The sequence below is a fragment of the Pygocentrus nattereri genome, chromosome 12 (genome assembly GCF_015220715.1).
Source record: "Pygocentrus nattereri isolate fPygNat1 chromosome 12, fPygNat1.pri, whole genome shotgun sequence".
NCBI lineage: Eukaryota > Metazoa > Chordata > Actinopteri > Characiformes > Serrasalmidae > Pygocentrus > Pygocentrus nattereri.
Genome location: NC_051222.1, coordinates 16,543,150 through 16,606,055, shown reverse-complemented (window position 1 = coordinate 16,606,055; position 62,906 = coordinate 16,543,150). Strand labels below are relative to the sequence as shown.

At 40.4% G+C, this 62,906-nt stretch overlaps 1 protein-coding gene across 7 annotated transcripts; it reads right to left on the bottom strand.

The window, feature by feature from the left end:
* Positions 1-2,541: 2,541 nt before the first annotated feature.
* On the bottom strand, positions 2,542-57,591 carry LOC108429807 (immunoglobulin-like domain-containing receptor 2). 7 transcript variants are annotated; one of them, XM_037543631.1, is made up of 11 exons: positions 57,428-57,591; positions 49,514-49,846; positions 32,888-33,007; positions 22,181-22,237; positions 16,395-16,541; positions 14,428-14,592; positions 11,858-11,974; positions 9,202-9,409; positions 8,042-8,834; positions 7,711-7,814; positions 2,542-5,343 (listed from the first exon to the last, which is right to left on the bottom strand). In XM_037543631.1, the coding sequence occupies exons 1-10, from the start codon at positions 57,540-57,542 to the stop codon at positions 7,722-7,724; spliced, it is 2,148 nt and encodes a 715-aa protein (XP_037399528.1). In that variant the 5' UTR covers positions 57,543-57,591; the 3' UTR covers positions 2,542-5,343; positions 7,711-7,721. The 7 variants fall into 7 exon arrangements, with proteins under 7 accessions (XP_037399528.1, XP_037399529.1, XP_017557314.1 ...); XM_037543632.1 differs by having other exon boundaries at positions 32,888-33,004; XM_017701825.2 differs by lacking the exon at positions 7,711-7,814.
* Between the last annotated feature and the right edge of the window lie 5,315 nt (positions 57,592-62,906).

Here is a 62,906-nt window from a genome sequence, read left to right as displayed (position 1 = left end):
AAATTGACTGTTAACTCTAATTTAATCTACTCCTTGTTAATTAGAATTTGTTAAGGCCAATAAGAAAAGTTTTCTAAAAAAGTTTTTGGTATCACATTCGCCCTTCAGCCAGCAGAGGGCATGGAGTGCTTTGTAGTTGGTATTCAGCAGCCAGTGCTTCACTGTCACAGTCACTGAATGGGTTTGTCACACAATACCAGACATTTCCAAGTAAATCTCCTCCAGCTGTTGCTGTTCAGGAGTGCTGTCATCACTGTCACGACAAAACGTCCTATTACCAAAACTGTGACTTCATAAGAAAAGGAAAAAGTCTTTAACATAATAAGATTTTATTTTTTTATGTCATATTTTGTCGTTTTGGGCCAGTTCTTTTCTTTCACACATTTTCCAGTGGTGTAAAATAATATAAAATAGATTATAATGAAATATTTGATATTATGAGATGAGATATTTTTGCTGAAATGTGTTAAAAGACTTTTTACAGTCACCATTAAATGCAATTTCCACCTATTTAGAGGTTGAACTCTGCATGTTTCCATCAATGGAATATATTCTGAAGGAAATGTGTATGACTGGAAGTGAACTGGAATTGAATCTTCGTAGGTGAGCAAGCAAGTCAACATTTAAAAAGTGCTTTTATTTTGTGTTTAAATGTTTAAATATTATGGCTGTACATGATTTAATGTACGCTGCTGTTGTGCTCTGCGCTTTATCTTGGCAAGGCCATCTTCACAGGAAGGTGGGAATTGCTTTCACAACAGGAGGTTTGCACTCCACACCCTTCATTGCTTGCTAGCAGCCCAACACAGAGAGCCAAGTGTCCTAGTTAATCTGATAATGGAGTTACTATGAAAAACATATTGATTACACTCATTAAAATGGTCATAATCCACTTCCATTCTACCAGCTGAATGGCTACTAGGGGGCCTGTAGAAAGCGATTAAACGTTTTTTGGTTTGATTCGTACCTGTAATGTTGTTCTGCCAAAGACCAGCCATCAGTCTCCACTTATGTTGTGTTGTTGGTACTACAAACACTTGGCTGTGGCTGCTGAGCCAAGCTGGAGCTACAAAAGCAGCACCTGGTGTAACAGAGTGGGAGGCCCTCAGTATTAGCATTTGAATTAGGAGCCCTGCAGCTCTGCAGAAAAGGGCAAAATAAGAACCCCGTGTTCCTGGAGCTTATGAGTTTGCAAGCTTGTGCGAAAACAGTGACAAAGTTGTGAGGCAGTGTGTGTCATCTATTCATGCGACCCAGTGCTTTCACTAAATATTGGCAGTCAACAGATGTAGGCCAAAGAAATACTTGTAAAGGCAGTTCGGTGGCCTCCGCTCTCCTAATAACATGATTAGTATCCGTGCACGTTAGCTTGGGCCTATGAGCAAGAATACTGAGTTCACTATGGCCTGCTTTTCCTGTAAACCAACCATACCAACTCATAAAGGTCAGAGTCAGATTGTTTCCTGCTATTGTGCACTCGTCACACACCAGATGCCATGAAGCACTGCATGTTTTTCCTTTCACCACTCAGATGCTTCCTCTCTGCTGAACCTCATGTACTAAGTCAGTGGTTCCATTCAGCATCATTTTTCAGTCTTTTTTGTAAACATGTCTTCTGTGTCTTTTTCTCCCCAGTATCAAATCCAATGTTTATTTTTCAGATATTGGCTCAATATAAATGCCCATCAATACTAATACAACAACAAGGATAAAGTTCATGAACAGACGTTGGGTTTGCTTGACAAAGCTGATGAAATCCCAGGTGGTCACCAAGGCATTGCCAGAGCATTTCTGTGCTATCCCAGGTGGTTGCTAAGGTGTTGCTAAACCATTGCTGTGTTACTCCATGTAGTTGCTAGACTATTGCTATTATCCCAAGTGGTTGCTAAGGTGTTGCTAGAACACGGCTGTGTTATCATAGGTGGTTTCTAAGGTGTTGCTAGACCACTGCTGTGTTATCACAGGTAGTTGATAAGGTGTTGATAGGCCATTGCTGTGTTGTCCCGGGTGGTTGCTAAGATGTTGCAAGACCATTACTATGGTGTTCCAGGAGGTTGTTAATATGTGAGTATATAGATATAGATATATATAGTATATGTGTGGGTCTGTATGTGATGTCTATAAAGTTAAGTTCTTTGTGGCAGTTAGATTTGAATTTTGTCAACATTTATTTCCTATTGGAGAAAAAAAACTGAACTGTGATCAGTTCCAAAAGCACAAGCACACCTTTCTTGTATAAGCTCTTCCAGCTCCTGCAAAGTTTTGTGGTTTTAGTCTGAAAACCTGTGAAATCTGTGCAAAAATAAAAAATCTACTTAATTAGCCTCCTGAAGTGATGTGACGTCATTGTTCACTGGAGCTTCGTATTAGTGTGAAAGTTGCCCAACTGCATTCCTCACATTCATCTGTTCTACCAGCCAGACTTCCTTGAGACTCAGTCCAGCATATGAACATGAACCAGAGCACAAGTACGCAGCAGCACTGCTTTTAGTCTTTTTGAACTGCCAAACACATCTGCCAAGAACATCTGTCAGACAGGAATTCAATGAATTTGGAATTTGTTTTTTATTAAATGGGCAGGAATAAGCAGTACATACTGAGATGACAACTGGAAGGAGTAAGACGGCATGTCTGCAGCAAAATAAATAGTACAACAGCAAGTTTGTAACAACATGTGAAAAGAGTGTTTGCTCTTGATAGAAAAAAGTAAACTTGCTCTACTATACATGTATACACTGTAAACTAGGATAGACATTAACACAAATGAATCAACCTTGGTGTACCACATTTACAGTGTTAGGAAAGCAGTAGCTCTATGCATTTACTAAAGTAAACATATTTCATTGTTCATATTTGTTAGTTTTCAAGCTGTGTGCCTGGCATACACGTTTGAGTGTGAAAGGTAAGTGCACTTAAGGGTTTGTTCGCTGTTGGATGGAGACGGCTGTCAGAGAGACACTTATTATGTGACAACAATGGACAAGGACTCTCAGAGCATGAGTCATCCTCAACAATGCACAGTCTCTTTATACAGCACAAACTCAAACTCTCAGTCAGACAAACCATACAACAGAATAGCGCAGGCTGCAGTAACATGACAATTAGAAAAAAATACACTTTAACTTAGTGATAAATCAGCACAAGCTCACACAGATACAGCATAGAAATCTGTCTAAAAGTCTGACTACAGCAACAACAGTTCCTCAATGTAAAGAAAGCAGTATACATGTGTGGGTTTACATTTGAAAAAAGTTCATAGGCAAAAAGGGCACTGCATTAATCATTGTCAAGTTTCTGGGCATTTCAGTGCCATTCGGTTCTTTTTAAGTAGTAAGAGAGAGCAGGACGCAACCTGACACATTTTGGATGTTGCTTGATAAAATATCTGCAGGGTTAATACTTTGTTTACACACTTCTACCTCAAATGAAAATGTAAACGTCCTTTTCAGCAACTTTTTTTTTTTTTTTTTTTGCAGGAGTGGCAGGTGCCTGGTGGCCTATAGAGGTTACCTGAGACAGACAGAGGGGCAAGTTGTAACACCTGCTAAAAAGCCTGGTAAATCACTATAAAACAAAATGAATTCTATTCTATCCAATACAATTCTGTGTTGTTTGGACCAGGAAAGGTTCAAACTTAAGTAAAAAAAAAGATGAAACTGTGCATGCAAAACTTCCCAGAAACTGACTTAAAAAATTATATATATATATTCTTTTACTTAAGTTTGAACCTATCCTATCCTATATAGTGTGTATGTGTGTGTGTTCACTAGTGTGTATGTGGTGTTTCACTTCACAGATGGGTTAAATGCGGAGGTGGAATTTCCCCGTTTGTGGGATTAAAAAAGTATCACTTAACTTAATCTGATAACTGCAGAAAATTTGTCAGTAATCCTGCATGTAAACACTCTCAAGAACATATATAGGCACATTTTCAAGTCAGATTGAAATACACTAAATGAGTTGCAATTTTGAGTTGTTTACATTATTCTAAATAGTGCTATATTATAGCCACCAAGAGGGTGATTAAAATACTTATAAGGTGGGAATTCTGTGATGTAAATAAATATAAATATTCTTTGATAAATAAAACGCACTTTCTTTAGGGTCAATCTCAAGAAATATCTGACTATTGTGAAAAAACACCTATAAAACTGCCATTAGAATGTAAGAACATGTCTAAAAATGGGCTCTCCTAGAACTTCTTCAACTATATCAAATATCCATATTTCATTTTACCCCATGTGAGTTTGTGCTCTGCTCTCCAACATACAAACCACAAAAATACTCATCACTTCAGACATTACAGTACATAAAATAAGGCATTGTTCATTGCCATACACTATCAAGGTGCAAGGTCTTGTGGCAAAGAATGATGCAAATCTCACGGCGCTAGAAAAGTAGGATGAGTGTCAGCAGCGTCTGATCTCACACAGCGACGTTAATGGATTACCAAAAGATTGAGGCTTGACTCCGAGGAGCAGCTCGTGAAATCATCCCCATGTGATGTCACGGACAGCGCGTGTTCATTGTTGCTGCAGTGTCCACTCTGTCAGTCTCTCATGGTGCACAATTAAGCCCCATTATGCCCCTACTGACATCAAACCCTTGAGGGTCTCTGGAAGGCAAAGATGAACAAACAGGCGTTTTGCAAACACAGAACATTCATACTTGTAGTGAAAGGATGTGTAGGTTTGAAATGCTGCTAACTAATGCTAATTAGCATGTTTCCTTTTCAATACAAAACAAGCAAAAATAGTCCCCTGGCTCATTTAAAGTCTTTAACTCTCACTTTGTCTATTTACAAAAGGTTCCTTGGTCAGTAAACAGTAAAACATTTTTCTCCTTCTGTGATTTGCTAAAACAAACTAGAAGAACTTGGAGCTTGTTAGAGAAGCGTAAACAGGCCCTTAGGTACCATTAGTTAAAAACACCACAGGGTAATCGTTGACCTTTTGGACGCATTAGCCCTTGTTCGTCAGACATTCCATTTAAAAGTTTCTTGTTGCGCTCATAGAGTCCAAGTAAATAACTGGTCTTCATTTAAGTGCTTGGAGGAGTGTAAACAATGCCATAGTAACGCTTCTTTGAACTGAGCCACATTAGGTTCAGCTTATTTCCACCACTTTTGATGCTGGTGTTAAAATTTCTTGTCATTTTTCAGTCTTCGGAGCATCGCACCGATTTGCACATCAAAGCGTGAAGATCAGTGAGTGGGATGAGAGGCCTGTAGATGCTTGCTGAAGAGCAATGCATGGCGCCTGCTTGGTGACGGCATGCTCGGCAGCCACTGTGCTCGCCTTTAAGACCTCAGACTATGAGCGAATCTCTGCTTAGAAGAGTGTTCTGTTAAAAAGAGAACATAGAAAAGTGTGAAAGATGCATGTGCAAAAGCAGCTGTGCAAACGTATTTGTGCTCTATTAGTATGAGCCAGCAGTGAAAATGGGAGGAATTTGCAAGTGAGGCTTTGTAAGTTGGTTACAACTGGAACACAGATTCCTCTTTATATGACAGTAGGACACTTGTTACATACAACAAATTAAAGAATCAAAAGAAAAAGGGCATTAAACCAAGCAAATAACAGTTAAGCTAATTCTGTACAGATCCCATCTTATGCACTCCATAAGATTTCCTTACGTTGTTACTTCGACTGCCAGGTTCACTTCTGCTTATTGAGGTATGAAATTCCAGTGTGAAATCTTACCAAACAGTTCATTTGGAGGAAAATGTGTGGTTTTATTGTTATAGCAACCTTATAGGAGTGATCCTGTGATGAGAATACACATCTGGAGACAACCGGTAGGGAATTTGTTTTTGTTTAAATGAAAATTTAATATCTTTATTGTGCAAAAATGTAAAAATAAAATTGAACAACATATTGATAAACCTATGTCAATATTGTTTTCTAACACCACCTCCAAGAGGCCAGCAAAAACTGTGCTAAATGTTGTTTCATGAGTTAATATGTAAAAGATGCTTATTCGACGGCTTTTTGTTGGAATTTTCAGTCCCACCTTTAACAGAGCAGCAGTTACATTCTAGCACCTGTACAGGCATCTGGACACAACTACTGCACCATTTATGGCGGAATGAGAATTTCGATTAAGAAGGCAACTTGTGTCATGTGCGTGTCCAAGACACTGGTGCCTCTGACCATCACACACAGCCGGAATTTGAAAAATATTACAGTCATGTACACTTGCACGCTTATTTCCTGCAAAATACCCTGAGACTGCGGTCTCATGTGTTCAGCTGACTAAGTCAGGTGGCTCATAGGCTAATGCCCGTTAGGCTAAGGCTAACGCCAAAAGACCAGCCATTCCTTCATGTCTGCTGACCCAAAAACAAAGTGAAGTACTTCAGATGCAGATGGCCTAGACAGCGGGAAGTGAAACATTCCAGAAACATCCCTGACTCAGCCACTCAGCTAAAAGGGGTAACATTCGTGTGTTTTGGACTGTTTATTTTAGTACAATGCTTAGTTCGTGTTCCATTCAAGTACTTGTTGCCATGCAATAATACACAATATGTATTGTGTACGATCATCTAAACCAAATGCACTATTAATCTCACTGGGGCAAAGTTTTACTGAGTGAATTAGCAAACTAAGTTTGAACTTAAGGTGTCAAGAAATGGAGATGAGTAGGTTTTCCTGGGTTCATATCAAAGTCTTCCACAAAAGGAAGCATTTAGCTCAACAATGTAATTTGCAGATGGGAATTGCAGAACATTGATACAGAGCAACATATTTTTTGTTAAAAAAAGAATTTCCTGACTTGCACAAATTTGTATGATCTAAGGTTAAGATTTTGCAGTGCTTCATGGGCCAACTGGTATGTTGTATATTTTCCAAAACTAAACTTTCTAATCTCATTTAAATCTAAGTGTATCTAATGTTTTAGCTCTGTCAGAGGAAATGTATTTTTTCATTGTGTTCTACATGAAGTTTTTTCTCCTGAGGGGATGACGCGCCAACTCTATTAGTTAGAGAAATATTTTCATTGTTGTGGTTTAGACTGTAGTCTAGTTAGTGTCATCTCTGCCGTCTCATCGCATCCTTGGCAACACCCTCACGCTTCATTATAGCAAAGATGCAAATGTTTTAAGGACCTAAGAAAACTAGAATGAAAAAGCTGTTTATATATTAGACTAAATAAAAACAACATAAGTACAAAAAGTAGTGATATTATATCTGTCAGTGTGTTTGTTTGACTATTTCCAGACCACTGCTTGAGGTGGTTGGGGCATCCAGGAGACATCTGGACCCAAACTTTGTTCTTCAAACTAGCTCATAAGTTTTTAAATATGGAAATCTCATTACATTTTACTTCATTTGAGTTCATTTGCATCTATTCTAATGATATGTAGCATTCATACTGGCAAAATGTACTTATATAGAGGATAAATGACAAACTGCAAGACTGCTGCATTTCACTGAATCGTTGGTCTGTATATTTTATCTCTATATATAGGCACCATTGGGCACCTCGACCACTTAGCTGTACTCAAGTATCCATACACATGCCTACTCTATACCATATTACGGTAGTCACTTACTTTGTTAGGTCTGTGTGAAAACATTTTTACATGTTAGTTGTATTAAGGTTTCAACGAGTGTAAGTTGGTCCAAACAATTCAGGGAGGAAAACTGAAATGCAAACAAATGTATGCTTAAGGACACTTATCTCTCCTCATCTCTCCTCATCTGTTACCTGTGTACAGGTTACTTTCTGTTGTCGAGGCGAGGTACAAAGCGAACGGTGACTGAAAAACCTAGGTCCGAATCAAACTGTGAATTCTGTTCATCGAAAAATGTCTATAAGAGATAAATATGAAAGAACTGATGAAGATGAGCACGAGGAAATCTTATAGAGTGCATATACTGAACAGCTTCATTTGGCATATACTGTTGTTACAATTAACATGACAGGATATAGTTCACTGCAATAAAGTTTCTAGGAAAAACACTACGCCTGTGTCCCTGAAGTGCTCAAGTGTCCTAATGGAAGAGCCATGTAACGGAGGGGCCTACAGATGACTCACCACTTTGCGGGGCCTGCTCTGCTCCTCTCTGTCCTCCTGCTCTTTTTGGGGAGGCTGGGCAGGCCGAGCGTAGGTGAAAGGTCGCTGGGACATCTCAGCGCTGCGGAAACGCTCCATTTCCTTTTCTGTGTACGGAGGCAAGGAATCGTCCTCCTCTGCTGGTCGGTTACTAGGTGACCTGTTGCTAGGAGACTGGCTGTGGGTGCTCTTTCTGGAGCTGCTCTTGGAGGGCGTGTCAGAGTCTTCCTCGGCCCGCCCACATTTTGAAGACGTGCTCTTCCCACTTTTCGCCTTACGCTCCAATAGGCTGTTAAGAAGAGCATCGTCATAGTCCCGCCCATGCCCACCATCCCTCCCTCCAGAGTCCCGCCCACTGCGCTCCCGCTCACTGGAATCCCGGAAAGACGGTATTGGGCGGTCGCTGTCCCACGTGCCCCGTCTCTTACCATTTCCAGGTAAAGGAGGAGGGCTAGGAGGCCGAGGCCGCTCCCTCTGGGCTGTCTTGGGTGGTCTTTCTGGGCTGTCCTTTTGGTAATAACGTTTTGAGTTATAATGTGGATAACGATCACGTTTGAGTTCCCGCTCTCGCTCTCTATCTCGTTCTCGTTCCCACTCTTTATCGCGCTCCCTCTGTCGTTCACGTCTGCGGTAGTCATCCTCCATGTCATCAAAATCCCCATGTCGGCCTCGCTGCATGTAGGTCATGGCAAATTCCTCAAGCTCATCCAGGGAGCCTGTTCGTCCACCCATTTGGAATGCCTTCCTTTGCAGGTGCTCTGAACGAGGGTTCCACCTGGGGGAAAAAATATCATAAAGGGCCATCAACCTTTCCAAATTTTCCAATATATATTCCTAAACTACTAAGCTTTTTTTACTTGAAGTGCTTCACTTAAAGCTACACCATGCATGTTTTGGGAATTTGGTGAACTATCTCCTCTCTCCAGGGAACTCCCATAGGATGAAGACCAATAATCAAAATGTCTACAGGGAAAAAACATTATTTAATGTTTTAATCTACCGTGTATGTCTGCATCTTTTCATCTATTTTCTCTAGCTGCTCTATGACCTGCTTTACTGTTCTCTCCAGCTTTTCCACACAGCAGGAACCTCCTTTTTTGCCAAGAAGATCTGACACATATCACTCTAGAAAGAATTGTTACCTAGGGTGGTCTTCCTCCACCCGGTTGCCACGGTGAGGGTGTCGAGTAGACCTCCGCACATGCACCGGAGAGATTTCTCTTGTCAGGAGGTCTGGAGAGTCATCCAAATCAGGGATGGCTGGAAGGGCTTTCTTCTGAACCTGCCGAAAGGTCTGGCGGAAGTCTGTCTCGGCATCATGTAGGGAGCTGAGCTCTGACATACTACAAGCTGCCAATGAAAGAAAAAGCAGGAAGCCAACACAATGATTTCAAAGGCTTACTCTGATTCCTCCTTGGCCTGCACAGGGCCTTTTAAACCTAAATGCCTTTATAAAGTGGTTGGTCAGTCAAAACAAAGGTGAAGGAACTGCAAAGCTTTGGCATGCTGTATTCAAATTCAGTTCAACTGGCCCAGGTATGCTCTACCCACAAACGCGTCCTTTGGTATCAAATGTTGCGAGTATAATGGAACAACTGAAACATGTCCAGTCTAAATCTGTCAGCAGGAGAAGGCCTCAAAAAAACAAACAACAAAAAAAGAAAAAAAGAAGGGGACTTTTTAGAGTGCTTATGTATGCAAGAAAAACGAATAATACTAATCACTAATAATAGTGATTAATGAAAGCAATAATGATATCAATACTTGATTTGGATGAAGTGGATTATCCTAATAATGTGATATGTTACTAAATAAATAGTTAAAACAGATATTGTACATTTTTTTTTACATAGTCTCTGGTTGCAGCGTCAATAACATGAACTTCAGTTGATGACCAAAGTTTAAAAACCACATTGAAATCAGGCGGCTTGAGATGACACTCTCATCAATTAAGTTCGGCAATTTAAATGTGAGAAAATATGGCATTCACGGCTTTAATACACACAAATGTAATTCTCTTTATCTCACAATGTGTTTTCTTTTAACCAGTTTTATTTTAATGTGTAATGTTAGTCCATGTGCTGAATCAGGCCTTCAGAGCATTCTGCAGCAGAAGATCTGCGGTTTTATCTGTAGTCATGCTTGTTAAACTGATAATGCTGTGCAAAAGATTACCACCAAACTCCAGCAGCACTGCTGTGTCTGATCCACTCAAACCAGCACAACACACACTAACACACCACCACCATATCAGTGTCACTGCAGTGCTGAGAATGATCCACCACCCAAATAGTACCTGCTCTCCATGATGGTCCTGACCACTGAAGAACAGGGTGAAAGGGGGCTAACAAAGTATGTAGAGAAACAGATGGACTACAGTCTGTAACTGTAGAACTACAAATGTAGAAACAAGGAGATGGCCATCATGTTATGCCTGATCTGTGTATCTTACTGAAATGTTTAAATTGGAGCCGATTTTTTTCAACAGTTAACAACGCTTTGAACAAAATTCTCTAGTTTGTATTTGGTTATTTTTGTCAGGAAGAACCTGGAATTATTGACTTCGCCTTTAGTCTTCATTTTTGTTGGATATCACACCTTTGGGTGTGTATGTTTGATTGTTGGTTATACTTTTTGGTGATCTTCTTGTTTATTTGCAGCTTTTCAATTGTACGTTTCTTTCTGGCACAGGATTAAATGCAGTATCTTGTTCACACTGTCAGTTGGGCTTGTTTGGTGTGTCAGGTGGAGATTCACAAATATTCTGACAGTCGTGCTTTGAAAGTAGCTAAAAAGTAGCCACTACTTTTCAAAAAGTAGCTAAAAAGTAGCCACTACTCTTTCTGGAAAAGTGGCTAAATTGTAGCTGCTACAGCTTTTGGAAAAGTAGCTACAAAGTAGCTAACTACTAATTTTTCAGTAGCTATCCCAACCCTGTTTATAGCTCTTTTTTCAGTGTGCTGGTGGTGCTTGAAAATGGCTCTTCCTTTATTTTTTAATAGACCTGCCTTAGCCTCTCCAAGAATCAGTGATGACTGAGACATGCAGTCGGACGATGGTACGCTGCACACGATCTCACAAGCCTAGTGGAAATAATGTATCATAATTGACAGGTAGCTACCAATACGGCAGATGGAGAACATATTGGAGAAATCCAGAATGTAGTAGAATCCTGCAGTTCTAGTGGAAGGACACTCTGTTGGTCATCTCTTCACCTTTTGTTTGTCAAGTACAATAAAGCACAGATTAAACCTGGGTAAAGTATGTGATTTCAGTGTGTATTCAATGGCTGAATGCTCACTGGGATGCTCCATAAAGCTTGTCCAACCTTGCAACAGCTGCATGGAAAGAACACATTTGTGAGTGGAGTCAATTATGTTCTATTTGTATGGTACTTTGTCTAATTAGCTTTATAGAGATCAGGGTCCAGACCCTTAGCCAAGGGCAACGGTGGCAGAAAAAACTCCCTGACAGCACAAGAAATACTGAGGAACAAAGACTGAGAGAAGGAAGCCACCATTCTCTGGGTAGTGGAATAGAAATGATACAAGCAATGCAATTTAAGAGAGCCACTCTGATCATACAGAGGAGAGTCTACTGTACATGCAGTGTAAGATGAGCTTTACTGACTGACTCAACACTGACAATGTCCAAAGGCTAATAAGGCACAGAAAAGCAAGAAAACGAGGGATGGAGAACATTCTGTGAGCTGAAAGGCGAGAGTGCAGCAGGGCATGCAGCTTCTACAGGCCGAGCCAGCAGCATGTGGTCACACTCTGAGTACCATGTGAGGCTTACAGTCATGACTGCTGAGGGTCTTAGAAGGGTTGAAATGCGCCAGCTCTCTTTCCACATACTGCAGCACCTTCAGCGAATTCTGATCTGGCGTAGGCTGGAGACGAAACCCGCTGTGCACTACAGGGGACAGACCGTGTGTGTGCATTTATGATTGTGCATAAAAGAAAGAAAGAAATAGCAACTTAAATAATTGTATGCTATAACAAACTCTAATTCATCTAGTATATCTTTGCAGTTATATATAAATATATATATATATACAGTCATGGCCGAAAGTGTTGGCACCCCTGAATTTTTTCCAGAAAATGAAGTATTTCTCCCTGAAAATGATTGCAATTACACGTTTTGTTATACACATGTTTATTTCCATTGTGTGTATTAGAACAACACAAAAAACAGGAAAAAAGGCAAATTTGACATAATTTCACACAAAACTCAAATTATTGGCACCGTCAAATTAATAATTGGTTGCACACCCTTTGGAAAAAATAACTGAAATCAATCGCTTCCCATAATCGTAAACAAGCTTCTTACACCTCTCAACTGGAATTTTGGACCACTCTTCTTGTGCAAACTGCTCCAAGTCTCTCATATTTGAAGGGTGCCTTCTCCCAACAGCAATTTTTAGATTTTAGATTTAGATCCGGACTCATTGCTGGCCACTTTAGAACTCTCCAGCGCTTTGTTTCCATCCATTTCTGGGTGCTTTTTTAAGTATGTTTGGGGTCATTGTCCTGCTGGAAGACCCATGACCTAGGACAAAAACCCAGCAACACTGGGCCCTACATTGCGACCCAATATCCGTTGGTAATCTTCAGATTTCATGATGCCTTGCACACAGTCAAGGCAGCCAGTTCCAGAGGCAGCAAAACAACCCCAAAACATCTTTGAACCTCCACCATATTTGACTGTAGGTACTGTGTTCTTTTCTTTGTAGGCCTCATTCTGTTTTCGGTAAACAGTAGAATGATGTGCTTTACCAAAAAGCTCTATCTTGGTCTCATCTGTCCACAAGATGTTTTCCCAGAAGTATTTTGGCTTACTTACATACATTTTGGCAAAGTGCAGTCTAGCTTTTTTATGTCTCTGTGTCAGCAGTGGGGTCCTCCTGGGTCTCCTGCCATAGCGTTTCATTTCATTCAAATGTCAATGGATAGTTCTAGCTGACACTGATGCACCCTGCGCCTGCAGGACAGCTTGAATTTGCTTGGAACTTGATTGGGGCTGCTTATCCACCATCCGGACTATCCTGCGTTGCAACCTTTTATCAATTTTTCTCCTCCGTCCACGTCCAGGGAGATTAGCTACAGTGCCATGGGTTGTAAAGTTCTTGATTATGTTGCGCACCGTGGACAAAGTAACATCAAGATGTCTGGAGATGGACTTGTAACCTTGAGATTGTTGATATTTTTCAACAGTTTTGGTTCTCAAGTCCTCAGACAGATCTCTTCTCCTCTTTCTGTTCTCCATGCTTAGTGTGGCACACACAGACACACAATGCAAATATTGAGTCAACTTCTCTCCTTTTTATCTGGTTTCAGGTGTGATTTTTAAATTGCCCACACCTGTTACTTATCACAGGTGAGTTTGAATGAGTATCACATGCTTGAAACAAAGTTATTTACCATCAATTTTGAAAAGGTGCCAATAATTTTGTCCGGCCCATTTTTGGAGTTTTGTGTGACATTATGTCATATTTGCCTTTTTTTCCTCTGTTTTTTTGTGTTGTTCCAATACACACAAAGAAATAAACAAGTCTATAACAAAACATGGGTAATTGCAATAATGTTCGGGGAGAAATACTTTCTGGAAAAAATTCAGGGGTGCCAACACTTTCGGCCATGACTGTGTATATATATATATATATATATATATATATATATATATAGAGAGAGAGAGAGAGAGAGAGAGAGAGAGAGAGCGAGAGTGGGAGAGAGAAAGAGGGAGAGAGAGAGAGAGAGAGCAGGAGAGAGAAAGAGGGAGAGAGAGAGAGAGAGAGAGAGAGAGAGAGAGAGAGAGAGAGCGGGAGAGAGAAAGAGGGAGAGAGAGAGAGAGAGAGCAGGAGAGAGAAAGAGGGAGAGAGAGAGAGAGAGAGAGAGAGAGAGAGAGAGAGAGAGAGGGAGAGAGAAAGAGGGAGAGAGAGAGAGAGAGAGCAGGAGAGAGAAAGAGGGAGAGAGAGAGAGAGAGAGAGAGAGAGAGAGAGAGAGAGTCTTTATTGACTGTAAACCATCTTGCTTGTCTGCAAAAAGTCAAATTTACAGCTCTTCAATCTAAAAAAGATTAACTACTTCAAAGCTGTGCTTAAAGATAACGACTGTTAAAACAAACGTTCAGTAGTGAGAGGTGCCTTTATTCTCTTCGTCTGTGTTATCAATAGCTGTGTTTGCACACAATAACACTGATAACCTGGCACTGATAACACTCACCTCGAAAACACAGCACAGGAACGAAAACAGTAACACAAAATATTCTTATCTAATTTGCACTAATGCCTGTCAACTAAGCCTGATTTGTCAGGCTTAAGCAAATATATCATCGCTAGGCGATGTACCAACTGATTAACCACTCACCTGTAGAAGCATTATTCTCGACGGACGGCGCAGCAGATATCTTGGGGTCAATGAGAGAAGGAGGAGCAATGGGTACCATGGTGGGCATCCCTGGCATGTAGTATGGAGGGTATATGGCTACTGGTGTTGATGGTGTGACCTTTATGCCTTTGCCTGCTTCATACACTATGGAAAAGGAAACCTCATGTAAACACACTGTGGATATTCATCATTATTAACTCTTCCAGGCCCCCCTAGCACATAACCCTTTGTTTATAGTCCCAGGTAACACAGTGAAATAATAAGATTTTAAATATACTTTGTTGTGTTCCTATAAGAACAAGATTAGCCTAATTAAAACGAAGACAGATTTACATTCCCTGCAGCTCAAATGACATATCTTGTTGAACTTTAAGTGCAAATAAGTCAAAACATCCTCTACAGAGAATACACTTCACATTTGAATAAACAATTACATCAAATTAAAACATGAAATTAAAAACATTTATATTCAAAGTTCAAATACTAAATAATTATTATTTTCAATTATGCCAAAAGCAGCAAGTAAATACAAACTGTACACAAACATTTGCAGCCAAATGTCATATTCAAGTTTGTTCCCTTTAGAGGATGTGTTAATTATAGAGGATATGTTCTTATTTTCACTTCGAAAATCAGCAAAACATGTTATTTGACCAGAGGCATTTAAACTTTTGCAGACGACTGCATGTGTATTTCTTTACACAACTAATAATTAATTATTCTGTTATGTAATTAAATGCATAGCAAAACAACAGTAAAATAGGTTTCTAAAGGTTAATTAAAGACAATATTGAACCGGTACGCTTGATATACAACAGCACTGGACCCTGAAAAAGTGATGCTTGAAATGTATGTTGACTGTCAAATGATCACAATAATCAAAATAAATCATACTATTTTTGTGTTAGTCACAATCATATTGGACTTTTTTCTTACTCAAATGTGACCCTAAGGAAATATTTTTCATTTTGTTATGGCTATAAGAGTGGACAAAATAAGCTTCAGTGTATTTATTACTTTCAATAATTCCAAAACGTTATTTTCCTTAAGTGAGCACATCCTGAACATCACATCAGCACACAGTGAATATGAAAACAAGAGAGAATACAGTTTTCAGTATTACAATTTGTAGTTGCTTTTGTTATTTTGCTGCTTGTTCATTGAGCCATAGTCCTCCCTTAGGCACTGTCCAGCATAGTCTGCCAAACGTCTGATGCAGCCACCATCAGCAGTGTGTTTTGCTTGTAACTGGGACTTCAGACTTGATGTACTGTGGTACTAATTCACCTTGGCAGTACCAGACCTTTGGTCTTACTTTGATCAAGACTGCCATTAATGGAACATTTAAAAGCTGTATTTGAACCACTTGCCTTCATAGCTTTTCAGTCTGCACTACTTCAGATGCACAGAAGAGTCAAGCTAGGTCAAAATGTTTTTAAAATGTGTTTTTTTAAGTGTGTTAAAATAGTGTTGTTAATTATGTACTGTTTTAACGTGTTATTAATGCAACACTGACAGCACTACGTTTGACACAAGCGAATCAGTTTTGTTTTGTGGCATATCAGCAAGTAAATTCTATCGAGGATGTTTCCAAATTATTATTTCAAAGTAGTTTTTTTATCTGCTGTGACAAGATTAAATATTAACATGACTTTACTTTTATAACCCAAATTCATGTCACATTCAATTAAATTGAGGTTTCATTTTTAAATGAAAAGTTGACTTTGTGAATTATGTATCTGTGCACATCAAGTCACAGACACTTCCTAACACTGTATCAAACGATCAAATGTTAACACAATGGAACCCTTCAAGACATGAATAAACCATGATCCAGTGTCAAGGGGCCTCTGAGCTAATAAATAAGCACTTAAAAATGCTCAAGTGAGTTTCTCGAGTCAGGGCTCGACAGCTGTGTTTAAATGCTCAAGGGAAGGGGTACTCACAGTGGCGAGGGCAGCAGCAGGTATCTGGGCAGCAGCAGCAGCGGACGTAACAGCAGCACGAGTGCGGACAGCACTGACACCAGCACACACCCACCAGGAGGATGAAGAGGATGCTGCCCAGAACTACAACTCCCACGAACACCCACTCTGGAATAAAGAGGACAGGTATAAAACTGCAGCTCCTCTAACAGCACCCACTTCAATGAAGTCTAATGGAAAACAAGAACAGGTCGAACAATAAAGCACCAAATGACAAGATCACTGGCAAAACTGGTAAACAGAATCTCAGAATGCTACATGTTCTATATTCTCTATAATGGAGGAAATACTGAATGTTGTAGACATTCATAGATTACTGACAGTATAATCAACAGTACACACTGAGTCAGTTGATTAGTTACCAACTACTAATGTCCACTCGTTGGTCATTTTATCAGAAACAACCACCATCAGTTGCAGCACAATTTCTCAGCGCTCCTCTACTTAATCAGTGGAATGGACCACAGTGGAACCACCACCAGATATTATTTAGGTGCCTGACCATTTTCTTATCTATATATGAATAACTATTTTCCCTCCTAATTTAGTCATCGCCAATTCCACCTCCCCTTTTACACAAAGCAAAGAAGCTAGGAGGGTGAAGGCTACCCTGTGCGTCCTTCAAACACGTGAAGCACCACCACATCTTTTTGCACTGCTGCTATCGTAACACCGGACTGCTCAACACTAGCTGCCAATTCTGTTACATCATCTAACAGACGCCCATACTGATTAGCATCATACTGTGACCGAAGGAGATGGAAGGCCATCCTACCCACCCAGAGAGAGCAAGGCCAATTATATCTCTTCAATTCAAGCCAATGCTTAGATGCAGCGGTGGTGCATCCAGGAAATGTACACACACAAAATGTTAACATAAACAACAAATCAAATGAACACACAACAAGCAGAGAGACGGTCTAATAAGCTACCCTGCTAACTCTGTTATGCTTCCTAGTTTAGCTTTTGCTTGGTTGTTAGCTTTCTCTGTGAGTTTCACTGGCTCAAACAGAGTGAAACAGTTTGAAACTGCATGAAGTACTTACAGTTGTATGAGCGGGAAAAGTCCCATCAGCTTTATCGGTAGGGGTACTTTTTTTTACACAAGCTGTACCGGCGATTAGGACTGCCCAGTTTAAACTGAAAGGAGAGTTTTCAGCAAAACTCACTGATCATTTATTTGACACGGGACATTATTTGGGTGGTGGCCCATTCTCATTCATTTTTAAACCCACTTTTTTCCCTTAATTTATTTTTTGTTAGTAATGAGCGGTATGGACAAAACTTTATCATGGTATATTTAAAATTTCTGACAGTCTTTGTATACATCACGATGTGTATATATTTGCAAATAAAACCATTTTAGATGCTTTAGCAAACATTTTAGGTGGTATGAGAGTAAACAGAAGTGCTTTGGTGTTAGGCTAAGGCTAATAACAAAAGGCTGACCATTCTTTTATGTCTGCTGTCTCGAAAAAATAAAGTGGACTAATTCAGATGCAATTGACTACACAGAAGTAGGTAATCGAGGGACTGTATCATTTTACTTTTCATTGAAAACATGACAAAAACACCCCTGGCTCAGCTGTTCAGCCAAACAGGCTAACGTTGGCATGATTTACACTGCTTGTATGTCACGTTACCTGTGCTTATAAGAGGCATACTGATGCATGAACCCCCGCTATACACATGCAGAAAAAGATAATTAAGTACACACAATCACTGTCTGTAATGACGATGCCAGCTCATCCCTCACAAACAATGATCATATAACAACAAGTATAACAATTAAAATGTTACAAAATACAGCACAGAGAACAGCCAGTAATTACAGAGAATGAATGACTCCCACAAACGTGTTACAAATAATGGTGAACTGCTGTTATTTATGACTGAATTGTAATAAGTGTCTAAAAGTAGAGCAAGGATGGTTTATCTAGCTTGCCAACAATCGTAAATCCAGACTATGTGAGAGGACTAAGCTGGGAGGAGTTCAGGAAGCTGCAGACTGTCTATGAGGAAGATGTATATACACTATGCAAAAACACTGCAAAACAAGCGCTGATAACAGCTACTCAGGACAAAACGTACAGAGAAAGTGTGGGACAAACATACAATAACAAAGACACACTCTAATATTCTGTATGACTGTGGAAGCCTTAACTGCTACAATGACCTGGAAATTGTTTCATTAAAAATGCAGTACAATAGAGTACACTCTTCGGGATGATGTCATAGGAGAACCACTTTTGGTTCCCTAAAGAACCTTTCAACGGATGGTTTGATGGAAAAGTTTTTGTAAATGAGATGTATAAGTGTGAAGAACATTTTAAATGTTTAAAGACTGTCTACATAATAATAAGTTACAGGAGGTTTTAAAAGGCTATAAAATAATATAGTAATTGAACACTACTTGAATGCTGGCAGATAACACTGACATAACCATGTTATATCAGTTGTCGTACTCTTTGTTGTGGGTTGTCATGACAGATTTTGTTCAGTAATATATCAGTGTCATGACAACTTATTTAACAAAAGAGAATACAATGTTAATCATGGTTATTTGGTGCTAGCTTTCCTAAAGCAAATGGGAAATTGACTAAAACTTTGTTCTATTGGTTCCTGTTTGGGTCAGCTCTTGTTTTTCAATGTGCAGTGGAAAAAAACACCAACATTATAACATCTGTCACTATTAACAGAAACAAGACACTGCTATGTTGCTGTTATAACAACTCATGACAGCATATGACATGTTCCACGACGTGTTTACAGCATGGTTATGTCAGTGTTAGAATCATCTAAGCCCAGAACCATTTAGGAACCATTATTAGCATACTAATGTAAAGTAATGAAGTAAAGAAGTGGCTTTTTGTAAACCTAAGTGTAACTGTACTTTACCCAGTCTTCTTATTAGCAAAATCCATTACATTAGTGTCAGAATCAGTATTTCTATATGAGTGTGGTGTTTAGCCTGTGATAGGAACAATGAACAAAACATTACTAGAACATTGCAAAACAAACACTGATAACAGTTGTTCAGGTCAAAACCTGAAGAGAACATGTGGGAGATCACACTGAGAGCCACAGTCTACTTGGTTCAGCATGACTGTGACAGTCACTTGAGATAAGAGAGTCCTCAGTAAGACCCAGTTTGGAAAGCTGACACAATGTTCTTGTACGTGAATGCATGATGTCAGTGTGAGAAACTCTCTCTCTACTGTATGAGTCTCACAGTGCTGTGAGTGCTAACGTTACGCATGGTCATACTGCTGAGGGAGTTGGGCTGCGTAATCAGCTGTTCAATCGTAAGTACCCCCACCCTCATTACTTGTTAAGACTATACTGATGATTTGCTTCCTTTGGGTGGAGTCAAACCCCTTCCACATGTCTCACTCCAATACTACAGTAAACATGTTTGTAGGGCATCAAGCCAAAAACATAAATATAATACAAATATAAAGAAATGGCTTTGGTAGAAACTAACGACTGTTTAACTGATAAACACTGAGAACACTGTGTGTTTTGTGAACTCTTACTCAGTTTTGCTGCTAGAGACATATTCTCCTACAGAGCTCCATGCTCAGAGGTTCTCTGTTATGTCTAATCCTGCAAATCAAGGTCTCAAGTGTTGGAGAAGCACTGCAAGACAACAGTTCTCCAAATGCAGAGATTTATTTATTTTTTTTTTTACAAAGTTTTCCTTTAGTTTTGCACTGTAAATTTTGTAAAATCGACACACAAAAACCTGCAACCGGGGATTTGTTTATTTTACCTTAGTGAGTGAAAACAGTGAGTTTGTGAAGAGTTACTCAGACCTGATAAACTGACTGAAATATGTAAGTTTAATTCTACTGAATGTGTAATTCTACTGAATTGGTGATGCTTTCTATGTGCTATAGATGTGCTCTGTACCATCTGCGACCTGACATCAGAGACCCCATAGAGGTGCGGTGCTTCTTGTCCACTGTGCAGTAATGTTGGATAGCTGCAGTAGTCTTTCTGTTTCCCTCTCTGGATGAAACAGATTACAAAACGTCACCAAAAGTAAGATTCGGGCTCTACACTGCTGTCTGGTGGAGTATAGAGTTGAGATCAATTAATCAAATCAATGCTTCTTCAATATGAGAATATATCAGAAAGATTTATTTATTTGATTTGATTTTTTTTAATAACTATTAGAACATTCAAAATCATATCTACCTGTCAAATTTTTATGTAATATCAAACAATATCTGTAAAAAATGTAAAGAAGTGCAGTTGTATCAACTTTCTGGAAGCTCAAATTTTGTTTATAGTAACAAAAAAAAAATAAAAACCTAAAAACCCTTAAAAGTTAGTTACTGGGCTGCCTTCAAACTCTTGATTACAGTGTAATATATATATATATATATATATAGTGACGATTGGCCCCTCCCAGTCTTGTCCATGTATTCTAGTCCACATGCTTTTTGTTTTGATCCCCTGTCTGGCCCCTTGTTTTCTGACTCTGCCCCTGATTATTCCCACCTGTTATCCCTTGTTAGCCTTCTTGTATTTAGCCCTGTGTTTCCCCTGTGTTGCTGCTGGTCTTTGTTGTTTGGGATGTTGTTTGATATGTTTGAAGTTTGATGTGTTGTATGTTGTTTGATCTTCCGGGCCTGTTGTTTGTTTAACCTGTTCATTTTCATTATGTCTGTCCCACCTTATCTTCGTCTTGGCTCTCTCACCATGGACCGTCTAGACCCTGATTTTGGATTTGCCCGTAATAAATCTTGTTTTTCTCTGCACATGCATCCCTCTCCTCAACAAAGCTCCTCATTACACACACACACACACACACACACACACACACACACACACACACACATATATATATATATATATATAAATATACACACACATATGAATTAATTAATTAATTTTTACATGACCATTCTTCAATGTCTCTTTACACCTAAGAATTAAACAGGCTGTTTTAGTTGCACTGCCTTTAAGACTCATATATACGTAAATATATGTGTGTGTGTATGGGTCTCTAAATGAGTGATGGCAGGAATGCTTGTTTTATTTTATGTTATTTTATTTTTATTTTATCTTATTTACTACATGTAAATGTTTGTCAGATGTGAGCTTTTGTAACCAAAACCAAATTCCTTATATGTATAAGCATACCTGGTCAATAAAGCTTGATTCTGATTGGTTGCATGTACATGTAATTCAAAAAGCAGTCCAGTCTGGTGCACTCCTTATAACTTCAGTGTGAGTGTGTGGAAATAAACTACTGCAGGCTGCAGAGGCGGTTACATGTAAATGCATTGGTTTTCATAGCATCGCAAAAACATCTAATGTAAAACCTATGGTTTCCTTATTTTCCCCACACAGACTGTAGTAAAGAGAGAGAATTTTACCTTTTCATATAGTTGTGTATATCAAGGTCTTTTATTTAGTTTTAGCTCTTTTCACAATACAGGCCATTTCACCAACTCAGTGTGGTTTGAGTGAAGTGCCGAATGATTTAGACAGAGGGTTTGCAGATGCCTCCCATTGCTTGTTAGCTACACCAACCTTGTAGCTCCAGTACAAAACTAAAGACACTAAACATGTTTTGGCTGCTATAATACATCTGAAAGGGAAAATCTGATCTTAATCATTGAAGAGGGTTTATTAGTAAAGTGCATTGTCTTGTTATTAGATCAGCGGTTATGGAGAAAGGAAGTGACGTGATCAGTGATGTGAAACACTGAGACACAGGTGGGGGGAACCCATACCTGGCATAATCTCCAAATCAAACTCAGGCAGGAGATCATCAGCCATACTTGTCTGACCTGGAGAGAGAGAGAGAGCAAGAGAGAGAGAGAGAGAGAGAGAGAGAGGGAGAGAGAGGAGAAGAAGAAGGAGGTGCAAGATGACAGAAGTGGGTAAATCAGCAAAAGAGGTGAGCGACGTGATTTGAGAAGAACTGTGGCAGGTAGTGGTGGCTGGTGCATGCAGCAAAGATATTCAAGAGCGAAAGGATGAATCAGATGATCCACCTGTAGAAGAAGCAGCAACACAGGGTGTTATTATACAAATTCAGCTTGTACATGTGTTATTAAAGATTCTTAACAATGGGTGGTCTTGGGCAATTTTGCTATCATGATATTTTCCAAATACATCACTGTTTTAGATGATACTTAAGCCTGCGTTAACAAAGTTCTCAGTGCTGGTTCTGCACATGAGCAACAAAATGACATCATATCATTTTCTTAGAGATGTTCACAAGTCACTTAATGCGAGTCCAATCTCAAGTCTTTAGTAGAATTTTATCTTAGTCTCATTATCAGCTACTGGCATTGCACGGTACAAAAATAAACCAGAACAAAATACCTGTCAGGTTCAACATGGATGCAAATAACAGACCTTTCATTACAGAAAAAACTTCAGTGTGAAGACAGTTTAACTGAACTGAACTGCTTTGCATAGTAAATGCAGTGTTTAACCCCTTACATAGTCAGGGCCCACCAGCAGGCCCAAAGCTTTATTCCACACTTCTATAACTTAAGAACAGCTCAGGTAGTTTGCACTGTAGTCCCTGTAGGTACTGAGTAATAAGCTTTGCTGTATAATTATTCTGGGTGTTATGGAAAGAGAAAAAAACAACTTCAACGTTTAAAACAGGCTAGCTAGTGCAGCAGCTAATCAAGATTACGTTTTAGTACAAAAGGATTGGGATTTCTAAGTTAGTGAAATTTTAGCTAGGTTAGCTGACAACTTCGGCTAAATCAGCAAGTGCACTAGCTAGCATACTTACTGCATATTCACAATACAAGCCACATGCAAGCCAGGACTTTCAAGTTATTCTGGCTTTTTCCATCTTTTGTTCTATCCAGCAGTCTGAAAGTTTTTCCTATAATGAAAGGCTCATTATTTGAAGCCATGTCAAACTTGATGTTGCTACAAGCTGCAGGAAAACAGCATTGCAGTACGCTACTGATTGTACATGACGGTAACAAAACTGTGGCAAAAGTTGCACGTAAGGTTAAAAGTAAGGTTAAAAACAAAAGCTTTTATTGTTAACCACACTAAGGCTGGCATGCCTATTTAAGCCTGCAAGTCATTCTCAAGTCTGTAGTCTCTAACTGTACACCAACAAGGTGGAGGTACAAGATAGAGGTTTCTAATAAAATGGCTGGGCACGGTATTTCTCTTAGTTTCCTCTTCTCTCTTTCTCTCTCTCTCTCTCCCACTGTCCTCCACGCCTTGTCTATATCTGTCCATTAGCTGAACTTCAGCAGACAGGCCAAAACTCCCAGCTGAAGGAGGAAATTAGGACTTTTCATATCAACACTGTGTAAAAAAGATGAGTGTGCAGAGAAAAGTATATTGCATGAGGCTAATGAACGTGAGGGTTTCATAAGGTTGTTGAGAGCTTAGCCAGTGTCTTTTAAACTGAAAGTCAATGCAGAAAGAATAGGCCAAATCTAAACCTTAAAAGTCTAGAATTATTACTGTAATTTTCTTATACTATTCAAACGTAATACCACTACAACCACATATTTAGAGCTCCAGTGTGTAAGTTTTGGGGATTTAGAGACCTCTCTGGCATAAATGTGTAATTCCTTGAGTGGATAAATCTAAGGATTTTGAGTGCGCTGAAAAAGAACTCTAAGAGAACTCAGTCAAAACCTGATGAAGGACGTGTTGTCTGAAGATGTAAGTGAATGCTATCATGGTAAATATTGAGCCAGATCTTCTCTTTGGGTCTGAACATATTATGCAAATTCTTACATAGAGGAGCTGAATTACACAAAGAATAACACAAATTTGCATTGGATGGGTGGGTAGAATGTGCATCCCCCTCATCACTCAGCACAATGATAACTAATGGAGGCATCTATTAGTTGATATAACAGAATTTTCAGTTAGCGGTGTCCTCCAAGTTTGTTACTTTGCTCAATGATGACGCATTAGTAGCAATTTGAAAACATGGTAGTGCTTCCTGTGTTCTGGAGGGAAGCTATGAGTGAAAAATAATTAACATACTATACTACGCATCTGTTATTGTTTGCAATAATTTTGACTTCTCTTATATAAAACCATGAGACATGCTATTACATAAACATCCATCCTGGTGATCCACCCTACAGAGTTTAGCTCCAGCCCTAATCGAAACACACCTGACCAGGTAATGAAGGCCTTTGTGATTATTTGAATAACAGAGCCAGGAATGTTGGTTCTGAACTATCCAAGGTGGTAGGTATCCAAGACCAAGCTTGGGCACCCTGCATTACATTACTTCATCTAATGAACCACAATAAAGACTAAAGGCCTATGATAGTACTGCATATGTAGGTAGAACATACAAATGCACCAAACACACACAAATACACAATGGTTTACCACTTTTGTTGTTCTTGTTCTTGTCTTGGTAAGCTGGGTGCTCCTAATCATGACTAGTGTGTATGTATGCTGTATCATCGCCAATCACAAACATGTGATAAGCGATTTTTAAGCCATGTTTTATTACATTTCTGCTTTGTTTTTTCATTCAAACTTTGCTGAATGTTTAATATAACACCCAAGTTTAATACCAAACATACATATATAATATTCCACACAGTATTCTACAAAACTATTAATCTCTCCAGCTGTTAGGTCTAGATCAGGCCAGACTGCTCTGCTGTTTGAACCAAAGTCACTTTAACAAAGTTGTAGCAGACAGACAGGAAAAGGGCTTAGATGTAGCCCGAGGACCTCCCGGGCTATGCTGCTCTAAGCCTACAGCCAGAAAGGCTTAAATTAGCCAGAGCTTGGAATTCGCTCTCTATGCTTGGCACCATGGTAGGGTGAACTGCTGAGGTCAGGGATATAATTCCTATTAGCTTGACTGCACAGTATGTGTAAGAAATCGCTGTTCTGACACAAAGCTGTGTATTTGTTCTCAAGAACTTTTGGAGCCCCCTCACCCTGCTGGCTTCAACACTTTTAAGGCTTTTGAGATTTTTTCGGGCTAACACATGAAAAGAACACACGAGAAAGAAAGTATGAATATGCACTGAGAGCTGGGGTGGGTTATACATGATGATATTCTAACATTATTGCTATATGTTGCATTCATTGCCAGTATTTGTAGAATCCTGACTTACTGAACGTTTGTACAATTCTGACAAGCCCCACAACTCTTAGTTGCTGCTCCTACACCTATCAAACTTTCAGCTGTCTCAGAGCATCTGTAGCACTTGTACTAAAAAACCTAAACATGTTCAGTAGCACAAAATATAATGTAAAAAATATAACCTATACATTTTAAAATATTATATATATATATATATATATATATATATATATATATATATATATATATATATAAAGTCAGTTTTCAAACATGTACTCCAAAAGGATTCTGGAAACCATACCTATGTTAATCAAACCAGGGAAATGTTTTTGCAACTGGACGTAAAAGCAGTAGGCTTTCATGTCTAAAGCCCTATTTGAGCTGGATTAGTTGTACCTGAAGAGGTGTTGTAAATTAAGCTAAGTGATACTTTTTTAATCCCACAACCAGGGAAATTCCACCTCTGCATTTAACCCATCCGTGAAGTGAAACACCCACATACACACTAGTGAATACACACACACTAGGGGGCAGTGAGCACACTTGCCCGGAGCGGTGGGCAGCCCTATCCACGGCGCCCGGGGAGCAATTGGGGGTTAGGTGTCTTGCTCCAGGACACCTCAGTCATGGACTGTCGATGCTGGGGATCGAACCGGCAACCTTCCGGTCACAGGGCCAGCTCCCTAACCTCCAGCCCACGACTGCCCCAGATATTGTAATTTGATTGATTACTGAGATCTGTGATTTTAATCCAGTATGAATCTGCAGTGTTCATAGTTTTTACAAGTCCATTAAGTAATAATTCCAGAGCATATTACCTTCTATGATTCGCTGAACTCTGAGCCAGAGAAATATCAAATATCTCAAACATATCTCTCGCAATACATTTTCTGTCTTGATTAATTTAATCTCAACTTGTGCTATTTTTTAAATCCTCTTTCTTTTATTTACCTCAAAAAGTGCCTTTCTCAACTCTCATTCACCTTTCAAACACCTCAAACTGTCCTCACAGGAGTTAAGACTGCTGCAGTTATGAACCCTTGATAGTCATTTGGCACTAGCTGCAGAGAAAGGGTCCACCGCTGCTAACTTGCCTAATCTTTGCACATACCGTGTATTCTCCGTACGACTGCGCCAAACCATAACATCAGTACCATGACGAATACACATCCCTAGTTGTCAGAGATCATTGTGATTGGCTGAGAGGCGTGTCAATCCTTATTTTTCCAATGGACAAATGTATGCTGGATAAAAATGTATATTTTGAACCTATAATCCTGCATAGTAACAAAGAGGTAATGCTGGAGCATTCTGTCTGCTCCAACCAGTTAGCAAACCTCCTAAAGATGAAATGTTGCAATGTTTATTATTATGTATTATGAAAATGTTTTCAAGTACTGCGATTTTACCTTTCTGCCATATAATCCAACTCTAAGGATGGCTGAAAAGTCTGTTAAAGACTGAAGCCATTTGAGTGACGTAGACACAAGCCACTTGAGCCATATAATCTAAACAGTTTTACAGCATTCTCATGCACACTGTCCAGTGGTCATTACCAAAAGCCAAAACAGCAAACTTCTTTTATCAGCTCATCTGTAGCCTCTCCCAGCTTTAATCACAAAGGAATTACTCCAATGGGAGAAAGGAGCTTTTCATAAACAAACCAGTCCAGAAAACTTCTCAAAATAACCAAGATCCTGTGAAGGGTTTAGAGCCTATTAATATTCCACAATGACTGACATATATTATTTGGTTTTGTTAATGTGCTTTTTATAGGATCTGGGTGTGATTTGCTTTGTTTTCACTATAATAAAATATAAATTAATTATAATACTGCAGTAATATAATTAACATGACTAGGTTGTATATGTATATGTTGAATATTCTGTGCTTTTGTTATTTTTGTTAACTTGTAAAAACTTTGTAAAATCTAATTCAGGATATTTTCATTAGAATATTTTGTTGTATATGTATAGATGAGTGACAAATTAAAGTAAAAAAACCTGAATGAGTGAAAAGACACATAACAGTATAGATGCTGACTTTTTTTTATCTAACAATCATTTGTCACTGTGTTTTGCACACTGTGAAATTAGACCTCTGCATTTAACCCATCCGTGCAGTGAAACACCCACATACATGCACACTAGCGAACACACACACTAGGGGGCAGTGAGCACACTTGCCCGGAGCAGTGGGAGGCCCTATCCACGGCACCCGGGGAGCAATTGGGGGTTAGGTGCCTTGCTCAAGGGCACTTCAGTCATGGACTGTCAGCCGAGGGGATCGAACCAGTAACCTTCCAGTCACAGGGCTGGTTCCCTAACCTCCAGCCCACGACTGCCCCTCTTGTACTGCATCATACAAATAAGCACTTAGTATTCTACCACTATACATCTGTGGCATGTACAGAAATGCTGAATGGGCCCAGATGACCTTGACTTTGACTGAAGATGATGAGAGGAAAGAGGGTTCATTATTGGGGCACGAATAGCAAGAGCTTCAGTCACAGACACTGCTTAACTGGCTAGTGTTTCAATAGGAACAGTGTCTAAAGTGACATCTGCACTTTAGATGTGTGAGAAAGACATCAGTAAATAAGGCTGGAAATTGTGGTCAAAAGTGCACATTCCATGACTCTGATACTTGTGCATTAGTGTGATATGTAAGGAAAATCTAAAGAGAAAATATCCCTCAGGTGACTGAGAATATCAGCAAGAACAGTCCATCCAAAACTAGACAGATGTTATGGTAGGGCTGCAGTGAATAAACTGAGGGTGGTGCAAAAACCGCAGGCACTGCTCTAGTCTTTTCCAACTCTGGTCCTGGAGAGTTACCTTCCTGCAGAGTTTAGTTCCAGCCTGTAGCCAATAAGCTGCCCTGCCGGTTTCTTAACTCTACATCTGATCCAGCCAATCAGGAAGTAGGAAAGAGGTTGAACTAGGCTTTGCAGGAAGGTAGCACTCCAGGACCAGGGTTGGAGACCACTAGTCTACAGAGATGTGGAAAAAAATTACATTGATGAATCACCCTTCAGCATATTCTCTACAAGTGGAAGAATTCATGCGTGGCATACACCAAGAGAACTCTACATGCCTCAATGTTTGACCCTTACAGTGAAAAGGGTCTGGTGCTGTGGAGTTATTCTGACTATCCTGTGACGGAGTAGTGACTTTCAAGAAGACAAAGCCCCCATCCACAGGCCACGAGGGCCCCAAACAGTTTCATAAGCATGAAAATAAAGTAAACTATATGTTCTGGCCTTCACAGTCACCAGATCTCAACCCAAATGAGCATGTAGGGGGAAATTCTGGACCAATGTTTCAGACAGCATCATCATCAAAACACTAACTGAGGGAATATTTTTTGGACGGGAATATCTTTTACCGTTCTAGTACAGCTCCAGTGATTCAGAGTCTTTGTCAAGATGCATTGAAGCTGGTCTGACAGCTTGTGGTCTGTATACATACATTTTATAAAACTGTAACTGGGAACATGAAACTAACTATTCTTCATGCTATAAAACTTCAAACTTCAATACAAAACTAAAAAAAGAGAAATAACCACGACTTTCTTTTCCAGTTTATTGTGCTCTCATTCACATTTGTACAATGGGCCTTCGCATCATCCTCCACTGCTGGACACAGAAAGCCCTTCTGTTGCCATGGAAGCACCTCCACAAGTGGGATATGCTCAGCTATGAGGGCATTGGTCATCCAATCAGCATGCGTCGTCACGTGTATGACATCGCCTCAAGGCCTTTGTGACAGCATGAAGTGACTGCCATATTTAGAGCCGTCTGTATACAAAACACACCTGCCTATTAGGCCCGATGACTCAAGCCGAAGATGACAAGCCTGCCATTATCATCCACCAGGAGCATATTACACCAACTCCATTCAGCACAGTAAATCTGCAGCCTTCCGAGGGAAAGTGCTCAAACTGTGCTCTGAAAATGCTATTTAGATACGCCTGACAAACAAAAAAATCCACTGTATAGACTGACAAGCTATGTGCTCACTGGTACAAGCCTTTTCCTGGGCAAGTCCATACAAAGAAGCCTCTACAACTTTGCCTTGCATCAAGAGCTAAGCTGAGAATGTGAAGGCTATGGAATGAACAAATTACAAAAAAAGACAACTTTTTATAACATCTAGCCTTTCAGCTTTGTGTTAGCGCCAAACTGAAAAACCACTTCTGATTTAAAAAAACACATAAGTCACAAAAGAAGATCTTCACTGTAAAAAGTGTCACCAGTTTAAAGTACATTGAGGTTAAAGTCAAGTACATCTGGGTTCTACTTCAACTGATCTAAACGTATTATTCTGTTATAAAGGAAATATTTCAGCATTATTAACTTACTTTCTATCATGTTTAACTTAATCTAGATCTCTGCTTCTGTAGAACATAGTTAAATACGACACTTCACATTTTACATTGTCACCTACTGTAAATATGTTTCAAGCCAATTGGGAAAAGTGTTGTAATGAATGCCTGTGGCAATATACAATGCAGAAGTGGCAGATTATGTTGCTGGAGCATCCTTTTAACCTTACGTTATGAGAGTGGGTGCACATACAGACCCTGTAGTCCAAGAATGGGAAACACCACCTCTCCCAGAGCCTCATGGCACCGAGCAACATTCCCACCCAACAGGGCAGTTGCTGGTTTTTGTACTAATGGTTTTGAGTGGTGGGTCTGTTCTGGCAGTGGTGGTTTGAAGGTGGCTGAGATGAGGCCCTGTAATAACAGTAAACAGGCTGTGTTCTGGCAACCGCATCTGGCCCACATCTGTGCCACTACTTTATGTGGCATCTAAATGCTGGATTTGGTCCAGGTTTGGGCCATATTAAATGCGCTATTTGGGTAAATACAGCTGGCCAAACTACATTTAAGTGAGTGCAAACCAGGGCAGTACAATTCATCACATTGAAAACCAGTGACTTAACCATTCTGCTAGAGAGCCTATTACAAAGACAAAAACTAATCTGTCCTTAATTACTTGACTGTAAAAATGTTTTAACGCTATAGCAGAGCTTCAGTGGGTGCTGAGTACCCATGACCAACTAAACAGAGAAGCCACAAGAAAATAATAATATGTAACATATTTTTCTGTTCATTTTTATAAGTTTCAGTCAGGAAAGCTTCTCATTCCACTCCTCATTCCACTGCTGAGTATGTAGGTTAAACTGTCTGCTTCAATGGAACCACGCAGCGTTTTCAAGTGCCAATCAGAACACAGCTAACACGTAAGAATAAACAGGCTACAACTAGATAACATTTAACTTTACACACTGCAATGCACTGCTACAGGTTTCTGGTGATTTTATTTTTTAAAACATGGGCCCTATGGGTGTTGTTAAAATCCATAAAATCAGTATAACTCAACACGACACAACTGAGTTCCCTCCCGACTAATGTGTACAAGTTACAAAAGATTTAGTGATCATGGAAAGAGGTGGTCACTTCGCTAACAATCAGCAGAACCAATGCCTAACCTGCCCGTGCATCAAACAACACACTGTATATATTTATGTAGGCCTACACAGACAAGGCTGGTCAGAGAATGCTGTTATTTATACAGTTCAACAGCGCACAAAAATGTAATTAGTATTTAGTAATTAGTATTTCAGTAGTATTTTCAGTAGTATTTCTCTTTAATAACACAAAATCACAGTCTGGGCTTGTTTCACGTCCAGTCAGTGTCACATTATTTTAATACACTTCTCTCTTTGCATAGTGTCATCAAAATATTTATCAGCTTTATCTGACTTTATGTCTATTTAGTGCAGCCCTAGTGCAAACCAATGAACTATATAATAGAACTGACTATCTATGAGTGTTTTTTTTACTTAGAAACTTAGACGCAGTTTAAACTAATGCAAAAAGATTCATACAAACTGTTTGCCTGTTTGAAGTAGGTTATGTTTTACAGTGTTGGAAATCCAACGGCCTTGAGTTACACAACTGACTGATCAGTATGACTGAAACCTTCCACAGCCACGAGACAAAAGCATAAAGTACAGTTCACATCAAAAGATTAGTGGCTGTGAAGTTCTGCAATAAATCACTCTGCTAAGTCTTTAGATGCGTAGCATTGTGGTCTCCCAGTGAGACCTTTGTGAAGCTGCTCCCATAATTTACTGGGGCTGTGAAAGACAGAGGTGCCTCTCGACCCTCCTCCTGCCTACAGCTGTTGTGTAATGGCCAGACAGAAACTGTGTGAAGGGGAAACACAACATGATAATGGGCCTCTTTGTAGAGCCAGTTGATGTGAGAAAATCCCATAAGGACGAGAAGCTAAAGAGGTGTCTTCTCAAATGCTCTGTCTACTTGTTTCCAAACACAGAATCTATTATTGCAGTCGAGCTTCAAAGCCTGCTCTGAAATCATGAATACAGTGAAAACAAAGGACCAACATCGTTACTACATTGAAAAAAGGCAGTAGGGAAGCCTCTGTGCCTTCTATGCCTTCAGAGAAAGCGTAAAGGTTTCTGTGAAATTAAAAAAAATGGGGAAAAAATGGAAAAAACGTACTTAATATCATTAATCGTTGAATATTTAATCATCAAAGGCATTGTATTTAAACTTTGCAAGTATTTTAGAACTACAATTATTTCATTGTTAAGTTTACACTGGAAACCTTTGATTTCTCTTGGGACCAAATTAGTGAGAAATCACGTCACTTTAGGCCTTATGGAAGTTCTAGATACTTCACTAACTGTGAAGATGAGTGGTCGAGTGGTAGCCTGGCCCACCACAAGGTAAAATATATAATAATGTCAGTTACAAGCTTCAAATACAATAGGGGGTATCTTTTCTAAGCTTAGAACGTCCATCAAAAAAGGACGTTAAGTCCACATTAATGGGAATCACAGGTAGCTTACCGCTAACATACTACCAGAATCGTATAGGGATTAGCATTAAGGTAGATGTGAGTTTTTTTAACCAAGTTTTGACATTTACTCCCCAAACTGAAAGACCAGCTAACACTCAAAATAATCCACTGGAGTTACTTGACTGGAATGTGTAGATCATTTCCACATGAATAAAATCTATCACAAATATTACTAAACCTAAACATCTGTTGTATTTTATTCATGTAGAAATTACGTTCATATTTGAACCTAAAACAACACTTTTTTCAGCAATATTCTAACTATAGAAGAATTCAACACCACATGTCTTTCCAAACTTGCTGTTGATTGTTTTCATCTTTTTTGTCACTGATGAAGAGGAAATTGTAGCTACAGCCAAAGTTTGTATCCTAAGAACATACTTGGCACGATTTCCCTTCCTGTGTTAGCAAATTCGTTTTCAGGCCTGCGTGGCTCTATTTCCTGTACATGGTGTCCGACTGTTGCTGTGCACTGTTGCTCACCCAGAACCAGGAGCTCCACTTGAGCTTCGTTTTGGCCTTCCAGGTCGTCTGCAATCACCACCTTGCACAGGTAAACTCCACTGTCCCCCCACTGCAGCTCTCCAATGCGCAAATCAGCTTCTGGACACAGACAGAAACAATATTAAACTTTCATATCTTTCATATTTTAACTGTCAAAACCAAAAAAGTAAAACAATATTCTTCAGAACTAAATGCAACGTTATTAAAAGGAAACTTCCACCTTTTTTAAGTTTCTGCATAACTGAACTGTTAAGAGTGGTTTGACGTGAAATGCTCTGTTCTAGAGAAACCAGAAAGGTGATAGGAACCAGACGTCTGAAGCTTTTAATGCCTCCCTCACAAGGGCTGCCAGAAACCCGGGTGTCGGCTGCCATTTGACCAAGCACTTTTCAAAGTATTGGATAATATATTAATTAAAATATTAGAGTTCATGGAGCGCTGACCTATATGCATGGAACCAAACAAATTAATAGGCAGAACCAATCAGAATCTCCATTTCAGCTGGGAGGCCAAGCATTTCTCAAACAGTAAAGCCTTCCTGATTTACTACGATACACAAATGAATGCACCAGGCCACAGTTTGGTACTGCAGTATTTACTAAATATCAGTGTGAATATTTTTTATTGCTCCCACACTTGCACAGCACACCTTCCATGTTTGGAGCGGAAATATCAAACTTTTTTTTCAGTTCGGCCTCTTTTGATGTGTCTGCACTGAATCATTGTCCGACAAAAATTGTGGGTCTCAGTCTTCAGTTTGCTGCTGGTGGGAATGCATTTTTGCAATGATCCGCGACAAACAAGACAATTCATCACCAGAGTGTGCTTTTCTCTGTTCTCATCTGCACTGTACTGTCTGCCTTTTTAACACTGTACTCTTTACAGATACTCATGCTGTTCTTAGAGCACAAGCTGCTGTTAATAACTTCAAACAAGCAATAACATTATAGTTAAGAAGCACTTTATATTTTGGCACAGGGATCACATAGAACATATTTTTGGTCAAGCATCGGCACCCTCATTTGTTCATTTCAAATTGGTAAACCAACCATAAAGAAGCAGAAATAGAAGTAAGGTTTATTAGTATTGCTTTGGCTGTGATTCCCATAGACAATAAGTGCCTCTATTTTCTGTTTTCTATATCATGGTGGTGAAGGTGAGAGTAACAGAGCTTTGGCACACATTAGCGGTTGCAGTGGGAAACCAACCGAACCAAATAAAACACATTACAAAAATCCAAGCCCTGGTTAGCACTTCAGAAAATGAACTGAGTATGAAAACGTCAAAACATACACTGGCACAGTACAAGAATAATTTATACAGACATATTATCAACATGAACCGTACGTTTTTACCCACCACTTTTGGAAGTGTGGCATAACCTCTGTTATAACTGTTATAAGTTATAAGTTACCTCTCCTTGGATCACCACCTTATCGTGGTGGAGGGGTTTGCGTGCTTGAATGATCTTAGGAGCTATGTTGTCTGGAGCAAAAGCTCCTGGTAGGGTCTCCCATGGCAAACTGGTCCTAGGTGACAGGTCAGACAAAGTGTGATCCATAATAACCCCTATGAAGACACAAAAACAGGATTTGTGTACCCTGCCCGGAACAGGGTTACCGGGGCCCCACCCTGGAGCCAGGCCTGGGGGAGGGGCTCGCCAGCGAGCGTCTGGTGGCCGGGCATTTACTCATGGTGCCCGGCCGGGCCCAGCCCGAAGGAGTTACATGAGTCCCCCCTCCCATCGACCCACCACCAATGGGAGGGGCAGTAGTAGGGGTTCGGTGCATTGTGGATCGGGCAGTGTCCGAAGGCGTGGACCTTGGCGTTCTGATCCTCGGTTGCTGAAACTGGCTTTTGGAACTTGGAACGTTACCTCACTGGCGGGGAAGGAGCCTGAGTTGGTGCGCGAGGTTGAGAGATACCGGCTAGATATAGTCGGGCTCACCTCAACACACAGCTTGGGCTCTGGGTCCAATCTCCTTGAGAGGGGCTGGACTTTATTCTTTTCTGGAGTTGCCCATGGTGAGAGGCGGCGGGCAGGTGTGGGCTTTCTCATAGCCCCTCGACTCGGTGCCTGTATGTTGGGGTTTTCTCCGGTGGACGAGAGGGTAGCTTCCCTACGCCTTTGGGTTGGGGAATGGGTCCTGACTGTTGTCTGTGCTTATGCACCGAACAGCAGTTCAGAGTACCCAGCCTTCTTAGAGTCCTTGGGAAGGGTGCTTGAAAGTGCTCCTCCTGGAGACTCTATTGTCCTACTGGGGGACTTCAACGCTCACGTGGGCAATGACAGTGAGACCTGGAGGGGTGTGATTGGGAGGAATGGCCTCTCTGATCTGAACCCGAGTGGTGTTCAGTTTTTGGACTTCTGCGCAAACCACAGTTTGTCCATCACGAACACCATGTTTGAACACAAGGATGTCCATAAGTGCACATGGCACCAGGACACCCTAGGCCGCAGTTCAATGATTGACTTTGTAGTCGTGTCATGGGATTTGCGGCCATGTGTTTTGGACACTCGGGTAAAGAGAGGAGCTGAGCTGTAAACTGATCACCACCTGGTGGTGAGTTGGATCAGGTGGTGGGGGAAGATGCCGGTCAGACCAGGCAAACCCAAACGCATAGTGAGGGTTTGCTGGGAATGTCTGGCAGAAGAACCTGTCAGATTGATCTTCAACTCACACCTCCGTCAGAACTTTGACCAGATATCGGGGGAGGTGGGGGACATTGACTCAGAATGGGCCATGTTCCGTTCCTCCATTGCTGAAGCGGCTGACTGTAGCTGTGGCCGTAAGGTAGTTGGTGCCTGTCGGGGCGGTAATCCTCGAACCCGGTGGTGGACACCCCAGGTGAGAGATGCCGTCAAGCTGAAGAAGGAGTCCTACCGGGCATGGTTGGCCTGTGGGACACCAGAGGCAGCTGGCAGGTATCGACAGGCCAAGCGATCTGCAGCTTCAGTTGTTGCCAAGGCAAAAACCCATGTATGGGAGGAGTTTGGTGAGGCCTTGGAAACTGACTTTAAGTCGGCTCCGAAAAGATTCTGGCAAACCGTCAGGCGACTCAGAAGGGGAAAGCAGTGTGCCACTAGCACTGTATATAGTGGAGATGGTGTGCTGCTGACTTCGACTGAAGACGTCATTGGGCGGTGGAAGGAATACTTTGAGGACCTTCTCAATCCCACCGACACGTTCTCCAGTGAGGAGGCAGAGTCTGGGGACATGGGAATAGGCTTGTCCATTACTGAGGCCGAAGTCGCTAAGGTAGTTAAGAAGCTCCTTGGTGGCAAGGCTCCAGGGGTGGATGAGATCCGCCCTGAGTTCCTCAAGGCTCTGGATGTTGTGGGGCTGTCTTGGCTGACACGCCTTTTCAACATTGCGTGGACATCGGGGGCGGTGCCACTGGATTGGCAGACTGGGGTGGTGGTGCCTCTTTTTAAAAAAGGGGACCGGAGGGTGTGTTCCAACTACAGGGGAATCACACTCCTCAGCCTCCCTGGCAAGGTCTATGCAGGGGTACTGGAGAAGAGAGTCCGGCTTATAGTCGAACCTCGGATCCAGGAGGAACAGTGCGGGTTCCGCCCTGGTCGTGGAACACTGGACCAACTCTTCACCCTCTCCAGGATTCTGGAGGGTTCATGGGAGTTTGCCCAACCAGTCCACATGTGCTTTGTGGATCTGGAGAAGGCATTCGACTGTGTTCCCCGGGGTATTCTGTGGGAGGTGCTTCGGGAGTACGGGGTACATGGCTCTTTGCTACGAGCCATTCAGGCCCTGTACAAACGAAGCTGGAGTTTGGTTCGCATAGCCGGCAGTAAGTCAGACTCGTTCCCAGTGAGAGTTGGACTCCGTCAGGGCTGCCCTTTGTCACCGATTCTATTCATAATTTTTATGGATAGAATTTCTAGGCGCAGTCAAGGGATGGAGGGTGTCCGGTTTGGTGACCTCAGGGTCACATCACTGCTGTTTGCAGATGATGTGGTCCTATTGGGGACATCAGGCCGCGAACTTCAGCTTTCGCTGGATCGGTTTGCAGCCGAGTGTGAAGCGGCTGGGATGAGAATCAGTACCTCTAAATCCGAGACCATGGTTCTCAGGCGGAAAAGGATGGAGAGCCCTCTCTGGGTCGGGGATAGGCTCTTGCCTCAAGTGGAGGAGTTCAAGTATCTCGGGGTCTTGTTCACGAGTGATGGTACAAGGGAGCGGGAGATTGACAGGCGGATTGGTGCTGGGTCAGCAGTGATGCGGGCTCTTTACCGGTCTGTTGTGGTAAAGAAAGAGCTGAGCCATAAGGCAAGGCTCTTGATTTACCGGTCGATCTATGTTCCCACCCTCACCTATGGTCATGAGCTTTGGGTAATGACCGAAAGAATAAGATTGCGAATACAAGCGGCCGAAATGAGTTTCCTCCGCAGGGTGTCTGGACTCTCCCTTAGAGATAGGGTAAGAAGTTCAGTCATCCGGGAAGGACTCGGAGTAGAGCCGCTGCTTCTTCACGTCGAGAGGAGCCAGCTGAGGTGGTTCGGGCATCTGGTTAGGATGCCTCCTGGACGCCTCCCTCGGGAGGTGTCACAGGCGAGTCCACCTGGGAGGAGACCCCGGGGAAGACCCAGGACACGCTGGCGCGACTATATCGCCCAGCTGGCCTGGGAGCGCCTCGGAATCCCCCTTGGAGAGCTGGTGGAAGTGGCTGGGGAAAGGGAGGTCTGGGCTTCATTGCTTAGGATGCTGCCCCCGCGACCCGAACCCCGGACAAGCGGAAGATAATGGATGGATGGATGGAAGTTCTAAGTTATAACTCTGTTATAAGTTATAACTCTGTCATAAGTTATAACATGAAATGATTATGAATATGCTGCTTGATGCCTGCCACACTGATTTACAATAATTTCGAGACCAGCTTTGGGCATAAAACATAATTTTTAAAATTCTTTCATGATAGAAAGTTACATGCAGGATATCTGCATCCTTATTTTTTACCACTGTTTTACCATCATCAACACTGCATATAAAACTCTGACATATTAAATAAAATGGCTATATTTGTGTGGTAGATATTCTGACTTTATTTGATGACTTTAGACTCTGAAAGTCAAGAAAGACTTGAGACTTGACTTTGACTTCAACACCAGTGACTCGGATCCTGTGCACCCAGTGTTCCCCCAAAATCGTCAAAATTATCTTCAAATAAAATTTGACTTTTTTTAAACTAAGTTCAACAGGAATTCTTTTCATGTGAATTTGCAGTACTCTTTGAATATACCAGTACGCCTGCCATGGCTATTTGTGCTCTATGGAGAAAAAAAACTGCTAACGTGCTTTCATTAAAAGGCTAAAGATTCCAGTGCGCAGTAGTATGGCTGTGCTGGTGAGAGCTCCGGGCTACAGTATGGTTACCATTATTCAGTGTTTTGGCCTTAAATTAGCTGAAGAATGCAGAACGACTTGTTTAGAACTTGAAGATTAGGACTGTTGACTTTGGACTTGACTTGAGACTCGCCTGCACTGACTCAGGACTTGAATCAAGACTCAACTCTCTTGACTTGGGGCTTGAGAATAAAAACTCGAGACTCTTACTTGTAACTTTTATTTGTTCCCTCCTCTGCTAAGTTTCTCTACAGTGAATCATTTCACACCAAACTACTCTGAATCACTTTGTTGAGCAATAGATGTAAAGTGTTTTTTCATTAAACTTAACACAGGGTGCAGGTACTAATATATACAATACAAGCCAAACTATAATTATGGAAGCAACATTAACTTTATAAAAAATAAACATTAGTAAAACTGTCATTTTTAAAATAAATAATGGACAGTTTTAAGTTTATTACCAGAAAACTAAAAAGTTTGCTTAAATGTCTGCAGCATTAGTGCACAGCTAATAAACTTAATGTTTTGCTCCTGGTGAATATCATGTATAATATACCACTGTGTGATCAACCCCCTAGCCATCACCAACTGATGATACCATCATGGGTTTTTAGAGGTGCACAAAAAAAGAGCTGTAAATACAAACGGTAGGCCACTCCTCACTCTGACATACAGAGGTTCCTCTTAACCTACATCTGCGGCATCTTTCTCCAGTAACAGTAAACAGCTAAACAGCTTAACCATGTGAAGTGGCCTGAAGGCTACGGTTACTGTAGCTCTGCAATGTCTTTATTCTTTTAATAATCAGTTAGGGTGTGTTGTGCTGGTTTGAGTGGATCAGACACAGCAGTGCTGCTGGAGTTTTTAAACACCTCAGTGTCACTGCTGGACAGAGAACAGTCCACCAACCAAAAATATCCAGCCAACAGCATCCCGTGACCACTGATGAAGGACTAGAGGATGACCGACACAAACTGTGCAGATTAGCTATCGTCTCTGACTTCACATCTGGACCAACAAGGTAGGAGTGTAATAGAGTGGACAGTGAGTGAACACAGTGTTGAAAAACACCAGTTGCACTGCCGTATCTGATCCAACTGTGTTCTGTAATTGCAGAACTACAAAGTGCACCTATATGGTAAATGGACCTGATAAAATGGACAAACAGCATATATACAAGAAAGTGTACTTAATGGTCAGTGTACACGTGAACGCAAATCCGAGCCATTTTCACAACATTAAGATCTTTTCCGTAGCACCATCTGAAGAAGTGAAGAGATGCGCTGCTCCAGATGAAAAATAATGTGGAAGAATTGGGGAAGTCTGGAATGTGTCAGTAATGACTGTTAAAATGTAAGCGGGGGAGCAGGAGGGTTACAGATCCTCCCTCAGGCTGGTAGACATGCAGTGAGTAAACAGACCTATTTCAGGAACAGGAAATGGTCAACACAATGGACGGCCCTTCCTGTAAGGAGCAACAGTGTAAACTGACTGCCCGACGCAGACTGACTGAAAGCTGATGTGGAAGAACAGAGCTAGATTACATATTATAATAAGGGGTCAGGAGTCACGTTAGATAGTAACGCAATGAGACCACTTACTGCTACACTACCAGAACTGAAACAGAGACCCAAAAAGTTCTTACACTGAATCTGAAAGGATGCAATAAAATGGTTCATTGTCTTGCTGAATAACTGACAGAGGACGTTTCAGGCCACCCACTTGTTTTCTGATCCAAGAATGGACACAGATCAACCCCCACACACTCCACCCAAAGAAGACTGGGAAAAAATGAGCATAATGATTTTTTTTAACTTCACACTTCAAACAAATAAAGCATTTTAAGGGCCCACATTAAAGAAAAACTCATTTCCCTTACTTTTCTAGAATAAAGGAATTTAAAGTAATATGCAAACACTGTCAATTTCAAAATGTACCGTGAACTTTCCCAGTCCATAAAGTCCTAATGTGAATGCTAAGCTGCAAAAACAACCTATTTTGAAGTGATTATTTAATAATAATAATAATAATAATAATAATAATAAATTACATTTATATAGCGCCTTTCACAAACCCAAGGTCGCTTCACATAGCAAGACAAAAAAAAAAAACTATACAGAGGAGGAGGAAGAAAAATGTGCATTAAACAGAAAAGTCTTTAAGTCAGATTTAAAAGAAGAAAGAGAAGAGCAGTGCCTGAGGGATTGAGGAAGAGAATTCCAGAGTTTGGTGGCCATGGCACTAAAGGACCTCCCTCCCAAGGTGGAAAGTCTGGTGCGTGAAACAGCAAGTAAGTTAATGCTAAAAGATCTGAGAGAGCGAGAGGGAGTGTAAGAGGTCAGCAGTTCTCTGAGGTAGGGGGGAGCAAGATTATGCAAAGCTTTGAAAGTGAGAAGTGAGAAGATTTTAAACTTTATACGGGACGGGACCGGTAGCCAGTGTAGCTGAGAGAGAATGGGGGTGATATGAGCTGAACGCTTAGTGTGGGTGAGAACTCTAGCTGCAGAGTTCTGAATGTACTGTAGCTTTTGGATAGACTTTACAGGGAGACCAACAAAGAGGGAGTTACAATAGTCAATGCGGGTCATAATGAAGGCATGAACCAGAGTTTTGGCATCTTTATCAGACAGGAACGGTCGGAGATGAGCAATGTTACATAAATGAAAGAATGCAGTCTTGGTGAGGAATTTGATGTGCAGATCAAAATTGAGTGATGGGTCGAGTAAAACACCAAGATTTCTAACAACAGGTGCAGGCTTAACGAGCAGGCCATCAATACTAACTGAAAAATTGGATGACTTTGATAGTAGAGGTTTAGGGCCAGCCAGTAAGACTTCAGTTTTAGCAGTGTTTAGCATGAGAAAGTTATTATGCATCCAGAGCTTTAAATCAGAAATACACTGAATTAGTGTACAGGGAGGGGTATCTGAAGGTGTGTGTGTACTGAGATATAACTGTATATCATCAGCATAACAATGGAAGTTTAGTCCATGGCTACAAATAATCTGCCCAAGGGGTGAAATGTAAATTTCAGGGAGGAGTCTATTCTTAAAAGGGGCAAAATCATTAAGCAGTCCAGAGACAGTGTCATTATAAAGAGAAACCATGCTCTCAGGGGATGATGGGTTATGTAGGTCAGACAGGGCTGAAGACTGAAGAGAAGCAGCAAACAGATTAAGATTGACAGACCTAATATCACGATAGAAAACAGAGATTTTTTCACAGGGGGGAGGAGTAGAAATATGAAAAGTACATTCAATGAGCTTATGGTCAGAGATACCAGAAACTGAACCAGAGACAGAGATATCATTCAAACCAGTAGAGCAGAGTAAATCAAGAGTATGACCATGAGTGTGAGTTGGAAAATTAACATGCTGCATCAAGTTAAAACACTCTAAAGCAGAAAGGAACTCAGATGTGAAAGAGCATTCAGTATCAACATGGATAGTGAAGTGACCAAGCACAATTATGGCAGAGCAAAGAGATGAGATGATTGTAAGGAGTTCATTAAGTTCATTATTTCTGCGATGTCACCAGAACCAACTTATTCACATATCTCCACATATTTACCCTGGAGCAGTTTAACTCCACCCATTCACAAAGAAGTTGTACACAGTGTTTCAGTTTTGAGTGCTTTCTGCATGAAGCACAATACAGCTCAGTCAGAGATCACATACATCAGTCAGGCGCAGTAACAAAAACAGCCTAAGGGATAAAGAGAGGTTGGAAAATGATCAAGTAAAACTAAATGATGACTGTTTTTGGTACACTGTTAAAGTTGTGAAACTTTAACAAAGTTTAAATTTTACTTCAAACTCCTTTATTAAAAAGTGAGGAAAATTCTGTTTCCTGTGTTATGGGCCCTTAAAGACAAACAGAGTACACAATATTTTGGAGAAACACTATCCACACTGCTGCCAGGTGTCAGTCCTGTCCATGTGCTCCTTTGTTTTGGTTTTAGTCCTGCCCCCTGTTTGGTTACTCCGCCCCTGATTGTGTTCACCTGTCCCTCATTGTTACGTGTATTTAAGCCCCAGTCTTTGTATGATAGTATTGGTCTTTGTTTAATGTGTGGATTCTGGTTTTTGTCATGTCTGTTCCTCGATCTGTCCGTGTCGGCTATATGAACCTGGACTGTTTTGACCACGACCCTGGATTTGCCCATAATAAATCTCACTTATCTCAGCGTGTGCGTCTGCCTCCTCGCTCCCCCTTACACCAGGAGCTGCAATCTAATTGACAATGCTTAATAATAATGACAACTATTGTTATTTACAGGCTCTCTGGGAGTGTTCCTAATTTGTCTTTATGATGCATGCAGTTGTTCAGTGTTCAATCAACCCTAATTGCTGCGTTCACATTTTAGCAGTAGACTGATGGATATCGATTGTTTTCAAAGGAGCCGCAACAGAAAATTCTGCCGCTGAGCTCAGTTTTCTTTTACCATCAACCCAGGTGGTGAAATAAATTGTTGAATTCCAGGATCACCCAGTATTATATAACAAAAAAAGGCCAGAAAGTGTCTCCCTGTCTTTCTTCCACGTTAAAAAGAATCAATGTTGCTAAAGCTCTTCTCAGATATTCATCCAGCTTTGCCGGTAACATTGGAAATATTTCAACTATGGAAATATTTCCATTTCTGTGTGCCTCCTTCTGTTGCATACCGCTATGAAGCATCAATGCCAACATGTGAATACAGCATTAGTGATTTCCCTTATTACTTCCTTACGAGGCCTTACAAATGAACCTTTATAACACTCCTTGAAGTCTATATTCCTTCTTCAGAGGTAATGTACCCCCTGTTTACTGTTTACTTTATTCTCAAAATAATGCAGGCAAATGTTTAACTGTCACATCAAGGGTGTCTCCATTTTTTTGGAAAGTATATCACAACCTCAACATGTAACTATGTAACCGCACTATAGCATTAACATAGAGGTATAATTAGCTTAATCTGGGAATAGTTCATCTGGGTGCGTTTTTTATTCCTATTTTTCAAATATTCTTATAAGAATGGCAAAAACAAAAAATATTACAATGTGAACTGCCCCAATATTTTCAGCCCTCTCGTTATAACTTCTATGTAACCTGAAGGTGTCCAGAGACAAATTCCAGAGGCTAGAGATCTCCAACTCATCCTATAAGGGATCAGGGTGATTTGACAAACTGCTGTCCTCAGGAGGACCCTGGCACCGGCCCACAGTGTTTGAACATAGCTGTGGGTTCACCAGAGGAACCACCGCCCATTAACATCCTCCATACAAAAGACTAAACAGAGAGAGAGAGAGAAAGAAAGAGGGAGACATAAGCAGAAACAAAAAATCCTCTTTGCTACTAACATGCCTTCTTTTTCTACATACACACAGTGTGAAAGTGAGATTTAATGCGGCGTAAATCAAGCTGCACAATTTAAAATGCTGAGCACACTTGCAGTGCTGTCTGAAACAGTGCCAGATACCACAGTGCATTCAATGGACTTCCTCTCCAACATACCACTGACCACTGCAATGCAATCAGTTTGTTTGTGTGGGTATGTACTGTAGCCCCCACAGACAGGTTAAAGGACTCATTGGGGTTGCATGGTGTCCACATTTTTCATTCATTTAGACCATTTCTAAATATTACCAAGTTGGGAGGAGGTGTCTGTTGCGAAAGCAACTTAAAAGCATCAAAACATTCAGTTTCCTTACACGGTCACCAAATAAAGTGAATGCAGTGCATAATTTTCAATCCATCATTCAATAAATATCAAACCATCTATCCAGCAACAATTGCTAAGTGAGTGCTGCTGACTAGGAGAGAGGAGCTGGTAAGCATTAGCTTAGCCAGCATAACTGCTCTGGTCACCAAAGAACAGGTCTGATTCTGGCAAACCGAAGCTACACTGGCAGTACCGTTTAGACGACAGTGACACAAATTTAAGGAAGCAAACTCAAGCAACTCAAGGATGTTGTAGTGAAAGAAAGCTGGACAGAAACCTGTTATGTGGTATTTGTATCTGTAGCCTGGTAGCTAACCTAACATTAGCTTAGCGAGCAGGCTACAGACCGAAACAATGCCACAGTCCACAGTACAGGTCCGATTCTAAATAACTGCCCTGCTGAGACGAGTGTAGACAACAACAACACATGTCTTAGAGAGCAAAGTCAAGTGACTGCTGTTGGAGTGACAGAAAGCCGAAAGTGAACTGCTCAGTTTACAGCAGCGGCATGTTAACTGACATTGATGTTACACACAATAAATGAAATAAATGAAATAAAGACGAAATCTGTGAGAACACAAAGTCCAGTGACTGGTGTAAGAATGATGAGCAAAACCAAACATATTTTTTGGTGCATGTGGCCTGTTAGCTGTCGCTAAGCCACTGTTGTTCGTAGCTTCACTTATGATGTCTGTGCAGGTTTATGTACCAAAAACAATCACAATTATTTTCCATGAGAAATTTCCAATCTCTCTTTATTCCTTAGAATAAAACAGGCTGTTTTTGTAACCGTGTAAATCTGACCGATGTAAATGACCTCTGTTCTATATTGTGCCCCAGGCTTTAGAACTGGGCAGAGCTAAGGCTACAGACCACTGTTGTCGTGTCGTCAATTTGTAGTCGGGTCCATGCTGTTATGCCCATATTAGGAACGAATGAATAGGGTTTTCGAAAAATCGCCTCTAGCGCCCCCTGTGTTGAATACAAATGTTCAGAACCTGATACGTTTTGTCTTGTGGACATTTTTCTCTCGAACACCACTGGATCCTCTGAATTACGAGGTGGTTAAAGAGTTGAAATATGAATACTGCTACATTCATGTTCATGTAATTAGACTGACAGCCTCCTTAAGCCGGTTACAGTGGCAGTAAACATTTCCATGTTCAGACTCTGGGCGATGAAAAGGAGTCAGAATAACATCACCAGGTTTCCCTGCAGTTCCCTGTTCTTCACCTGATGCTCACTGAGACACCGTAGATCTCTCCTTTTAGCTGGATTTGAAAAGATCTACAAACGTACCTGCACTCAGGCTGATCCAGTACAGACTAATCACTGCTCACCGCTGATAAAGTGATTTAGCCGATTAGAGTATCCTCATTACTGTTTTAATGCTGGTAACATTTTACTGAGGACATTTTCTCAGGACATCTCTCAGGACATTCGTCCGCTTTTTGTTTGACTTTTCCCACTCCACCTAAAATGGCGCAGCAGTCACTTTCTGAACCACTGCCGCATTTAAGGTGGAACAGGAAACTTTGAACAAGCAGTCGACGAAAAAGAGGTTTGAAAGCCATGATATGAATGAAATGATAATTCACTATTTCCACTTAACAGCTGAGTAACTAACTTTTTTTTGCTGTTTCACTGAACTAACTACGGTGGAACGGGAATATTCAAACAAGAAGCTACAAAAAAGAAACTAAATTCAGCCTCTTAGTTTTAACAAGGGGAGTATTTTTGATGAGGAGTTTTAGCTAAACATCCCACCTAGAGGTTTTATTTATGGATATAAATACTGTAATTATGCGCTACAGTAGAACATTTTGATAAGGTAGCACAGCTCGCCTGAGCACCGGCTCAGCCCACCAGTTTAATGTAGTTTAGTGACATCAAATTGATGCGCAGTAGCTTTAGCTCACATGTAGCAATATTATTATTATTATAGCTCTTTAACAGCCTTGTAATTCAGAGGATCCAGAGGTATCTGGGAGAAAAATGTTCACAGGACAAAACGTATCGGGTTCTGAACATTTTTATTTAGCACAGGGGGCGATAGAGGCGACTTTTTGAAAACCCTATTCATTCTGGCCATAGAGAAATGGGGCTTAGACCCAGAGTTCCTAATATGTGCATAACAAGGAATACTGAATGACGTATACCTACTTTGACCTAAAGGCTGATTAGGCAGACATGTGTAAATGCGATGGACTCAACATCACAAAAACAATGAATGAACAAGCTGTTTTTGCAGCATATTTTTCATATATGAATCATAATGACAGGGGAAACTTTAACCATGTTTACAAACTAGATCAGGCTCTTATTTACAACAAAAGCAAGAAAAACTGGGGTTTCCATGATATGGACCCATCAAAAACTCATATCTGCGCTTTCAAAACAGCACATTTATTTTAATTACAGAATCATTTGTGGGGCTCTTTCTCAATTGAGAATGTTAGAAACGATAAATACGCAACTAACCACTTTAACCACCACCATGACCTCGTGTTCCATCTCTTGTTTACTCCACTCAGCCTAAAGTGTGTTCAGGGTAAGTCATATGTTCTCAGTTGGGCTAATCCTGAATGATTGACTTTTGAACCTCCCTCAAGGGAGCTCCACTCCACTCTCAAAAAACCGCAATGAACTTGGGATACCTCCAGAAACACTCATGGCTCAGAGGCATTGTTTTAGATGGAATGTGACTGTCAGCACTGTTTTAAATGTTGAGTCTGTTAAGCTTGTATTGGCGTGAATACACTAACAGGTCTCCATATAGACATTACGTCCTTGATGACAACTCTTTTTTTAACAGGTGGTGGATCAAAAGCAAAAGCTGTGGATCAAATCTTAAACTATCTAGTGATTAGTCACACAAGGCACTTAGCGCTAAACATACTGAACACCTTTCCGTGCACTATATTCAGCATTAACAAGGAAAACAAGACATGCAAGCAGGAGTCAATATTTCCTATAAATCCAAAATTGTACATTTTTGCCATGGTAGATTCTTTGGCCCTAGTGGACACTAGTGGAAAATTAGGCAAGAATAATTTACTGTATTAACACACTAACTTTCTCCTTTGCAAATCACCAGACCAGTTCAAATTTCACTCATTCAAATATTCAGCATTGCAAACAAAACATTTAGCAACTTTCACCCTTCCACAAGAGATCCAGATAATTCTGCCTTCAAATTCCTAATTCTGGCCATGTGATTCATTGGCTTGCTTGTCCAGCGCAAATTTTTATATCTGTCTACTCCAACGTGAATCGCTCCACTTTATGGGCTACTATGGCTAGCAGTCTCACACTGGTTAGATGGTCCATTAAGCTGTCTAAGCTTGGTTAACAATAAGTTCACCAAGAAATGGTGACATCACTCACAGTGACTGAAAAATATTCCTGCTAATTCACATGAGCTCATTCTGACCAGCAACAGTGGTCTTCATTCATAGTTCTCCACATTATCTAACAATATCAAAACAAACACATCATAAGCATAAGCATCTGGCTTTGTCTCCTTTAACACCTGTAAATCTCCAGATGAGCTACGACATGTGTATGTCCACACTGGCTGCAGTAAAATATATAATGCAAAACTGGAGCTTCTGTGTGTTAATGCTTTCTATCATTATATAAAAGAAGCAACGTGCTGCCTTTATTGTTGGATGCACTGCATTGTCTTTCACAGTTCAATTTGGTAAGCACTTATGATCGACTAAGTTTATGACAGTAACAATAAAATGCTGAAGCTCTGCAAACAACGATGATGTGTATAATCATTGAATCAGTTCATTTTGGCTTTGATAAATCAATTAATCAGGAATAAGAAAAGCAGCTAGTAGTCTGGCAGTAACCACAAAGACTAAGTATTTCACACCATCCACATCATTGCATTTGAGAAATTAAAAATATGAGGAATAATTCCTGTCTTGCCCAGTGTTGTAACACCCTAAAACACCTTATAATATCATATTTGCATTTGATCAAGACCAACAGATCTTCTGCGCTGCACTGAAAAACGCTATTTTAATCTATGTCAAAGGTGCAGTAACAATAAATGAACAAACCTACAAAATTTACATTGCAAGCTAAATATTATCATTTGATTCTACAAGAGCTTTGCCTTTCTATTCAAATGATTCCTCCTCTAATGATAAAGCGAAGACAGATGCAGTGTCCTAAATCATATTCACCACTCCTCATGCAGCTATAGCCCTGAGCATGATATCAGCACTTTCATCTCTCCACATGAAAACACAGATGAGTACTTTTAAAATCTCCACCATGGAGAACATCTTCCAAAAGCTGCACTTTCGGTGACCTAAAACATTGTTTTTGTGCAGGCAGGAAGCCAAAGCAAAGAGAAAGTGTGCTTTCAAAAAATGTAGATGAGCAGATCTGTAAGTATAATATGCAGTTTGTAACTTTTCACTACAGTTTTACTGCGGTTTAGTCACCATGCTGAGCGCTAATCAAAAACAAGATTCACTGCCAATATTTTTTTTTATTATTGAGGTTATCGATGTTGTCACAGTTGTTGCAGATTTGATGTTTCAGCCTTAGCATTGCATTTATTGTACTACAAAGGAGCTGAATGTTTAGCTAATGCTGGATTATTGGTTTAAAATGTCAGCCTTTTATTCACTTTACTGCATTTGTAATTATATACAGGAAAAAAGGTCCAATCTAGGTAATCTAGGTAGACCATCCCTATGTTTTAGAAACATTTATGTATCGGTATCAGCCAATATGTAAATGAAAAATATCGCCCCAGAATTCCTGTCACGTTGCATCTCCAATAAAAACACATTTTCAGCTTTGTTATATCTTAATCTTTACATCAAATGAATGCAACAATAACGTTGAAGGATGAGAAGAGAGGATTCAATGGCAGAAATAGCTGATTTTTTTTTTTAACTGGACTTAAAGTCTTAAACAAAAAGTGCTGACCATGTAAAATGTACATAACCCTCTGAGTGACAGGGTTATTATTAGGTTATTAGGAGTTGAGAGACTATGAATCAATTACTTTTTACACCTATGAAACTAATATGTAAGTTACGAAGTTATGAGAGTGAAGAACCTGAATCCATAAAAAGGTCCCTGAGAGTTGAACCCCTTAAAATCCCAGGCTTTTTACATACTAAGGCTTATTTTTCAGTAAATACGGGGACTTCAAGGCAAACTGGCTGAGCTATTCTTAGGTTATAGACGTGTGTGATAAGACACAGTACCTGTCCACTTAAGAGGTTAAGGGGTCAATTTTTGGAAATATTATGAGTGATTAACAATATTCTACTATCATTTATTCACAGCCACTGTGTTTCACCCTTCTATCAAAAGTTCTAGTAATGGCCGGAGAGCAATAGCCTTGGATGGAGAAAACCCCTAGAATTCACAATCAGCAGCAACAGTAAACTGATTACTCATTCCACTCATTTTATATCATTACACTAGCACTAGTGTGAGCACTTGGATTAGTATAACAGCAAGTTAGTAGCAACAACATTAGCAGTAATAGCGTTATATTACTGTTGATGATAGAGATGTCTCGGCCTTTGTAGTACTCGGCAAGGGTGAAGGAGGATCCTTGCCCAGAAGCGACGATGCGAACTGTTCGACTGCTGTCAGCGCAATCCACATAGGAGGAGGGACCCAGTTCAGAGCCCCTCACCCCCAGGTTCTCGGGGAAGCTGATGGCGTCTCGGGTGCGGTCCCGGCAGTAGGACTTGTACCACCACTGCACCACGGGCGCCTGAGTGGAGACGCTGGAGTACTGGCAGGGCAGAAGCACAGACTGGAAAAGCATGGCGAACCTGCGCTCATCCCGCACCGTCACCTGCACCGCCTCGCACCACGACACACCTGAGACACAGAACAAGAAAGAAAGAGATTAAGACAAGAGAGAAAAGCCAAGCCGGCTCCAGAATAGACAAACTGAGACTGTGAGTTTAATCTCCGGTAATACCACAGCCATCCATGGTCGTGAATCCAGAAGAGAACAATTGGTCACTCTCTACCCGGGTGGGTAGGATGACCCTTCTGCTCCCTTCATTGCTCAGTATTAGGCCTGTGCTGGTAACAAAGTCCTCCTATCAGTACAACCACGTAGAAAATAACAAGGGTAAGCAGCTAAAGCAGGTTTCGGGGAGATTTTGAGATGGACCCTTACATTGACGTGGCCTCAGAAGGAAAGAAAGTGAAGGAATGTGAGTTGAACCTTAACTTGTGAGTAGAACATAATAAAAGTGCAGTACAGTAAATGTTTAGTATGATAGAATGGCACTGCAAATGTCTCTCAGCCAGCATAGCTCAACAGTCATTGAGTTCACCAGCTGCGTTTCTAGAACATCTTATCTATGCTAGATGTAATAAATGTAGTATTAATGTAGGATATGACATCACCAAGCACGTTATGTGTGGAGATACTTGTGCCTTGCTGTTTCCATGTAATAAATCAATAAACAAACAAATTTTTAAACTCTGCGGTAAATGATTGTTTGTCACGTGGGGCTGTTTCCATGGTAACTCAATTAACTATCACTGGGCACAAGCCTCCTCAGCACAATGTCAGATAAAACAGAACAGGGAGCTAATTTTCTCCAAGCATGCTGAGCAGTCTGACAACAATGCATTAGCAGAAACTTGAATGGATGATGCTACCAAGCTGGAGGGCTGAAGGGCTTGGTAGCTTCACGTGTGATGAGGAGACCTAGCTATTTGGCAAATGACTAAACTGGTGAGAAACTTGAGTAAAAATTTACAACATTATAAAATTTAAAAAACAAAGGAAAAGAAAAGAAAACGGATATTTTGAAACAGGAATTTGAAAATGAATTGAAAATGACATGTCAAATGACATGTTTTATTGACATTTTTAAGTGAAAATAAGTTCATTCAACCTCTACAGAAAACACAAAACAAAACACAAAACAAAACACACTCACATTGATGCACATGGTGCATACTTACTGTTTATGTGCTAGATTTAAGAAAAAAACAATAAAATATAAAATGTGCCCTGTGGCAAAGTTATGGCACATTTTATATTTTACACTTTTTTCAAATATGATCAAATATTCAAACAGAAATAGCTATATTTTTCAGAAAAAAATATTTAAGCTCCCTGTAGATGACGTTAGCTTTCTTTCACTTAGAAAATCAAGCTTTTGCACACAAAACTGTATGCAACAGGTCAAAGGTCTGAAGCAACACTTCAACCTCGACTTGAAAATGTTTAGTTTAATTCAGTTTAAACTTTGTATATGTAGGACGGCTAAAGGAGAGAACAGAAAGCTCATTGGTGCGATGCGAAAAACTCAGTTCACTGACCATAATCACTGTTACTGTCTCATTCTGGCCTTTAACACCCCTCTTACTCACTGTCTGATAAGGCTGTAGAACCTCTACTTTACCGCTCTGCTCCTCAGCCTCCCCTCTGTTATCATTAGCCAGAGGACGATGATGCAGCAAATTACAGCACTGCTGAGAAGCGCTAATTATCACAGCGCTCGCAAACCGTCCGCACTCAGAAACAGCTCATTAGCCTGAAAGACTGCGGTTGGCTGCCCGAGGTTAAAAGCTGTTGATTTCTTCAGTGCGTAAATCTCTAAATATCGTAGATGGGCAAAAGAAAACTGCATAACTCTATATAAACACACACATCACAGTTCTGGCATTTGCATTAGAGTTCTGAAATTGCCGCCAAACATTATACGTTCTGTTCTATGCACATTTTTCCAAATTGTGTCACTGGGTCAGAGAGTGGCAGATATTTCCGCTCAGTACTCTGCTCTGGTTTTTCTATTACCCGCTCACAGGTCAGAGAATAGGATTAATTCTTATGATGTTTACTTTATGTCTGGACGAGACACCACATGCTTAATTTCATGAATTGTATAACATGTATACATACATTTTACAAGCAACCTAAGGCTCCTGTGCACTGAAATGCTATCACAAACTAAGTCTGTGACATCACTGTCACTAAACCCTGTCAACAATGACTTTAACTTAAAAAAGTAAGTAAATGAGTTGAAATGTTAAGTTCATTGAACTTAAAATAATAAGTTCCATGAACTCAGATTTCAGGTTTACCTGGTTATTTACCCTTTTGAGTTAAAAAGGTGCATTTTTTTTACAGTGTACTACTGAATTTTAACACTGTTACATAGAAACACCAATTTCCCCAAACTGTCCTACACTACAGCCAAAGCCATCTCACTACCACACTTAACAAAGCTTGTTGGTTCAGTTCAACAAACAAAGCAGTTTACATGAACCAGGGATGTACATTCCTGTGACGAGGAGGGATGAGGAGACGGATGCCTGTGCGGAGACAAGTGAGATTTATTATGGGCAAATCCAAAATAGTCCAGGTTCAGATGGCCAATACGGAGAGCAGGAGGGACAGACATGACAAAATGAACACAGAACTCCAAACAGATGAGAAATAAACAAAACTCTTCAAATAATACATACACTTCAAACAGTACATCCAACAAACATCAAACAAACAAAGACCAGCAAACAGAGGGTTTAAATACAACGAGGGACAGGTGGGAAACAGGTGGAAACAATCAGGGGTGGAGCCATGAAACAAGAGGGCAGGACTGAAAACCAAAACAGAAGCACATGGACAGGACTGGGCGGGGCCAATCGTTACAATTCCAACTAATTTTAATACTCGTGTAACCGTCAATGAATGGATAATCGCTCAACCGCAGGAAAAAGAAATGGTTGAGTAGCAGCTGCTGCTTCCTCAGATAAGCTAATGAACTAACAGAGCTAACCTTAACCAACACTGGTGGAGATCTGTCCTCTTCTTATTCTTCTCCTCCTAGCTTGTCAGAAAAATGTATTTCCACTGTTTCCGGGCCTAGCTAACAACAGCTAGTGTTCAGCCTTGTCAGGGATCGGCCAGCCGAGTCGAGCTGGCCGTGCCTTCTCATTCACATCCTTGATTAGAGTAGAAAAGTGTAGAGGAGGAAAGTGTAATGTACGAGTACGCAAATACGAGTAAACTGACCACATCTTACAATCCTGTTAAACACAAAATTGCCATTTCAATAAATTCTTGATCTGTATATTTTCTCTAACAAATACCTGAACAGTAATTTCATTATAGTCGAATCGAATGCATCTCATCTGGTTATCAGAGCATTCGAGTACCCGTACACATCCCTAGCACGTAGCAGTATTCATATTCCAGCTCCTCAACAGCATCTTAATACAAAAGAACTGACGGAACAAAAAGCAGGGCCAAACATATCATATAGAACACAGAGCTAGAGCTCCTAATATGGTGCTGGCTACAGAACGACGAACTTCAGAGGTCTATATATGCAGCAATATAACCACAATTGGGTATTTTGTCCATATTGCGAAGACTTACACACACTCCGCTGGGCTACCGTGCTTCTGATTGTCTAATAATCCTTCTCTCCTGGTGGGGGGGCTTAGGAAAACACACACGCCTAAAAACATCTGGGCTGGAAAGTCCAGTTTATGTGAGAGTGATGAACAGATATTCCTTCAACATGGGAGTTCATTAAGCTCCATCTGTCCTACATACAGAACTACGAGAGTACAGGCTGCACTTGATCTAACAGCAATTCCACTTGAATAAAATGTACTGGCAAAAGTAAGTGAACACATAAATAAGGTAATAACACAGTAATACATTTTCTCCAGATTTGTTTTTCAGCATATTTGTGACCTTACAGGTCCGGATGATCTACTACAAGCAGAGAGTCCACAAAATAACAGTTTAATGTATCAAAAAGAAACATAATTTAAAAGAGAATTCCACTCATTTTTAAATTTCTGCATAATTCTGTGGTTAAGATGTAACCCAAGTCACTCGGAGTGGTTTGATGTGAAGTGGTTAATTCTAGAGAAATGTACAGACTTTACAGGAGTAAGTTTAAGAACAAGTTATGATGACTACAACACAAATATAGCCATTTTCTTCACTATCCAAAACCACCAGTGAAGCTACACCTGTCTGCCGAGCTTTTATGAGTAATGCTGATGATGGTAAAATAGTCAAGTCATGAGTTTATTTATCAGTATTTTTCTACTGACTCAGATTTATTATGTTTGCAGTGTTGCACACAAACTCATACCACTGAGTACGGTAATGTAAACCCAACAAATCCATCTTAGAAGCTATGTAAACATGCAAATAGATATACTTCTATATCTACTCCCTCAAGCTTTACTCTAACTTATGTGTTATTACTTTTTATTTCTGCCTAATATCTATGTTTATGTGCCGGATCAATAAAGTTCTGTTTATCTATCTTCTTCTAATAGTGGTGAATTTTAAAACATACGTTTTTCTTGGGTTCTATGTTGTCTTAGTAAACCCTGCATTTACCCCTCTGCCATAAATGGATTAAAATATACAGACTAACATTTAACATGATAACTTTGTGAGATGTAGCTTTTAGAGGTGTTAAAGTCTTCACACATCTGGTTCCTATCACCACTGTTCACCACTGTGAACAATCTGGACTCTAAGCTTCTCTAGAACGGAGCTTTCCACACCAAACTACTCTGAATGACATCTAAAGCACTGACCTACGCAGACATTGTGAAAAAACTGGTGGAATTCCCCTTTAATGACAGAGAAAGAACCTGTGTTATTCAAAGACCTAGCAGAACACGCAGCAGGAGACAGAACAAACAACGGGAGTGGACGGTGGAAGACTGAAAAAAGAAGTCCTCCTCTTCTTTCCTTCCTCACGCGGGAGTTTCTTTCAGGGGTGTGCCGCGACAGAGCTTCCACGAAAAATTCTTTGGAAGTATTTTCTGGAAAAACATCCAGCAGCAGTGAGAGCCATGTTTATTACTTCTGTAGGAGGAACTTCAGAAGAGCCCTGGCAGAAATTTAAATAAAGTCCCTCCTACAAAGGCCTTTAGGTGAATAAGTGAGGAATGTTATTAGTTCCAGGGTTTTTACAGGAACAGAAAGGCAGACTGTAGTGGAGAAATCTCCCACAGACGGAGATGCAGGAGAGCCGCATTCCAATCGTGGTTTTATTATGTCGCGCTAGTTACGCTGAAAGAGAAAAGTGGAGGACGGCAGATGAGGAGATCATGTCTACTGAGCTAAAGCGAAGGGAGAGGTCAGGTGTAACTGCAGGCTCAGCTGTTTCACACTGATGGCCGGTGTGTGGAGCTTAGTCAGCTGCGCTTCAAGTGAACAGCACAAAACGACTAAGTCGAATTTCAACCTCAGTTCTTGGTCCATTTGTTAATAAAGGACTTGAGCGTGAACTAATTTGACTGTAAAAGGTCAAGACATTACATTAGATGTCACAAGACATGGGAACTCCACAGATTTCTCAAAGTTTTTACATAATTCAAGAAATTCACAGGCATGGCTGAATGTCAAAATCACTGTTTGATTTCCAAATGTGCTCCAAACACTAAAGAACATCATGGGGGAAAAAAAAAGCTTTTGCCATTTTTAATACATTTTCAAATGTATTCAATAAGGACAAAGTACATGTATGTCTTTTCCATATCGCTGCTGTCGGAAGAAAACCTTGTATCTCCATTTTTGTCATTTTTCAGTTTCTGCCATAATTTGAATATGCATGTTACTCTTTACATTATGTGTAAATTTCATGATGAATGGACCAAAACAAACGTCCCAAAATCACTTGGAAAAATGTCTGCTTCCATTGACTTACATCAAAAGTAAAGTATGTTTTTCCTTCTCCTGTAAAGTTTTTTTTTTTTGAAGATACAAGGTTTTCTTCCAACAACAGCGCTATGTAATGGTGCAATGTAGAGAAATGTACCACCTCAGACACTGTGGTGATGATAGCCAGATCACCAGAGCCTGTGATGTCTGCAATGCAAATGAACCTACATGTGTCTTCTTAGTTTTTATATGTAATGACGAAGAGGATAAAACAGCAGGAAATCAGGAGAAAAAGGTTTTCTTTGGCCTCAGTGTGCACTACTTTAACTATTTTGCTATACGTCACCCTGCATGTACCCCCCTGCCTTATTTGTAGTTTTGAAAAACACATTTTAGACCAAAGCCTGTTCTCATAACCCCCCAAAAACAATGTCTCAGGCATCGTGTACACTTTCGTGTAATAGCTTTTTGTGAGATTTTCAGACATTTGGTTCCTATCACCACCACTGTTAACCATTCTGACTGTGAGTTTCTCCAGAACAGAGCATCTCATATTAAACCAATCTGAATCACTTTACATCTTAAAGGTTCATATAAAATGGATTACATAGAAATTTGGAAAGATTATTGGAACTTCCCTTAAAAAAATCAGCATAATTAAGTCATTAAGATGTAAACAATGAATGACATGAAATGTTCCAGAGAAACTTCCAGAGTCAGAAGTCAGAAGCATAGTGGTGCTGATAGGAACCAGACATCTAAAAAGTTTAATACCTCTAAAAACTAAATCCCAAAGCACTATTACATGAAACGAACATGTGCCTGATGCCTTAGACATTGTTTTACAACATTTCTGAGGTGTTGGCTTCAAATGTATCCTTTAAACGCCATGCATGGTGGCGAGGTACATGCAGGGCGTTACACGGCATAAAAGTTCCAAAAAAAAACTCCCCCCCCCCCCCCCCCCCCCCAGATTTACTAGTGTTTTATCATTATAAACATCATCTATTAAATATGGATAGAAAATAAAATGAATGTGCTTGTGTTGCAGACACCATGACCTCTGGTTCCTATCACGTCTACTGAAAAGAAGCTCTGTAAGTTTTTCTACAATGAACCAATGAACCATTTCACATCAAATCACTCCGAATGACTCTGTTCACATCTCAACCACTGAATTATGGAGGAATTCTGGAAAATTGGTGGGATTCCCCTTCAAGCTCTTCAGTCGGAATACTGATTTCACATAGTGGCATTCAAGATAGAGACTAATAGAGGTGGATGAATAGTTACATGTACTAATTTAGGTTATATGTAATGCTGAGGACTAAAATCACTGCCCATATTATATATATATATATATATATATATATATATATATATTTTTTTTTTTTTTTTTTTTTTTTTTTTGGGTAAATATACTTTTTCTTGGGGTCGGCATTTCACAGAAGCAACAGTACTTCTACCTGTTTTGGGGTTTAGGCTACTCTACCCACCTCTGCATATCAGTAAAGACAGAGAATAAAGCCAAGAACAACACAAATACAGTCCCAGGCTACGGCGAACACTTTCCAGCTCACCCAGGACTCTTTCACAAACTGCTTCAACTTCGTTTTCGACTTAGTAGCAGACTAACTGTTTATAGCTGGGAAGAAAACCAAATTATTCGTTTTTTTTAGACCTGAAAACGACACCGCCTTAAGTGTGGTGTCCAGAGCTCAACCTGCCGCTAAGAGGAACAACCTGCTGTCCGGTAGCAGAGCTGAAAACTGCGGGGAGAACTTCTTTACCTGAGAGGAACATCAGCGCAGTCCACCATCTCAGGAGCGGAGGCATTTTAGGACTCGGCGCCTCAGAATCCGTGTAAAAGTTGTGGGCATGTTCCTCTTTCCTTCTTCGCCTCATTCTCCAGCTCCGTTATCGCTCTCAGGGCAGAGAGAGGCTGAGTGAGTAACGGGACTGAACCGCCTCTGAAGGAGGAGTGACGCCAGCACTCCTCCACTCTCACTCGGCTCCGTCACAAACGTCACCATGAAGGGCACTGTGGGGCTGTGTGAGCCGGTATAGCGCGACCTATCGAGTGTGCCTTATATAGGGCGTAGGGATGCGTTTGGGACTCGGCCTCGGTCAGCCTGCAGGCCCTAACCGTGTTAATCAGTGACAGACAGTAATGGATGTTCAAATAACTCCAGGCTACTTTTCTGCCCTCTACTCGGTCCGACTCTTCCCTTACTCTCTCTCTCACTCTCAACTGTCGCTAAATATGTTCATTTACATTCCAAAAATTCATCCTCAGTGGGCCATTAAAGTGTAAAACGTCCCGCATGCAGTGATTGAGATATAAACACTTAGAATATTTTTCATATTAAAAAACTTTCTTTACACTGGTGGTGAGAGGAATCAGGGTGATATATAATCGCCTTTTTTATTTACTATCCAGAATATTCAGCGTAATACACAGCAAAGTTGCTGTAAATCTAAAAAATAACTAACTGGGAACTATTTTCACTCAGCACGCTGCACCTCCACCATTAATGTAGCCTAAATGCATTTTAGGCCAAAAAATTCGGCCCCTTAGTTCCAGTGAAAGGAACTCTTAATGCTTCAGCACCAAGAGATTTTGGACGACTCTACAGCGCCAATGCTGGTGATGAAGAGAATTGGAATAAGACATTTGAGAAGAAGAAGCCATCTTCAGCTTCACAGGTTCTGTGAAAAATATGGTTTATTTTTGTTTTCCTTTATTTCATTCATGTTTGTGCCATTTCTATGCACTGTGTATTGCAAACCTGAAATGCAGAGTTAGGGTGCAGTGTACAGGCAGACATATCGAGCACATTCTGGGAGCTGAGTTTGTGCTTATAGTGGCTGGTGAAGAGTGCTGGCTCATAAAGCTGGTAATTAAACACACTTACACGGCTTAAACTCAGACTCTTTCCTTTATTACACACATCCTCCATCAGAATGTCCCTCGAACCAATTACAATGAAAAAGTCAACAGAACCAAAGAGTCAATTCCAAGCATTTCGACTCTCAGAAATTCTGAGTGACAGTCAGTGGCCAACAGTCGAACCCCCAAACAATTGACTCTTTTAGGATGTCCATCACTAATGTAAGGCAGTTTTCTGTGAATCAATCAGACACCTGCCCTGTGAATATATTTGCCACTCTAGAGGACTTATGTAGGTATAGAGTTTGAACATATGATGACAGCTATCAGCAGTGGTGGACAGTAACTAAGTAAATGTAATTAGTTTCTGTACTTAAGTAGTTTTTTTCTTGTATCTGTTTTTTACTGAAGTGTTTCCATTTTGGGCGACTTTCACTTCATTTCAGAGTCTAATATCTGACTTTTTACTCCGCTACACTTTGAGAAATCTGTCGGTCCTTTTGGTTTCTGTGTGTATAAAAATGTAACATGTCAAAACAAAAGAAGTGCAAAGCAAGAGCACCAATCAGGGCCCAGCGGTCACTTTGTTCTGAGCTTGTTTTGACCTGTTGGTCATACCGACCCAGTGCAGCACACGGTTCAACGTCAGCGCAGCAGTGTAAAAATTTGGGAGCACATGCGTCACCTAAATGATGAACTAACCTAACTTTGTGTAAACAGACCACAATATAGAAATATGTCCACATGTGCAGTCGTGACTGGCGTGTTTCTTTATTTCTGAATTCATACAAACACTTTCATTTTATAGTAAATTAGTTACAGTTAGTTTATGTTTATGAGCAGAGACCTACAAATAAATACAGTAAAGGAAAACTTATTTGTGATCCTGAGTTTAAAGACAGATTTTATTCAACTTGTAACTAATTTACAAAGTAATCTTAAACTGAAACTTTGCTTGTGTGTAAAAGTGATTTCAGAGCCACTCGGTTCTCCCTGATGGAAACTGTTTACCTTCAGTGTTTTGTGCTTATGATCATTTTAATAGACGTCAGCATCACTAATTAATGACGTTCTATTAAAAGACTGGTTTACCAAGAGAGACACTGGAGGACTTTCACCTGAAATGAGTTCATGAAGCGAGTTATAAAACTGATAACAGGACATCAGAGCCATAATTACTCTTTTAGTACTTTTACTTTATACTTAAGTACATTTGAAGGCAAATACTTTTGTAGTTTTACTCAAGTTAAGGTCTAGAGTAAGGACTTCTACTTTTACTGGAGTGATATTTTACCTTGGGTATCTCTACTTTAACTCAAGTACATGATTTGTGTACTTCGTCCACCTCTGGCTATCAGCTAATATTAGCTGGTAAACTTGCCCTCCAGCCAACTGCTAGGTTGCTAGTTACATATACCATGGCAGCCTGCACTCTCATTTGTTGCTAAGCCACTTTTATGCCCCTTTGGCAGCAGATTTACTTATGGTACTTTGACATTGTGTCAAATACAGGGAAAGAAAGTCAGCTTACTTCTGTTTGCATTCGGTTAACAATGAATTAGTGATGATGCTCAATTACAGGCATGTACTGCGTCGTCCTTATATTCAGTTATATCTGACACTGTCAAAGATCCAAATGATTCACTGACAGTAAAAGCAGTAATATCATTTTTGGAGTGCTTGTCCAAAACAGGCTATGAAAAATCTGCCACAATGACTCAGGATATCATTACAGTCTACGTTTTAGCGTATTCTTCTGCTCTGAAATACGATGACTAGCCTCAATAATGAGAAGTGACAGCAACAGCAGAATAATCCAGGTGCTGAACCAGCAGAATGAATCTGGATCAAATCGAACTCTCCTCAACAAAGGGACTGAATCACTAAGTAAAAACTCAGAACAAAGAGGTCATCATTTGAGTGCATACATTTTAAGTGTTTAATTATTTAAGTGTTTTAAAAGTGATGAATTTGATTTCAGACCACCTGTCAAATTAGTCATTAACCTTTCACATCACTTTGCCTACATAAAGAACAATTAGGCTGCTTCTTAATGAGCATGCACTCTACAAAGAAATTCCTGCCTGTCTGATGTCCTTCCTTAATCGTTTACACAGTTACTATTAGAATCCGCACTGTCGCCCTCTTGTGTGCTTCCCGTAGTGTGAAATTCTTCCACATAATTCGCCGAAGTATACCCCACAGCTACATTTGTCCCAAACACAGTGCATCAGGCTACAAAACCCTGCACATTCCTGAAGGGTGAGTTGTCAACATCAGAAGAGGGAACTCTGAACAGGAAATCTCTGTTTGTGGCAGCAGATTATCAACATTTCAAATTAGTATCTCATATTAATGACATTTTCTCAAAATATTGGCTTTTTATGTCAGTGTAATGATGTATTTTGTATTATTGTTATTTACATTTAAAGATCACAATTTAGGCATTCTGCTGCCAAGAACAGAAATGCACCAAACAGCTACTTCATTATGACCACTCATTGTCCATTTTATCAGCTCCAATTACGTCAGGACCCCCACAGGACCACTACAGAATAGGTATTATTGAGTGGTGGATCACTCAGCACTGCACTCTTGCCCTCTGAAATGGGAAAAAAAATTTTGCTTTATTAACAGGCTTCTAGCGGTGCTCTGTAGGCGACCTGGCCTGACTTCACTGATAGCAGAGAAGGGAAAAGTTGAGCTCCTCGCTGCTGGGCTTTAGTTTCAAATAGTATCACAAGGTTGCCAAAAATAAACTTACTTCCAGCACACCAGCAACAGGTAGAACAGAGAGAAGTTAGATATTGTTTATAATATTGAAGTGCAAGTTCTATTTTTTTTACTTTTGCCAGAAGAAAAAAAAAGTGTCATTCTCCTTCTCTGTTTCTGGCAGCAGTAGGTCACAATTAGTAGGCCCAGTCCCATTTCACCCATTGGCCCTACTGCTTAGCCCTTAGGTTTAGGGTTAGGGTTAGGGTGTCCCAGTTTTTGTTGAGATAGAAGGGTAGGGTGAAGTGTTAGGGCTTCATGGCCCTCCAAATGGAGGGTTTTCAGAGTCACACTCCAAACGGAGTGTTATCAGAACAAAAGAAAAAAAACCAGCAAGTCTTCTAGCCACTTTTTGAAAGCATATGATGCCCTAAATGTAACATAGGGACTTTTCTACAATCCTAAATTTCACATAAAGAAGACACAGAACAGACTTTTTATGGCAGGTGAAAAAATGCACTGTATCTGATCACGAACACCACCTGCCTCTACAACCCAACTGAAGGAATTCAAACAGTAGGTAGAGTGGAAATTCATGGGAAGTTGGTTTGAATGGGAGGAGCTTCAGGCATGCTTCATTCAAACGTCAGTCACTTCATAGCTCCATTTAACTGTTTGGCTTTTTCCAAACACTTAGATTTTTACATAGTCCACTGTCTACATAATCAGCAGACTGCTCAATGACCAACACAATCGATAGTGACAGTCCTGCTATAGAGTAGATGTACCTAACACAATAGCTGCTGAGTGCAGGCAGTGCACCGAGTACCTGCTCCTAACCTGTTTTTCCTTTCCTTCACCACTGAAATGACAGATTCTCTGACAGATAACTTGTTGCATGCCATTACAATGAATGGAGGCAACAAGAAAGGTCTGCATAAGCCTACACTGCTTAATGACGTGCTGTGGTTTCTCCATGCGCTATAGTTTTCTCTTCAACAGCGGGGTGACTCACACAGTCTCTCAGACTTGTTTGCTCCTGCTTAATGGCCGTATCAGGTATCTCATGAGCAAGTTACATTTCAGATCTGTTATGCATTTGAGTGCTTTAATACAACTCAACTGAAGCCGAGTTTACTTTCATTATCTGATGCATCACAAAATTTGCTTGATTTTTTTTTTTTTTTACTTTTTTACAGAACACCACCCACAGTCATACAATAAGGCCCAAGTCTGAAAAGTGTATGTGAAAGTAGGGGTGGGCAGTATGATTAAAACATTACCACCAGTCAGTTTAGCCTGTGTTACGCACGGATATGTGGCATATATCCACTAGGATGTGTGTAAACTGGAAGAAACCTCCCACTTATTTGTCACCAAGCTAGCTGATGATTGACCACGACATCTTAAGCTGTCCTACAAATGCAAGAGCAACTGTTAGGGAAACTACCGGGTAGTTTTGCAGTTGCCAACCTGGTTCTTACGGCGTAGAAAATGTCAACAGCCTTTTAGAATCTTGAGATCAACATTATGGAAAAAATGCTCAACACGCTCTGTGAGTCAACACTAGCAATAGCTAGTTTGTTAGCCTTGTATGTCGTAACTAAGTTTGCCCCATCATTAACATGAATACAAAATGATATGGCAGTCCTTAATGTATGAGATGC

What these genes read in the sequence shown, in the direction of transcription:
- LOC108429807 (XM_037543631.1), bottom strand. Translation starts at nt 57,542, where the DNA reads ATGAGGCGAAGAAGGAAAGAGGAACATGCCCACAACTTTTACACGGAT. An exon ending in GACCCTCAGCAGTCATGACT is followed by an intron (nt 9,410 to 11,857) that starts GTAAGCCTCACA and finishes TTTCATTGGCAG; the next exon opens with CTTGTAGTATGTCAGAGCTC. An exon ending in AGAGCAGGCCCCGCAAAGTG is followed by an intron (nt 7,815 to 8,041) that starts GTGAGTCATCTG and finishes TATCTCTTATAG; the next exon opens with ACATTTTTCGATGAACAGAA.